The sequence below is a fragment of the Prionailurus bengalensis genome, chromosome D1, assembly GCF_016509475.1.
Source record: "Prionailurus bengalensis isolate Pbe53 chromosome D1, Fcat_Pben_1.1_paternal_pri, whole genome shotgun sequence".
Lineage (NCBI taxonomy): Eukaryota > Metazoa > Chordata > Mammalia > Carnivora > Felidae > Prionailurus > Prionailurus bengalensis.
In genome coordinates this window covers 63,944,278-64,016,366 of record NC_057346.1, presented here as the reverse complement: position 1 = coordinate 64,016,366, position 72,089 = coordinate 63,944,278, and the positions used below count along the sequence as shown (strand labels likewise).

At 40.5% G+C, this 72,089-nt stretch overlaps 1 protein-coding gene across 1 annotated transcript; it reads left to right on the top strand.

Annotated features, from left to right (window-relative positions):
• The first annotated feature begins 21,033 nt into the window (after positions 1-21,033).
• Positions 21,034-22,470, top strand: LOC122483507 (39S ribosomal protein L17, mitochondrial-like). The gene is made up of 3 exons (XM_043580535.1): positions 21,034-21,309; positions 21,609-21,677; positions 22,029-22,470. The coding sequence occupies exons 1-3, from the start codon at positions 21,049-21,051 to the stop codon at positions 22,302-22,304; spliced, it is 606 nt and encodes a 201-aa protein (XP_043436470.1). The 5' UTR covers positions 21,034-21,048; the 3' UTR covers positions 22,305-22,470.
• The last annotated feature ends 49,619 nt before the right edge of the window (positions 22,471-72,089 follow it).

The following is a 72,089-nucleotide window of genomic DNA, read 5'->3' as shown; positions in this document are numbered from 1 at the left end:
TCTCTTTCACATGATTCCCACCAAAAAAGGAGGGGGGAGTTTAATGCATTTTAAATGGTAATGCTACTTAAATAAATCAAGTGTATTTAGGAATACAGAACTTGCATTTTGACCAAGTATCAATGAGAACCAAATCCTTGCTTACAAATCTTAAACACTGGAAGAATTCTCCAGAGATCAGCTTCTGGCTCCATATATTTCAATTCTTGTTTTTCTTTCTTTTTTTTTAAGTTTTATTAATCAACTTACTTATTTTGAGAGAGAAAGAGAGAGAGTTAGTTTGCACACAAGGTGGGGAGGAGCAGAAAGGGAGAAAGAGAATCCTAAGCAGGCTCCACACACAGCGCACAGCCCGATGCAGGGCTCAATCTCACAACACTGAAATCATGACCTGAGCTAAAATCAAGAGTTGGACACTTAACCCGCTGAGCCACCCAGGCACCCCTCTCTTTCACTAATACATTTTTCTAGTGCTAGCACCATAACACAGGTTCACAATGCATAGTACCTGACTGTGGTCTTGTAATATGAACTTCCACTAAAACATACGAGGGCTTTTTCAAGAAATATCTGATTCCAAGTCTGGAGCATATAATGTACAGAAGGGTCTAGAAATTATTTGCATACCAGATAGAAAAGAAGCTATCAAAAACAACTAAGGTCATGACAAAAGGACTCAGGAGCCAACTTGAAAGGCCTCTCACTAATTAAAGATTAGACAATCTGAGCTTCAAAAGAATAAAAATTATAATTTATTGAAATCTATCAAATATGTTTAACATTGATCACTTTCAGAAAATATCAAGGAACCAATAATTCATTGTTTTGAAAACATCACAATAAACTAATAATTAAATTACTAATTAATAAGTTAAAGAAAAAGAATCAACCATATATCCTTCCTTTCCCATTTGATCTCTACCCCTGGGCTACAAAGTAGTAGAGAAGGGGAAGTATTTCTCTATGAAAGGATTCTCACCTATAAATCAATGAAAATTAGAATTTTACCATTTTGCATCCTCCACTGAATTACTGCGTCCAAGCTTTGAGCACCAACAGCCACTACCACAAAAACAGTGACAGACTATGTGCCTCCTAACTGAAAGAACATAAAACACCAAAAGGAGCAAACATAAGTCTAATCCAGTCTCTGGATCAAGCTGCCAATTTACACAAAATACAGAAGACTGAAGCAAATTGAACTGCACCAACAGTATGCAGCCAGAAAAATGCAGGGTGGAGGAATAGGTCGAGTATCATGCATTCGTAAGGAAACCTGTGAAGAAAAGAAAGGAAAAGAGGGAAATCTTATAGAATAATAGAAAATAGAAGAGATATCACATTGTTTTTTAATAGGTAGGATTAAACCATAGTGACTAGGGATAAACCCTTGGGAGATAAAACTGTAAATAAAAGCAAGTAAGAAATTAATGTAAAATTAAATCAATTAATATAAAAGCCAGAAGAGTAATTACTACTGAGGGAAGGAAGATTAAGGATTAAAATTGAAAAGGGGCACTTAAGAGAAGCACAGAGAGGTAGTGAGTTCTATATTTTGACCTAGCAGTGGTTACAAATGTGTTTGCCTTATTGTCTCCTGTATTTGTATTTTATTTTCTCTAAATAAGATTTTTAAAAACACAGTAGAATTAAAGATATAAAACCTCAAAAAGGGGATGAGTTTGGGAGGTGGGGAGGTCAAAGTGGCTAGGCAAGGACAGAATTAGAGCACTGCAGGTTCCTTGGCAATAGCTCCCTAATAGGACCCAATGCCATTGTTATTGCTAATGCAGTCTACAGGATTTGCATTTATTCAAAGTTGGAAAAGTTGTGAACCAGGACACATTCTCTGGGAACAACCTGTCTAGTAGTTTAATTATCTTTAACGCCTTTCCTTTGAACCAGGAGAACAATACTATTCATCTTGTAATTTACATTGTGATTCCCACCAATTCTGCTGTGGTTAAACACAGTAATGTGCCACCCAGATCTTCCTTCAAGGAAACACTTGCTGCCCACCTGAGGGGAACAGAACAGAGTAAGCAGCTATTCTTCAGCCGTCAGATCCTTCAAATCTGCCTCAACCACAGAGAGCCCCCTCACCTGAAGTCATAATCTTCTTGGGGCAGCCTACATGCAGTGACTAAGCAAGACAGAATATAAAAAAAAACATCTGACCAGTGTCACCTGACAGAGGATGCTATGATGGGCTACATTAGTTCCAGAGCTCCCCACCTGGCTGATGATGGTTTGTGGGATTTTCCTCACAGTTTAACTTCTTCTTCCCCCTTTCTAGGTGTTCGTCCCTTATTAATAAACACGCTGCTTCAGCATTTGCTTCTGGAGAAACCAATCTGTAACATCCTTTAAGGCCTGGTGAGAAGACTGCTACATCTAAGTGGATTTGAACAATGAGGTTGTGGAAAATAAAGCAACCGTGCAGAAAAGAAATACGGGCTGCATAATATTCCTACAGAATGCCGCTGTCAGAAGAGAGCGGCATACTTTAAAGGGTGAGAGAATGCAGGCCTTCCAGCAGTGAACAGCAGGCAGGGAAGTAAACAGTGGCCCACAGCTCTGTTGAGAGCAGTGGAGAGGAGCATGAGATGTAGCTGCCAGGTGGGCAACTCATCAGTAAACGATAATTAGAAAACAAAAAACTGGAGGGTAAAAAAAGAGAGAGAGAGAAAGGCAAAATTGATGAGCAGAGCAAGAATAGATATTTTTTCTAAATGGTCTTGGAGGTGCAAGTGAAAAAGGCAGGATCAAATAAAGAAGCCTAGGCCTTGAAAATGGATTCTTGGGGAGGAAAGAGGTAGGGATAATAGTTAAATTGAGCCAAAACAAGGAGCCCTACCCTGGTTTCACGTGCTCTGGGCTAGAATTATTCGTGAAGAACAGACTCAGCATCCTGTATACTGGGAAGGCACCTATGTGTCCAATTGCAGATCCCCACCATCACCCCAGCTCCCTTCTACCTGCCAAGTTAAATAAATCTGTAAAGATTACCCAATGCCTTTCTTGCTTTAGCACCTAGTTATTCAGGGTCTCTGGAGTCACAATGAAACTGGGAATCTTAATGTGGGGTTCATAAATAAACAATACCCACCTCATAAGAAACTACTGGTCTTAATAAAAACATCACAGACACTCTAAACCACGAATATTTCTTGCTTTTCTCTCGCCTCCCATTCTAACTATAACTATCCTTATAGCCGCCCCATCTTATTTCTGAAGCCCTACTTCATCCATTTGAATTTCTGCTGAAGCTACATAGAAGTTGTAGACCCGCCACTTACCACAAGATGGTGGTAAAGAGCCTCATCGGGATAATTCTGATCTTTTTCTCAACTTCTGCACTGTTGACATTGGGCCACCTAATTCTTTGTTGGAGGGGGCTGTTCTGTGTATTGTAGAATATTTAGTAGCATCCCTGGCCTTCACCCATTAGATGCTAGTAGCACTCCCTGCAGTCATGACAACCAAATATTTGTGCAGACATAGCTAAGTGTCCCTGGAATATTTGGGTTCTTTGGTTGAGAACCACTATGCAATAGGACCCTGAAGGGTTTTGAATAGGAGAGAGAAAGAGAATCATATTTTGATGAAATTTTTTAAAAGCTTTGTTGTTTTTTTTAAAAAATAACATTTATTAATTGAAAAAAATTACAAAAATGTGAAAAAAACATTTAACAAGGAATTTTGGGGGCACCTGGGTGACTCAGTCAGTTGGGTGTCCGACTTTGGGTCAGGTCATGATCTTGCAGTTCATGAGTTCAAGCCCTACATCAGGCTCGCTGCTTTAGGGCAGAGCACACTTCATATCCTCTGTCCCCCTCTCTCTGCCCCTCCCCTGCTTGCACTCTCTCAAAAATAAATAAAACACTTAAAAAATAAAAAATACAGGCACCTGGGTGGCTCAGTCAGTTAAGCGTCCAACTCTTGACTTTGGCTCAGGTCATGATCCCATGGTACATGGGTTTGAGCCCCATATCGGGTTCTGCGCTGACAGCACAGAGCCTGGAGCCTGCTTTGGATTCCATGTCTCCCTCCCTCTCTGCTCCTCCCCCACTCATGCTCTCTCTATCTCTCTCTTTCAAAAATAATCATTAAAAAAAATTTTAGTTAAATAAAAAATAAAAAATAAAAAGGGAAGTCTAAAACACACAAAATCCAGCCACTCAGATTAACTTCTGTGAACATTTAAATGACCATCCTTCAAAGCATATGGACACATGTTAAATACGTACAATTTGTCATGCATGGTAATATATAGTACACATACTCTCCTATAATCTTTTCCATTCAAAATCTACTATAAACACCTTTCAAGATCGACAATATGGCCTATGTTCATGCCTGCATAATATCCTTTTGCATGTAATCAACCAAGTTTCTACTGGTAGGCAGAAATTCCTAAATTTTCACTATTATAAATACCATTGCAATTTAATATCCTGGAACATGCACATCTTTGCACAGCCTGAGATTGACAGTTTATACTCAATGTTTCTATATAGCTAGAATTTTGCCAGGGTACAGAGCTTTACAAAGTGAATTACACATGGATCTTTTTTTCTCTTAATGTCATTTATTTTGAGAGAGAGAGAAAGTGTGCCTGCACGTGGGTGCAAGCAGGAGGAAGGGCAGAGAAAGAGGAAAGAGAGGGAGAATCCCACGCAGGCTCTGCGTTGTCAGCATGAAGCCCGACGTGGAGATCGATCTCACAAACTGTGAGATGATGACCTGAGCTGAAATCAAGATCTGGATGCTTAACCTACTGAGCCACCCAAGCATCCCTACACATAGATCCTATTCCAAAGGTGTACACAGACTGGTAGTGAAAAATGAACACAGGACAAAATAAAATGTGATAAATGGCATGGCGGAAATGTTGGCAGAAATGAAGAGAATATAACTAAGTATGCACCTGGGATAGTTTCACAGACATGGGCCTAGAAAGTCAGTATAAAAGTTAGTATCAGCTTCTCAATACTATGTTGAAATAGAAAACCCTAAAAGACTCAACCAAAAAACTGTTAGAACTGATAAGTGAATTCAGTAAAGTTGCAGGATACAAAATCAATGTGGAGAAATCTGTTGCATTCCTACACACTAATAATGAAAAAACAGTAAGTGAAATTAGAAAACAATCCCATTTAACTGAACCAAAAATAACAAATTATCTAGAAATAAACTTAACCAAAGAGGGGAAAGACCTGTACTCTGAAAACTGTAAAGCACTGATGAAAGAAATTCAAGATGACACAAAGAAATGGAAAGATGGAACACATGGGTGGCTCAGCTGGTTAAGCATCCAACTCTTGATTTGGTTCAGGTCATGATCTCCCAGGTTCATGAGCTGGAGCATTCCATTGGGCCCCGTGCTGATGGCATAGAGTCAGCTTAGAATTCTCTCTCTCCTCTCTCTTGTCTGCCCCTCTCCTGCACATTTGTGCTCTCTCTCTCTCTCAAAATAAATAACTTAAAAAAAAAAAAGAAATAGAAAGACATTCCATGCTCATAGGTTGGAGAAACAATTAATGTTAGAAAGTGTATACTACCCAAAACAATCTACACATTTAATGCAATCCCTATCAAAATACCAACAGCACTGTTCACAGAACTAGAACAAACAATCCTGAAATTTGTATGAAACCACAAAAGACCCTGAATAGACAAAACAACCTTGAAAAAAACAAAAACAAAAAAAAAGCAAAGCTGGAGGCATCACAATTCTGAACTCCAAGTTACATTACAAAGTTGTAGTGATCATGACAGTATGGTACTGGCACAAAAACAGACACATAGATCACTGGAACAGAACAGAAAACCCAGAAATAAACCCACAATTATATGGTCAATTAATCTTCAACAAAGGAGGAATAAATATTAATGGAAAAATCTTCAACAAATGGTGTTGGTAAAACTGGACGGCAACGTGCAAAAGAATGAGACTGGACCACTTTCCTATACCATGCACAAAAATAAACTACATCAAAATAAAAAGCTTCTGCAGAGCAAAGGAAACAATGAACAAAACTAAAAGACAACCTACCTACTGAATAGGAGAAGATAGTTGCAAATGATATATGTGATAAAGAGTTAGTATCTAAAATATATTTAAAAAACTTATCAAACTCAACACCAATAAAACAAATAATCCAATTAAAAATTGGCAGAAAACATGAACAGACATTCCTCCAAAGAAAACATCCAGAGGTGAACAGACACATGAAAAGATACTCAACATCACTCATAATCAGTGTTATGCAAATCAAAACTACAATGAGATATCACCTCACACTTGTCAAAATGGCTAAAATCAACAACACAAGAAACAAGTGTTGGTGAGGATGTGCAGTAAAAGGAACATTCAGGCACTGCTGGTGGGAATGCAAACTGTTGCAGCCACTGTGGAAACAGCATGGAGTTTCCTCAAAAAGTTAAAAATAAAACTACCCTACTGATTCAGTAATCACACTACCGACCATTTACCCAAAAAATACAAAAACACTAATTCAAAGGGACACATGCATCCTGATGTTTATAGCAGCATTATTTACAATAACCAAACTATGGAAGCAGCCCAAGTATCCACCAACAGACGAATGGATAAAGGAGATATGGCATATACATAATGGCATAATATTCAGCCATAAAAAAAAGAATGAAATCTCGCCTTTTGCAACAAGATGGAGGGAGCTAGAAAGTATAATGTTAAGTGAAATAAGTCAGAAATACAAATACCATATGATTTCACTCATGCAGAATTTAAGAAACAAAGCAAATGAGCAAAGGGGAAAAATAGAGAGAGAGAGAGAGAAACCAAGAAATAGACTCTTAACGATAGAGAACTGATGGTTATCAAAGGGGAGGTGTGTGGGTTAAAGAGGTGATGGGTATTAAAGAGTAAACTAACAGGGATGAGCACTGAGTAATATATAGAATTGCTGAATCACTGAATTGTACATGGGAAACTAATATAACATTGTATGTTAACTACACTGGAATTAAAATTTTAAACTTAATTTTAAAAAGTCAGTCTCAGCTTATTTTTCTTCAAGGGCTTGTTTGTAACAACCATTTGTTTAAATGTCTATTTCCCTGTTTCCCCTGCTCCCTGTGTGCAGGCGAAGAGTCAACTGTTTCTTCCACATATACACTGTATTTATCACAGAGCCTCATACTTACTGAATCTTCAGGAAACGTTTGTTGAATGGGGGGTATATTTTGAAAACTTGCCTGCCTAGAGAGCATTCTTCTAAAGAGAGGAAAGGAAGAATCACATAGGAGCAAGTGGGCTATGGATATAAATTTAAATTCCCTCCAAACTTCCCAAACTCAAAGACAGACCAGAAAAGAGGGATGGGAAAGAGAAGGGAAAAGAAGACAGAAAGATAAGTTGGTGTGTACTTCTATGGTGTTCTCTTTCCTCTTCTGAAAAGCTTATCCAAGGGGTGCCTGGGTGGCTCAGTTGGTTAAGCATCCAACTCCTGATTTCAGCTTGGGACATGATCTCACGGTTTGTGAGTTCACATCCACATCAGCATCTGTGCTGACAGTGCAGATACCACTTGGGATTGTCTCTCGCGTGTGCTATGTCTCTCTCTCTCTCTCTCTGCCCCTCCCCCAGTTGGGCTGTCTCTCTCTCAAATAAACAAAATTAAAAAAAAAAAAAGCTTATCCAAGAAGAAAGCTGAATGGCCTTTGCAGAAGGGCAATGTGGGATTGCATCCTAAGTCTTACACTGCAACTCAGATGATATAGAAAAATACTTTACTTTCCTTATTTTAGTCTTATAATCTACTATCGCTCCCAAATCTCCATTCACTGGTGACAAGGAGAAAAAAATTAATTAGTTTCAATCTCATTTAAACTTAATCCAATCTGACATTTTAAATATACTCTTAGGAAGTATTTGGTCTCTATTGGATAAAAAAATGCTTGATCACTAGGAGAGCCTCTCCTTCCTCTGCTTCTGTCCCCAAAAATACGGTGGTGAGAATGTATGCTCCTATAATCTTCTGGCATTGAGAAGAGACTCTAGCCTCATGCTGCTTTTCCTTGTTGTGGTGGCTGCCACGTGCTGGTCTCTGGAGCACTGTCCTTTGTGCACCCAATTGCTGAACATTCTGCAGGATACTGCTACTGAAATGACTAGTTAATATGGAGTCTAGACTTTTGGCAGGGACAATGTTCCTGAGCTACTGATGATGTACCAAGAATTCTTCTGGCTGCAGAACACTGAGCTTACTATCACATCTTCCACCTCAAAAGTTGGCCCAGCAGTCCAGTTCAGAGTTGAGTCAACGCACTCTGCTATTGTAGGCATATGGCAGCCCCCTGGGCTTCAACTAAGCATCCACAGCAAATAAAAACTCAGAGCATCTTTGTAAAGGTAAACCCCTGAGTCTCCCTCTACCTCACCATGTGACTGCATACTACATTTCTGTGAATGAGTCCTAAAGTAAATATGTGGCAAAACCCATTTTGGACATCAAAAACTAATTATTACGTCAGTCTTACTTCTTTCTACATTCTTTGTAAAAAAAAATCCTAATCTCCCTCCTGACAAATGAGTGCCTCCGATTGACTAAAGAAAAGCCCTAATCACGCCACCTTCATCCACATCCTTATCCCCAATTGTGTTGTGTCCGATGACTACAAAGCCTGTGCTCTTTTCACTTCATCTCTAGACCTTTAGCCTGGAGAGGTTAAGGAGGTTTGAAAATCAGAAGGAGACGGACTGGAAGAAAACTGCCTGGTCACATCACATCATACTGGTCTTGGATTCTCACAGAAGCATCCTTAGTTATTGTTAAAATCCGTTACTGTAATTAAAAATCTGACATTTTGGAACCTTGACCATTCATTCAATACACACTCACAGAGCACCTATTATGTGCAACATACTCTGACAACGTAACCCACTGTAACTTTCCTATCGCTGCTGTGACAAATTACCACAAACTTGGTGGCTTAAAACAAGAGACTAATTCTCTTGTTTAATGAAACCTCTCTTGGGGGTTTAATGTTCAAAACTGAGTCTTATGGGGCTCATTTACTGGGGATGAGTTAGTGGCAGGGCCACATTCCGTTTGAAGGCTCTAAGGGAAAGTCCATTTTCTTGCATTTTCCAGATTCCAGAGGCTGCCCACATTCCTAGGCTTTTTACCCACGTCCATCATCAAAGCTAGCAACAGCCAGCCAAGGCTTTCTCGTGCTACATCACTCTATCTTTGACCCTCTCACCTACCTCTGATAAGGACTCTGTGATTACATTGGGCCCACCTGGAAAATCCACCTCAAAATTTTTAATCATATCTCCAAAGTTCTTTCTGTCATATAAGGCAATATGTTTGCAGGTTCTGAGGATTAAGGCATGGACATGTTTGGGGTGGGGGTGGGGGTGGGGTGGGTAGGGGGGCTTTATTCATCAATACCACACCTATCAGAGAGAAATAACCCTTAGTGAGTCAGCAGGCTATAAAAGAATATAGCTTTTCTGCCTTTTTCTTTTTATTTCCTGCTTTCTTTCTTTCTTTTTTACTTTTTATAACTAAAATATAAGTTATACTAAAAAAAATACACAGGTTGTATGTGTACAGTTCAATGAATTATCACAAAATAAACACACTCAGATAACTACCATCCTGGTCAAGTTATGGAACACTACCAATATCCCAGAATCCATCCCCTCCCACCCAATCATGCCCAATCATGCCCTCTTCTAATCACTATACCCTCTCTACTCCAGAGGCTCAACCATAGATTAGTCCTGTTTTGAATAGGAAATTGGAATGCTACAATGTATATGTTTTGTGTCTGACTTCCTTCACTCAACATGCTGAGATTTATCTACGTTGCTAAATGGAGCTGTAGTTAGTTCATTTTCATCATTGCATAATATCCCACTTGTGACAATATTGTAATGTATTTATCCATTATACTACTGATGGACATTTGGGTTGTTTCCAGCTTGGGCATATTTTTAATAGTAATGCTATAAGCATTCTTGCATACGCCTTTTGTTGTATCTCTATACACATTTACATTAGGTATATACTAGGAGAATTGCTAGGTCATAGTAGAAATCTACCTATCTATATAACTATATATAGCTTCAACTTCAGTAGAGAATACCAACCAATTTTTTGAATGGCTGTGCCAATTTATATCCCTACTAGCAATGTTTGAGAGAGCCCCAGTTGCTTTTCATATTCACCAACACTTAGTATCATCAGTCTTTTAATTTTAGACATTCTGGATATGCAATAGTATCTCATTCTAATTTTCATATGCATTTCATGGATTACTATGAGGTTGCTCATAGTAATGAGTTTATCATGCTTTATTGACTATTTGCATATTCACTTTTATAAAGTTCCTGCTCAAGTCTTTTTACTGTCTTTATTTTGTAAGAATTTTATAGGATGTTTGCTTTTGTTTTTGTTTTGTTTTGTTTTTTACATATTTTGCATGCAAGTCCTTTGTCATTTATATGTGTTGTATACATGGCTTCTGTAGGGTCAAGGGCAAGCTGCTCCAATATGGGCCACTTAGGCATATTGATCATTTTAAACAAAAGTTACTTTAGAGCCTGTGCAAGAGAAACACTCAGACTCTTCTCTGTCCCACTGAAAGCAGGAAATAAATCTCCCATGTGAAGGGTACCCTCCCTGTACCAGGAGGTAAAGAGACATCCTTATGACTAGAGATGGGAAATTTGGAGCTAAGAAGGTTGTATAACCCACCCACCTCCCACTTTGTTACTCTTTACAGGTTTACTACCTTAGACCAAATTCTGTTTAGAATTCCTTTAACTGGGTGGTGCCTGGGTGGCTTAGTCTGTTAAGTGTCTGACTCTTGATTTCAGCTCAGGTCATGATCTTGAGGTGGGTGAGATCAAGCCCCATGTATGGCTCTGTGCTGAGCATAAAGCCTGCTTGGGATTCTCTCTATCCCTCTCTCTTTCTCTCTGTCCCTTCCTCACTTACAATCTCTCTCCCTCTCTCTCTCAAAATAAACATTAAAAAAAAATTCCTTTAATTGAAGCTCCTGAAGTTTTCTTTGTCCTGTCAATATCTCACAGATTTATTGTCTCTTTGTCTTAAAAATTATACAGACTGCCTGCCTTGGTCATTTCTTTAGATTTCAATTGCATTATTGGGCCTTCATGCACATGTAATTAAACTTTGGATTTTTGTCCTGTTGATCTGTCACATGTAAATCTAATTCTTAGTCCATCTGGAAGATTTTGAAAGGATAGAGAAGAATTTGTCCTTCCCTTCACTTCTCTGCCACAAATATATGAAATTTAAATGTTAACTGATTTCTTATGGATTCAGTTATCATTCTCATTTTTGTTAGTATACAACAAAACAAAATATAAAAATCTGTGTTAAATAAGTCTTACACATAAAGAGTAAATTGTTATTGAAAATACATCACCTAAATAAATGGATGGGCAGGTTTTTTAATTAGTTCATGTATCCTTAGATGGATAATACCCACTGCTAAAGTGAGACTGGGTTCAGTGGAGATTAATAGCAAAAAAAGAGAAAGAGAGAGAGAGAGAGAGAGAGAGAGAGAAAGACAAAGAAGATATTGGACCACTTGGAAGTGCAGGGTTTAAAAAGGTACATTAATTATTGTTGTTTAAGGCATTATTTACAGTAGAACTAACAACACATCAAATAAATCTAAATCTCTTAAATACAAGTAGATGGTAGGAATGAATAAATGACCAGAGAATTAGTTGAAAAATAACAGCAATTGAAAGATGTTAGCCAGGTGGCGCCTGGGTGGCTCAGTCAGTTGAGCATCAGACTCTTGATTTCAGCTCAGGTCATGAATCCATGGTTGTGGGATTGAGTTCCACGTTGGGCTCCATGCTGAACATGGAGCCCGGTTGAGATTTCCCTCTCTCTCTCTCTCTCTCTCTCTCTCTCTGTCTGCCCCTCTCCCTCACTCAAGCATGTGTACTTGCTCTCTCTCTCTCTCTCTCTCTCTCTCAAAAAAAAAAAAAAAGATATTAGCCAGAACAAAAATGATATGCATTCACAGTACCCAAACTTTAGTCAAAAGCTAATGAAAGAACTTTTAATGGTATGTACATTTTACCTCAATAAAGCTATTTTTTTTTAAAGCCAATTAAAACATTTCTTCCACCAGCCTGAATAAATGTCCATGACTAACTTACCTTCAGTACATACTGCTTTTCCTTTCGGATGCAACATTAAACTGTCAGAAATAAATAATTTTCATCTCTTAATTCCTGAAATTATATGCAATATGCAACCATCTGGGAGCAAGAATTCCTGTCCCGCAAAGGTTCTTCTAGCTGGACTAAGAATCAAATAACATAAAACAGATTAACAGAAGAAAATCAAATTTAATAGCGTACACATAGGGAATCCACACAGACATGGAAATTCCAAAGACAGTCACATAAAATGAGGTGTGTGTGTGTGTGTGTGTGTGTGTGTGTATTTCATATACACCTCATGCATACATACTTCACATATATTTCATATATGTATTTCATATATACACACATATATATCATTCTGAACTAAAGAGAAGGGGTGTAGGGATCTGGAATTTCAGAGGAAAGGAATGCACTTCACAGGGTGATAAGAGCAGATGGGTAGCTGGGAAGATGGCAGCAGAGTAGGAGGACCCTAGACTCTAACAAATCATCCTAAATACCCCCAAAATTGACCTGAAGATTAGCAGAACAAACTCAACAATTAAGGTGGAGAAGAGGCTACACTGAAGAAGGTAGGAAGTGCAAAGATATGGTTTGGGAGAGAAATGGACAGTGGCTGCTGCCATGGGGAGAGAGCCTCACGCTCAGAGAAGGATAAGAGACCGACTAACACATAGGGGAACATGTGGGGAAAATGAATCTCCATAGCAATCAGCTTGGAAAGTGATGGGCTGAATGTTATGACTTCTGGCAACCAGTGGGTTTAAAGCTTGGAATTGTAAAGGTTAGCAGGTTTGGCTTGGGGAGAGCCTGGAGGCATTTGCTTTTAGAAAGAAGGCAGGGCAAATAGCCCACAGACATACATCAAGCAAACAGCAGAAACAACAATCTAAAGAATGCCTAGGGCACACAGTGGGGAGATTATTTGCTCTTCTCCAAGTGTGTCCCAGAGAAGCAGTGTTTATTGAGAGACCCCCTCTGGAAACAAAGGAACTGGCAGGTGCCATTTCTCTCCCACCCACTCAGCATAGGCACAGGGCCACTAATGGGAAGCAGCGCCTTACATGCTTACACCAAGCCCCAACCCCTGGCACTCCAGAGGAACCACCCTCCCAGTCATGCTTGCCTCAGTACTAGGGGAGGTTGGAGGCGGGGGGGGGGGGGGGGGGGGCTCCCCCGAAGACTGGCTCAACCCCTGCCAATACTTCATCTCCCAACCCTGGAGTTCTGTGAAGCCTTGGTTCTGGTGGCAGCAGCAGACCTGTCACAGGTTTCATTTCACAAGCAGACCAGAGCACACCTAATTAAAACTCACCGCATTCAGGCCAGGGACCAAACACTGCCCCCAGCAAGCAAGGAGAGCTTCTGCAGATGACTGGCCTGAAGGACAGAGCATCCAGAACATAACAACAGGGTACATGCAGCACACATTGAAGACACTCCTGGAAGCATCAGGCCCTGGGGAACAGGGGACACTACACTGCAGGGCACTACAACACTTCATCTTCATAAAGCTATCACCATCAAGAACAGGAGATGTAGCTGACTTTCCTAATCACAGAAACAGGCACAGAGACTTAGAGATAAAATGAGAGGACAGAGGAACTTGTCCCAGATGAAAGAACAGGATAAAGGCCATAGCCAGAGATCTAGGTGAAACAGATGTAATTAACATGCTTGATGGAGAATTTAAAGCAATGGTCATAAGGATACTCACTGGATTTGACAAAAGAGTGGAAGACATCAGTGAGACCATTAACACAGAGATACTGAATAACATAGCAGGGATAAAGGCTCAATAAAGGAAATGAGAAACACACTTGATGGAATGAATAGCAGGATGGAAGAAGCAGAGGAACGAATTAATGACCCAGAAGACAAAAGTAATGGACAGTAATCAAGCTGAACAAAAGAGAGAAAAACAAAGTATGCAAAATGAGAATAGACTTAGAGATCTCAGTGATTCCATCAAATGTAATAATAGTCCTATTATAGGAGTCCCAGGAGAAGAAGAGAGAGAAAAGGGGGCAGAAAATTTATTTGAAAGATAATAGCTGAAAAATTCCCTAATCTGGGGAAGGAAACAGATATCCAGATCCAAGAGGCACAGAGAACCCCCAACAAAATCAACAAAAGTAGACCCACACCCAGAAATATCGTAATCAAAATGGCAAAATGTAATGATACAGAAAAAATTTTAAAAGCAGCCAAACAAAAGTCAGTTACATACAAGGGAAACCCCATAAGGCTATCAGCTGATTTTTCAGCAGATGGAATTACTGAATCACTATATTGTACACCTGAAACTAATATAACACTGTATGTTAGCTATACTAGAATGAAAATAAAATAAAATAAAATAAAATAAAATAAAATAAGCAGATGTTTGGTAATGAGATGTTTGTCCTACCATTCAGATGGATCACTCAGATAAAATTTATCTTTGTTAATAATTCTTACTCGGGGAAAGATCCCCAATTTAGGTTCTTCTGCATGGTTAAGGGAGGAACAAAACTTTCTCTTGAGCCCACAGGATCTCCAGTGCATTCAGCTGAAAATAATCCACATACCAAAGTGGCACATGGTGGGGCATGGGGGGTTGCAGAACAGGACGCTGTCCTGAACACCTTCACAACTAAGATATAAGTGAATGAAGATATTCATTAAGCTTTTTCTCATTACTGAAATTAAGGAAAACACATAATACATTTTGTAGAAGGTTATTTCCCAGCACGATTTTTTAAATCTTGAATATTCTAAGATAGATTAGATAGACAGATTTTTTTTTTACTTGGGGAACAGTGTACCATAATAAGATTCAAGATGGGCAAAAGGAATGACTTTATCTCTGGAAAATGAGGGAAGAGTCAATGTGAAAAGTGAGGTGTGAAAAAAGAACCAAAACGCTATTTCTACTACAGACACATTCCTATGCAGATCAGTTTTAGAAGAGACATGTAGAGGTTGAGGACTTGGTAGAAATTGCCTTAAAATTGTCAATACATGTGTATCTCCTGCAAAGTCATTGTGTACCCCCAGGGGTGTATATATTCCTTTTAAAGATAGCTTTCCCAGTGTGGAGGTTCCTCAGAAAATTAAAAATAGACCTACCCTATGACCCAGCAATATCACTGCTAGGAATTTACCCAAGGGATACAGGAGTATTGATGCATAGGGGCACTTGTACCCCAATGTTTATAGCAGCACTCTCAACAATAGCCAAATTATGGAAAGAGCCTAAATGTCCATCAACTGATGAATGGATAAAGAAATTGTGGTTTATATACACAATGGAGTACTACGTGGCAATGAGAAAGAATGAAATATGGCCTTTTATAGCAACGTGGATGGAACTGGAGAGTGTGATGCTAAGTGAAATAAGCCATACAGAGAAAGACAGATACCATATGGTTTCACTCTTATGTGGATCCTGAGAAACTTAACAGAAACCCATGGGGGAGGGGAAGGAAAAAAAAAAAGAGGTTGAGTGGGAGAGAGCCAAAGCATAGGAGACTGTTAAAAACTGAGAACAAACTGAGGGTTGATGGGGGGTGGGAGGGAGGGGAGGGTGGGTGATGGGTATTGAGGAGGGCACCTTTTGGGATGAGCACTGGGTGTTGTATGGAAACCAATTTGACAATAAGTTTCATATACTGAAAAAAATAAAAAATAAAAAATAAATAAAGATAGCTTTCCTAGAATATAAATGCTATGAATGCAGGAACTTGGTATAATTGTTTTTTCACTGCTTGTGTTGGATATTTTGTTTGCCTCCCTAGATACACTTTCCATCCTTCTCTGTCCCAGTGTGTACCCTGACACTGGGCTTCTTGCTTGAAATCTACTTTTTAAACTTTCTTGTCTCATTTTCCTTCTGTCTGTAAAAAACCGTCCATTTTATACAACTCCTCAGGGCTCCTTTCTACTTGCTAGATGGGATCCTGCCAAATTCATGAATTCTTGAAAAAAGCCAATTACATCTTCAAATTGACTCAACGGAAATGTGTTTTTTAACACAAGCAATGTACCTAGCCACAGAGTAAATCCTCAATAAATATCTATTAAATGAAAGACAGGGGGAGGGCATAAATAATTGTTCTAAATAAAGGTGGAATCAAGGGACACAAAGTTCTCTCTCTCTCTCTTTTTTACAAACATATCAAAAAGACTTAAAGAAGAAAAAAAAAAGCACAGCACTAGGTTGGAGGTAGAGAAGCAGGAGTAGGAGAGGAGATGCCTGAGTCAGAGTCCTTCCTTGACCTAGAAGGACCTTCTAATCCCAGCAGCAGGCAGTTTATTTCACTAATAATACAAGGAAATGAAGCAGGGAGGGGAATGAACACCACATGAAAAGAGTAAGCCAAGCTGGAAACAGCTAGTCATCATTTCCAAAGGGAAACACACCATAGACAGTTATGCTGATTTCTGTCCAAACTCCATGTCCCTCTATAGCCCTGGACCACCTCAACATTAGATGCATATATATCAGTAACTTATTTTTCTAACTTCAACTGCTTACAAAGTTTCTTGTTTCCTTTTGGGATGTGTTTGATTTACAGTTATTCTCAATATCCCAATGACTCTAATTGTGGGAAACTCACTTTAACTTATTCTAGTATGATCACAATTCTATTTGATACCAGACACTGACTCTGTCTTTACCTAATCCTTCCTGGAACACTGAATCCAGAGAGGTGTTAAGACCCTGACTTGAAAGTAAGACAAATATCAGGAGCCAGGACCTATGATACTTCTAGGATAGAACCACAAGTTGGCTTAGGGTCCAAATGACAATTGCTTCCCACCATCATCACCACATCTCTTGCTGGGTTCCTGTACTGGCTCCCAGGACATTCTTCATGGAAGCTTCAGCAGAATACAATGCAGTTCTTCAGAGTACAGGAAAAAGCTTGTTTGTCTACTTATAACATCTCTGACACTAAATATGTGGGTTTTCCACATCAAGCAATTCTCTAATTCTCTATGGACACCGACTAGGGGTCCTACAAGTCAATTCTGATACTAACTACCTGGAATTAGCATAGACCTCACAGGTTAAGGGCTCAGTTCCCCACTTCAAATGCCAATTGCAAGTCCCAGGTTGTAACCTATACTTCTAACCAATCAGCTGTAAAATGGGAGTTCCCATGATCCCCTCCTCAAATTTGATAATTGGCTAGAATGGCAGGAAAGCACTCTACTTACAATTACTGGTTTATATAAAGGATACAACTCAGGAAAAGCCAAATGGAAGAGATGCATAGGGCAAGGTATGTAGGAAGGGGTGCAGAGCTTCCATGCCCCTCTGGGCATGCTAAACCCCCCAGCACTTCTGTGTGCTCACCAACCTGGAAGCTCCCCAAACCCCATTATTTAGGGGTCTTATGGAGGCACAACTGACTAAATCACTGGGCATCGGTGATTATGTCAATCTCCAACCTCCCAGGAGGTGGGGAAAACACAACCCTCTAATCACTCTCATCACATAGCTAAGTTCCTCCATTAACCAACCCCCCTTCTCCAAGAGTCACCTCATTAGCACAAACTCAGTATGGCTGGAAGGACATTTATGAGTAACAAAAAATACTCTTTCATTCCTATCACTCAGAAAATTCCAAGGGTTTTTGCTCTGTGACAAGAAGCTGGACAAAGACCACCCCCCCACACACACACATGCATCTCATATCACAACGTCACACAGGGGTTCTATGCAGTAATGTGGCAGGTCCAACCCCCTTCTCCCAGAAGAAGCTATGAAATTTCATGTATAACAATTTTCTCTGGACTAGGGTCTTTCTTCTTCAGCTGCTTCCCAGAACACTACTTGAGATCACTTTCCTCACCTCTGCCAGACTAACTACAGTCACTACCAACACCACCTCAGGGCTCAACTTGGATTCTCAACAGAGCTACTCCGAGTCCCGGCTCACCCAGGAAACTCACATTCATCTGAGCACCTGAGGCTCAGCTGGACACTCAGAGCCATTTGGTATCTAGTGGGGAGGAGTTAGGAGCAATCTGCCTTTCCACAAGCACAAGGAGGTGAACTATCTGTAAAGGATTTTAAAATAGAAATAAAACTAACCAAAAATTAACCTGACACAACAATGCAAACAATGTTAGTGATAAAATAACACTTGCACAACAATATTTGTTGGTCGAAATTCTAAACAGTTGTTACGGTTACTGTTGAGTTATAATGATATATATGGAGGCTTCAAATGATCACTTTTTAAAACCAATTCACTAACAATTTTATTCTACATGAAAATTAATTTGGGGAACTATCAGTTACACAGTCAAATTCAGCCACATATGCTACTTTTCACAGTTAACTCATAAGAATTTATGAACTTCCAAACTCACTTCCGGTGCTTTCTGGACTCCAACCCTTCTAGTAGAACAGAGCCCTGCTTCGAAAAGAGTAAACTTAAAATAAACAATCTTAGGGGTGCCTGGGCAGCTCAGCCAGTTAAGTGTCTGACTTTTGGTTTCAGCTCAGGTTATCATCTCACAGTTCATGAGATCAGGTTCCCAATCAGGGATCCTCACTGACAGCACAGAGCCTGATTGGGATTCTCTCTCCCTCTCTCTCTGCCCCTCCCCTGCTCACACAAGCAGTCTCTCTCCCTCTCTCTCTCAAAATAAATAACAAAGAACCCTTTAAACAATTTTAGTTGCACAAATTTTTCTTTTCCAAGTTAATTTTTTAAGGTAACATTTCAGATGAGGCCAATCAGACACAAAAATATCTGCAAACCACCAGGATAAGTCTCGAACAACATACAGTAAGACACCAAGGTTTAAAATTGTTCCATGAATACCAGCCCACAAAGCTATTAACTATGCAACCACAAAATGTAAGGAAGTCGACATACAAAAAAGAATCAAATTTTTGAGGACTGCCAGAAGTGACAAGAGAAGGCTTTCACATCCAAAAATAATAAAGGACAATGTTTGATACTGTATATCTTCACAAGGTGGACAGTCCTTTTAAAGCCATGATCAAATAATGTCAGTTGCAGTTCATTTTCTCTTAACTTTTGCAGAAGAAAATCTTCACAAGATTTTACCAATAGAAATTTACGATGAATTTTCAATCGTGGAAATCCTGAAAGCTTCAAGAATTGATCCCAAAGAAATAAGACACAGGCAGTATTGTAATTCCTGGAATTTATTGTGAAACATGATTTGTATAAATCTATGCCAATGTATCCATGTGTTTAAGACTTTTCCTAAAGGGGCACCCGGGTGGCTCAGTCAGGTAAGTGTTGGACTTCAGCTCAGGTCATGATCTCTTGTCTACTGAGTTCAAGCCCCACCTGGGGCTGCTGACAGCTCAGAGCCTGGATCCTGCTTCAGATTCTGTGTCTCCCTTTCTTTCTGCCCCTCCCCTGCTCATGCTCTGTCTCTCTCAAGACTACATTTTTTTAAACATTTTAAAAATTAAAAAAAAAAAAGACTTTTCCTAACTACTTGTATATCTGTTGCTTCAGACGAAAGAAACGTCTCAAAACTAAAATTAACAAGAAGTGTTCTCTGGTCACTAATGAGAAAAGAGAGAGACATTCTAAGTGTGCTGTCCACTGAACGTGAGTGTGTGAAGACCAGTGTGTTGGTCTCCAACTGCTTCTATAACAAAGTGTCACGAATTGGGCAGCTTAAAACAAATTTATTGGCTCATAATCTTGAAGGCTGGAAGTCCAAAATCAATGTAACAGTTGGGCCATGAATTCTTTTAAGGATCTAGGGAAATTTTTGTTCCATGCTCTTCTTTTAGTTTCAGGCGTTTGTCAGAAATCCTTGGCAATCCTTGGCTTGCAACTGCCCAACTGGGATCGCTGACTTCTTGGTCACATAGCATTCTCCCTGTGCCTGTCTCTAGTCTGCACAACGTTGTCTTCACTCTGTGCCTGTCTCTGCACTTGTGTTCTAGGAAGACGCCAGTCTTTGGATTAGATGCCCACCCTACTCCAGTATGACCTCATCTTAATTAATTGCAACTGCAATAATCCCCTTTCCAAATAAGGTCATATTCTGTGGGAAATGGGGTGGAGGTTGGGAAGGGTTAGGGTTTAATATATGTTTCTTGGAGGGTGGGGGAACACACAATTCAACCCACAACGAGGAGCAATTTTGACAAAGTGATTGCAAATTTGCAGACATTAAGGCTTAAAAACAGAACACCAGACCATTACTGCACTTTAACACAAATGCATAGGTATGTTTCTTACGTTTTAAAAAAATACACTGATGCAAGTGAAAAGTATTAACCCATTAGTTTTCCTTAGAGTGCTGTCGTTTTTTAATTGGGATCCTTACTGTGTACTTTAACAAAAGAAAATTTTCACTAGCTGCGCTTCTTTTCTGAGCATCATTGTTTATTCGTTTCATTTCACCATTATAACGAAAAATAATTCTGTGGAAAGAAAAGTCACGCTTAGGGAGTCAGACACGCTGGCTCGCCAACGCTGGGGACGGGCAGGACCGCCGGCTACAGCGCCGCGACCCCGCGGGGGAAGGTGGGGGGGTGGGGGGGCTTCACCTCAGATACTCACTTTCCCAGCAGGCTCCGCGGCGGAGCTTCCCGTCGCCCTAGAGGCCACAAGACGACTGACTTAGCCCAAAAGGAACTGGACGGCACGCACCGTCCCACACTAGGTGGCGCCTGGTTCCCCTGCCCGACGCTGAGAGCTCGGAGCGCCTTGAGGCCCGCCCCCCTCGCCTCCTCTGGAAGGAACTAGCACTTCTTCTCCGCCCTCCCCCAGGTTGCCAACGAGGCAGGCTGTGATACTCATGCGCAAACACGTCCACCACGCACCTAGGTACAGCGCATGCGTCCTCTCAAACCCGTCTCTCCGCAGCTTCTCTCTTCGAATTTCCAGTTCCGGCCTCCCAAGGGCGGAGACAAGCTAGGAATTATGCGGCTGTCGGTCGCAGCCGCCATCTCCCATGGCCGCGTATTCCGCCGACTGGGCCTTGGTCCCGAGTCCCGCATCCACCTGTTGCGGAACTTGCTTACGGGACTTGTGCGACACGAACGCATCGAGGCGCCATGGGCGCGCGTGGACGAGATGAGGGGCTACGCCGAGAAGGTGAGGGGCGGGGTCCTCTAGTCCACCGCGCGCGTCTGGCCTGAGATCCGGCTGGACTTGGGAGAGAAGTGGCATAGCCCTGGTATCCCCTGCCCAAAGGCTGGATCCCTTATTACCCTGAGTTGAGTCCACTCCTCCGGCCCCCAAATGGGCTACTGGTGAGAGCTGCGGAGTTAGGGGTGGCCTGAATTAGCGGGATGCCTTGCTAGGGGAATGAATGAGTTGTGGCCCGGCACTAAAGGAGTAAGATTTGCGCCTCCTTTCTTGCTCGGGTTGAATCAGTGATGTTGTCTTCTCAGCTCATCGACTATGGGAAGCTGGGAGATACCAACGAACAAGCCATGCGCATGGCTGACTTCTGGCTCACGGTGAGTGCATCCATCCTGTCTGCCTCCCATATCTTATCCTTTGCTCCCTGTGGGGAAGGGGATTGTTAGAGGAAGGACGACTGGGCAGAATTAAGCTAAGATACTCACTTTTACGCACACATATTGTAAACTAAGTTAGAAACGTGTGCCTTAAGTTAGTTGAATGCTGTGTGAATCAACCTGCACAACTGCCTGTAACCCCTCTGTGTTAACTTTGACACTACCACTTTAAGGGGTGGGAGAGTTCAGTGTGTACATGTTTGGACCCTGCTTTGGGGAGTGCTGAAAGTTCAGTGTGTCACTGCAGTGGTGCCTGACTGTCCTCTCTCCCGAATAACTCTCCCCCTCTAGGAGAAAGACTTGATCCCCAAGCTGTTTCAAGTACTGGCCCCTCGGTACCAAGGTCAGAATGGGGGCTACACGAGAATGCTGCAGATCCCAAATCGGAGTAAGCAGGATCGGGCCAAGATGGCAGTGATCGAGTATAAAGGGAACTGCCTCCCACCCCTGCCCCTGCCTCGCAGAGACAGCAACCTTACACTTCTAAACCAGCTGCTTCAGGGCTTGCGGCAGGACCAGAAAGCAAGCATCCACAGCTCCCACACAGCTCAAACACCAGGGATTTAACTGGAGCCAAAGGGTGTATAGCACCCTCATCAGTGCCCATGCTCACAGTAATCTCTAAGAAACACTGGAGCTAGAGTCATTAACGGACAGTCTTCATGGAAAAGTTTCTGGGGAACCAGATAAATCATCTCTTTGCACAGTAGATAAAATTCATTATATGAATGTATGTATGTATGTATGTATTTTTTTTTTCCTCTCCTTGGGATTTCTGGAGAATGAGAACTATCCAAATGCTCAGTCTCCTTGAGTTAGTGAATTCACTGCTTATGTTTCTGGCTCTTCATTTGGGTTGTTTGGTTAGCACAGTTTTGTTTTTCTTAATGCCAGTTTATATGGGGCACGTATCCTATAATTCCAAACTGGCCTCCAAAGGTGATTGAGTTTTGACATCTAGCATAGAGATTGAGCCCCTAGGATTTCTTAGAGAAAGATTACTCCCTGACAGGGACCTAGAATTGAACACCTAGAATTGAACCTCCCATAATAATCTGATACTTTGGGAAACTTCAAGAAACACTACAACTATTCCTCTGTTTCTAGGCAGGATCACATATTACCCCCATGTGTTCCCCTCAGCCCTGAATAGACCTTAGAGGACAGGACCTGAGAACTCGGATGTACTACCGTCCTGGCCAGCGTCAGTGGAAGCATTCAGTAAAGGATAAGCCCCTTCCTCTTGGAGTTGGGGGTGGGGGAATAAAGGAGATGGTTGAAGTAGGAGAAGGATTAGGAAGTTAAATGTGCTGGGAATTTCCTGGAAGCTTTTATTGTTGTCAAATCTGGGCTTCTCTGGGAATTCAGAAAAGGGAAATCCGGCTTCCGAATGGCCACGGCATAGGAGAAGTGGGAAGCTCCTTTATATCCACTAATTATTGTGAACCCACACTTAGCCCAGCCAGGCTCCCCATTCCTCAGGCTCACAGGTTTGACCGGGGTAGTAGTCATGGGAAGACTTATAACTATCATTCCTGCCTGAACACTTGACAGCAAGGCCTGACAATTCCTGTTTCTCTAGCACAGTGAAAAGAAGAAATTTTATCTTAGGCTGGACCTTCAGAGTGTAATTGGCTTGCTGAACCTAACCATTGTCAGAAAATAAGGTGAGGGTCGAGGGGGTCACTGATCTAGTGACAGAGCTCTAGGCTATGTCACTGCAGCCGCTCTAGGCTTAAAATTCATCTGCTCCCAACAGGGTTCTTCCATCTCTTTCCCTCTAATTTGTCCTTCACACTATTGCCAGAAAGCTCTTTCTGACATGTTTTTAGTGGCATATCATAGATACACAAAGCATTTTTTCAATAAACCTACAATTCTGAATGCTTCCCCCAAATTCACCCCCTTCCTATCCTCTTGGCATGAACATTCATTCACCTCACCTAGATATCTTGGAGTAATCCCCAACTCCTAGAGAAAGTACTTTCTTTAGAATTAAAACTGCATCTGTTAAGTATTATCACAGGTGGGTTATGGCTGGACTCTACTAGCTTTTCCTCTCAGTCCCCAGAAACAGACCTCCCCTTGGGGCTTTCAACAGTTCCTGAGCATCTAAGCATCTGCTACTATCCAGCATCATTTTAGTCCCTAGGGATACAATCTTGATCAACTGTTTGGTATATGTCAGGCCCTAGGCTAGGTACTAAGGATATAGAGGTGAGAAGAAACAACCTTTGCCGTCAAGGAACTCACAATCCGAAGTGCCACTTCTGCTGCCACGATGGCCTCAGGGACAGTGCATCTTTAATATTTTGGCCCATACAAGAATACATGAGTCCTAGAACACTTACTAAAGGCTCAGGGATAACACAAGGGAAAGAAACAACAACACATCCGTTTTCTAATCTGGCCTGTAAATAACTTTTTTCACCTCGGTGGAATATGCCCTCAAAATCCATCTAAGTACCTCTTTAATAAATTCCAAACCCTCAAGACAGGGGCCCAGATAAACTGGAGTTCCCTCTTTACTTTCACAGGTTCTCTGTCTTGGGCCCCAGTTCTTTATGGCAAGGTTGACAGCTATGCCCACTTCTTTCAAAAAATGACAAGTGTACTCCAGCTTCACCAAACCAGTGACGTAATGTAGTACAGCCCAGTATCCAAAGGAGACACTACAAAAGCCAGGCACTGCTTACTTACACATATTCTATAGTCAAATGAACAAGTCTTGTTGCTTTTATTTCCATAATGTTTCTAAAATCTGCAGTCATCTCTCCCTAGTCTGAAATCTAAGACATCTCTATCTCGGATTACTGCAAAAGCCTCCTTCCTAACTTGCCTCCCTCCACACTGCAGATGAAGTAAGAGAAATGTGATGTTTTAGTTCTCTGATGATCTACAGTGCCTCCTCCTTTCCTATGGGGAAAGAATCCAGGTTCCTTACCATGGTCCCCTTGGTGACCAGGCATCTGTTCACTGCTCCATTTCCCTCCCTTGCCTCCAATTTTATGTTCAGGAAGCATGGAAGTCCTTATTTTGACTTTCCCTGTGCAGAGCTCCCCTTATTATCTTTTGTTCATGCAGCCTCTACTACCCAGAGAACTCTCCCCCTTTTACCTGCCTAACTTGTACATGGACTTTTGGCATTGGGGTGGCTCCTCTGACCATCCCCACACCTAAGTTCCTTGCTTTGTGAACCTAAGTGTTGCTACAATATTTCTGTAATGCCCTGAATTTACCACGTTGCACTCTAGTTCCCTACAGCTACAGCAGTTGGTTCCCAAACATTCATTAGTCAAAGGTAGTCCTAGTATTTCCATTCCCTTGCTGTTAATGGGCTCAGCGATGGACAGGCCTAAACTAATTTGAAGCAGTAAGAATCCGGTCTCTACTGTGCTTGATAAGAATAAGGTAGCATGTTATTGTGAGTGCCATAACTGGCTTTAGGCTGAAGATAACACGGAATGGTAGGTCAGAACAACTAAAAGAAACTATATAGTAATAATCTTTCGTGATTCTTCCCACTTGCCCTGGGTTTTCTGTTAATTGCTACCAAAACTAATCTGATATATTGATTTGTACCACTGAGCCTTTAGTGTTTCTCAAAAATGCTTTACTATGACCCACAGATCAAAAAATATTTTACATCAGAGTACTATTCACATATATGTAATTGAAGCAAAAGCATCACAAAATATTATTTACCTTAACAAATATGATGCACACTGATATTGTCAAGTCTTTTCTTGTTACTTTTTTTAAATGCTGGTGCCAGTTCACTAAAATAACTTTTACAACTAACGGTTTATAACCTGTGTTTTGAAAAACACTGATCTGAACCAATATTACAGTGACTCACCATTGCCTTTGCTGGATAAAATCCAGACTTCTCTCGTGACACAAAGGCATTCGATGGCCTGGCCCAGCCGCCTCTCAGCCTCTTCTACCACTATTTGCTATCCTTCCTAGGAAATTACTTCTTCTCTGAATATATCATACCTTTGTGCACGAGGCTTCTACTATAGCTTGCCTCCTTTCACGTTACTTCTTACTAATCATGTGATTCTCTCCTCAGAAGTCACTTTTTTGAGGCTACCTCCAAACTTCACACAACCCTCCAAACAGAACTAGGTTCCTCCTTGTGTGCAGTTACAGTCTTCTGGGCATATGCCTATCAAAGTGCCTGTCTGCTTCACTGACTCCACTCAGCGGAGCTCCCAAAGCCGGGAACTAGGACTCAAATCTGCTGGATAACTCTTCCTACCATAGGACCTGATTCATAATATGCTTATTAAGTGAGGAGGAGTGAGCCATATGTTATCCATGACATTCAACTCGATAGCTGAGCTTGACAAAACCAATAAACATGGTACTATGCAGGCACAGTGCTAAGCTACACTGCTGGAAATACCAAGACTAAAGAAATGGGGTCCTTCCTCTCCAGGGATTTACATGCTCATAATGACTGTCAAGAGTGTGTGTGTCTTGCACGCGTGCTCACTCTCTTGCTCTCTCGCTCTCTCTCTCAAAATAAATAAACATTAAAGGAAAAAAAAAGAATGTGTGTGTTTTATTCATTTCCCACACATTTCATATTCCAACTTCCTGAAATATTTCTAACCAACCTATCGGCAGAAGACACCTATACTTTTCCCAAGTTTTAACCAGAAGCTGAAATGATGTCTCTTGTGACTTATTCACTGAATTCCCCCAAGCAAAACGACATATTTCCAGTATTCCTGGTATTTCCAGTAGTCCAGTTTCATGTTGCACATCCTTCATTATAGCAATGACACAATTACATTGTTCACCACCATCACTAGATTGCAAACTCCTTGGGGGTAGAGGGACATATCTAATTTACTATCATGCCACCCAACAGAGAACATGGGACAAAGTGGGCATCTATAAACGTCTATTGACCGAATCAGTGCACTGTGCTAAGTTTGTCAGCCTAGGTCTGCATTTTGGTTGGGCTCAGTAATTCCTCCCTTCCCTGGTTTCCTCCCATTTCATCTGAAAAAGAACTTCCTGCAAAGCTGATTGCCCATTGTTCACTGCAGGGTAATGTTTGTATCCTTAGGCTTTCCTCTCCCTGCCCTTAAATGCATGGGCATATTATAGCTCTCCTCTGACCCTGGGACTTGAATTTGGTAGTTAAATTTCAGATGCCCTAATAATAGAAATGGTCTGTGTGTTATATTTCAAGGGAAAAAGTTTAAACTTTTCTGACATTCTAAATTCTGTTCCATAATACATGTTTAATATAAAAACTGGTTTTCCTCTTACAAATTAAATATTGTAAATTAGACACACAAGTTTCCTGTCAAAATTGATGCTATAGGAAGGTGAGCCTGTTTACACTGTGGCTTCACATTTACCCTGACATACTACTGTGTAGCCCAGCACAAGAAGCACAACGTTGGAGTTTTACTGCTGTTCACTTTCAAGGAGATGAAAATACAAAAAAAAAAAAAAATGTTCCTAGAGATATCACTGAAAATTTTCTGCCATTGTTCTGACTTAATTTGTAATTGCTTTTCCTTAAAATGATCTCAGAATCTTTCTTACAAGTATTTTTTTCTTTTGTCCCAGAAGGAAAAATGGTTTCATTTTTGTATGTGCTGAGTTTGAGATGCCTGAGAGCATCTGGAGCTTAGGAAAGAGTTCTTCACTGCGAGAACATTTTGGGAGTCGTTGGCAATCAAAGCTAAGGAAATGGATGGGGTGACTCAGTGTATATATAGCAGGAAAGGAGGCTGAGTTCAGACATTATGGGACAGACAGGATATAGAAGCTATGAAGAAGACTGAGAAATTGCCTTTAAGATAGGCAAGAGAACCTGCAAAATTCACAATTTCTAGTACAATGCACATAGGCTCTCAAAAAAATAATTATCAAATCTATTTAGCAAGCGTATTCCTTCTACATTCAAAGCACTATGGAAATACAGAAAATACAGAGACCCAGCTGGCCATTTTGAGGGAGAAGATCATATAGTAAGACAGATACTATGAAAGTGGTGCACACAGGCATACTGAGTACCAAGAAAGAAGGTGAGCGTGGAATTTTTCAGAGGAAACAATACAAGGGCTAAATCCTAAAGAATGAATAGGTATTCATTAAGCATGGGGGAAAGAAGTCAGCTTGGAGGACATTACAGGCAGCAAGATCTGCAGGTATAAATGCACTGAATTATGAAACAGCATGGAGTGGTTGAGAAATTCCAAGTAAGTAATTTGGTACAGCTGGGATTTAGTATTTGAGGAAGAAGTGGAGGAAATGAAGCAGGAAAGCCAAGCAAGATCAGGTTACAAAGGGCCCTGTAAGACATGATAAAGTGCTTAGTTTTTATACTGAAGACCAGGGAAAGCCACTGAAGCATTTTGAAATGGGGAGAAAAGGGATCAGATTTACATTTCAGAAAGATTATTCGTGCATGGGTCAGAGGGGCAAGACTAGAAGCAAGGAAACCAAATAGGAGGCTAGTTAATGAATCCAGAGGGAGTTGGTAGAAGACTAGATGAGGCCAGAGGCAGGGGAGATGGAGAGAAGCTGACCAGACAGCTACAGAGGAGACAAGAGACTAGACATTGTATGTAGTTACATGAGGGAGAGGAAGAACACAAGAGTCGAGGATGACACCAGGTTTCTACCTGGGCAGTTGCGTGGAGTAATTACATTCACAGAGAACAAGGATAGCAGAGGAAAAGCAGATTTGAGATCACTGTGCTGAACTTTGTTGTAGGCATATTTGTGTTAAGGAGCTGTCTCGAACAGTTATTCTGGAGGTCAGAGGATATGCGTAAGCTAACAATACAGATGTGAGAGTCACACACACAGGGGAGTTGAAGCAATTATACTAGATGAGATTTCCTACTCAAAAAATACACAGTAAGAGAAAAAGAAGGTCTAGGAGATAGCAACATTCAAAGGCCAGACAGAGAAAGAAATTCCCTGAGGAGGACGAAAAGAAGGACCACAACTAGAACATTGGTGTGTCAAAATCCAGAGAAAGAGGGTGTCAAAAATATCCATTTGTGTCTATCTCCCTCAATAGATTGAGTTCTTGGGGGCAGACACTAGATAATTTTGTATTCTCAGAACCTAATGTTGGCCAGGCTCCAGAGTAGTGGATTAGTGAGTATCTTTAGCCATTGAACTTGGAAATGAGGATGTTCACTGCTGACCTCTGATAGAGCAGTCTCTTGAGAGAGGCAAAATCAACAATCCTAAAGACAACTTGAGAAGTATGACAATGAACGGGGGGGGGGGGGGGGGGGAGAAGGGGCACCTGGATGGCTCAGTCAGTTAAGTGTCAAACTCTTGATTTCAACTCAGGTCATGACCTCATGGTTTATGAGTTTGAGCCCCACATTGGGCTCTGTACTGACAGTGTGGAGGCTGCTTGGAATGCTCTCTCTCACCATCGCTCTCTGTCCCTCCCCCACTCATTCTCTCTCTCTCTGTCTGTCTCTCTCTCTTTCAAAATAAATAAACTGTAAGGAAAAAAAAAAAGAAAAGGGAAAACAGGGTAGAGATATACCAGCAACTTGAGAGGAAAGCAGATTTTAAAAATAAATTTTGAAGGTTAATGTATTCATTTTTGTTGTGGTCTGAATGTTTGTGTCCTCCCAAAATTCATATGTTGAAATCCTAATGCCTGATATGGCAGTATTAGGGGATGGAGCCTTTGAGATGTGCCTAGGTTATGGTGAAGCCCTCATGAATGAGATTAGTGTTCTTATGAAGAAGACCCACAGAGATTCCTTGCCCCTTCCACCATGTGAGATAACAATGAGAAACCACTGGCTATGAACCAGGAAGAGGGTCCTTCACCAGAACTTGACTGTGCTAGCACCTTGGCCTTGGACTTCCCAGCTTCCAGAACTGTGAAAAATAAATTTCTGTTGTTTATAAACTATCCAGTCTGTGGTATTTTATTTTTGGAGCCTGTAAAGACTAAGACAATTTTATGATAAGTACCTTTGCTAAGCCTTAGTTATGGTGACACTTAAGGGTATATATAAATTGAGAGAAAAGTAAAAAATCTTGGGTTGAGGGCAAAGCGGGAGGAGGAGAGCTGTCCTATTCCCCATTGTGGCTTTATGGAACCCCATTAGTTCCTCTACCTTTATTGAACGTTCTTTCTCTTTTTGGACTCGAAGCACTGGTTATACCACCTTCTCCTGATGGTCTTCTGATGGTCTTGGCCTAAGCTGCTGAGGCATGCCTAGAGCACCTGCTGACCCAACAACCTACAGGAAGTCAGTTGGCAAAGCTTGCAGTTTGACATGTCTGCCTTTGATGAAAAATCATGTTAGTACAAACGAGGGGCGCCTGGGTGGCTCAGTTGGTTAAGCGTCCTACTTCAGCTCAGGTCATGATCTCCCAGTTCATGGGTTCGAGCCCTGTGTCAGGCTCTGTGCTGACAGCTCAGAGACTGGAGCCTGCTTCGGATTCTGTGTCTCCCTCTCTCTCTGCTCCTCCCCAACTCATGCTCTGTCTCTCCCTCTCAAAAATAAATAAACATTAAAAGTATTTTTTTTTAATTTTTTTTTCAACTTTTTTTTTTTTTTTTTTTGGGGACAGAGAGAGACAGAGCATGAATGGGGGAGGGGCAGAGAGAGGGAGACACAGAATCGGAAACAGGCTCCAGGCTCCGAGCCATCAGCCCAGAGCCCGACGCGGGGCTCGAACTCACGGACCGCGAGATCGTGACCTGGCTGAAGTCGGACGCTTAACCGACCGCGCCACCCAGGCGCCCCAAAAGTATTTTTTTTTTAATGAATGGTTAAGTTCAGTCAGTCAGAGATCTAACACGATGGGCTACAGCAGACAGAGAATAGAATATCATGAATTCAAAATATGACTCAGAGGTCAACATGGAACTAGCAGAGATAGAAGTAAAACAGAAAGGTCAAAGGCATCTCTGGAGGAGTTTTACAAACAGAATCAGCTCCTCCCTCTACCCTTTTTATAACAGGCTGTGTCATTCATGCTGGGCTGATTGGGGATAAAGATAGGGGAACATAGCTTCTGATCACTCACACATTCAGTAAAGTCTTAGGTCCAGAGTCTTGCTCATCATCCCAAGACCTACTACCATTCTATCAATGCGGATGCCCCATCCAAGACCCCACAGCTCTTTATTGTTCTTTCCTGAAACGCATTCATCCACCCCAGTCTCTTTAGCAGAACTCTGACCTTTCATGACCAGATCTACTTCACCCCTGATACTTTATCCTCCAGAAGCTCATTCTCTACATCCAGCTTCTTGCCTCTGGTTCTCTCATCCCCTTGCACACATACCAAACTTTCAACTTCTTGTAAATCTAGTTGTTTGAACTCTCTCTCCCTTTGTGTACCAGGCCTTTCTTCCTTTTCAACACAGCCTGGATGTCATGATCCAATACTTCATCTGTTCTCATGGCAGTTCCTATTCAATCCCATGCCTTCCTCTCCCACCTACCTACTAATCCCAGATTCCTCTTCTCTTGTGCCCTCATCACTGAGAGCTCTTAGGAAAAAATATTATACGACCATTGGAACTGGAATCAATAGAGCTGGACCCTGAGCACAACTCAACAAACCTGGATTACTCAATCCTGTCATCTCTGTGACTCCTGCACACTTTCTCTGCTTTTCTTAAACTCTTTGATTCACCTTCATCTCTTACTTAACCTCACCTCATACTTTAAAAAAAAAAAAAAATGGAGACTGTAGGCATCATCTTCCCAATTTCCTATTCTCCTGACCCTTATCTGCATCCAGGAACTAGGCAATTAGTTGAAAATCTATTACTGAAGACAATTCATCCAATGACCATGCTACTCAAAAGTCACTCAGCAATTTTTTCAAATTTATCAAACTTGAAGTTTGACACCAAAATCCAATCTGATAAAATTATCAAGTCACCAAAAATGTTTGTCAATAACTTATCAAATTTATAGAAATTGTGTTACATGGGAAGGTTTAATAGCTTTGTGTCACAGTTTCAATTCATTTCAGTTTGACTTACTTTACTTTTAGTTTTAGTTTTATCAGTCTTTTCATTAGATCTGTTGTGTACCAGATTTCAGTCAAACTCTGTTGAATGTCACTTTTGTGTGGTGCTCATATCAGACACTTAGAATTCAGATGCCTAAAATAAATAGATAATACTCACTTGATCAAGCTGATAAGTCAATCTATGAATTAAGAACAGCTAAAAACAGCACTTTCTAATTCATTCTGTGAGGCAAGTATTACCCTATACTAAAACAAGAAAAACACCTCACAAGAACTCTCTCTCTCTCTCTCTCTCTCTCTCTCACACACACACACACACACACACACCAATATCACTTAAGAATTTAGATGCAAAATTCCTCCACAAAATACTAGCAAACTGTATCCAACAACATAGAAACAGAATTTTATGCTCTTAACAAGTGGTGTTTATCCCCAGAATATAAGGTTGGTTTACCATTCTAAAAGCAAGTAATGTAATACAACATATCATGTCAATAGAATAAAAAACAAAACCACATGGTTATCTAGGTAGACACACAAAAAGCATTATACAAACTCTGACACATTTTCATTATGAAACATTCAATAAACTAGGAAAAAAGAGTTTTCTCAACATAAAAAAGGACATGTATGAAAAACGCACAGCTTACATCATACTTAATATTAAAAGACTGGGTATTTTGTCTCTAAAACCAGTAACAGGACAAGAATGTCTATTCCTACTACTTCTATTCAACATTGCATTGGAGGCACCACCAGAGTAACTGGACAAGAAAAAGAAATAAAAGACATATGTATTGGAAAGGAAGAAGTAAAATTATTATTATTTGCAGTAACACGATCTTATATGTAGAAATTACCAAAGAATACACATAATAATAATAATAATAATAATAATAATAATAAAACTAATAAATGAGTTCAGCAAGGTTACAAGATACAAGATTGGTATACAAAAATTAATTGTATGCAAAAATCAGTTGTATTTCTACACACCAGCAAAGAACAATCCAAAAAAGGAATTATAAAAACAAAATTCTGTTTGTAATAGCATTGAAAAGAATAAAATGCTTAGGAATAAATTTAACAAAAGAAATATAAGATTTATACACTGAAAACTACAAAACATTATTGAAATAAATCTAAAAATGCCTAAATAAATGGAAAAATACACATTCATGGATTTGAAGTATTAATATTGGTAAGATGAAAATACTCCTCAAATTGATTTAAGAAACTCAGCATAGCCAAAATAATCCTGAAGAAAAAAAAAAAAAGAATAAAGCTGGAGGACTTTACTTCTTGATTTAAAAAAATTCTACCATATAACCAAGTCTGTGTGGTACTGGCATAAGAAATAGTTCAATGAATAGAATTAAGAGGCCAGAAATAAACCTAAATTTAGGGTCAACTTATTTTTTGATAAGGATGGAAAAAAATTAAATGAGGAAAGATGTCTTTTCAACAAATGATGCTAGGACTAAATATCTATATAAAAAAGAGTAAAGTTGTATCCCTACCTAATACTACATATGAAAATTAGCTCAAATGGATTGTAGACCTAAAACTATAAAACCATTAGAAGAAAACATAGCAGTAAATTTGTCCTTGGATTAGACAATGGTTTCTTAGTTAGATATGATGCCAAAAGAATATGCAACAAAAGGGAAATTAGACTTTATCAAAATTTAAAATTGTCATAATCCAAAGCACACCATTCAGAAGATGAAAACAATCCACAGAATGGAAGAAAATATTTGCAAATCATATATCTGATAAGGAACTTGTACCAGGAATATATCAAGAATCCTCACCTCTCAAAAACAAAAAAGACAAATAACCCAATTTTAAAAAGGTTTTGAATAGGTATTTCTCCAAATAATGTATATAGCCACTTTCTCATTTGACAAGAATTGGGAGCCCCACCAGGTTCTCACTGTGAAGATCTGGAGAAAATTTCCTCATGCTTCCTGAAGGAGGACAGAATATGAATGATGCACAGAGTGGTCTGTCTGTTCTCTTTAGCAAGTCTTGCCCTCCAGGGAAACTATTTTACTAGAGCCTAAGCAACATGGGTTTACCAGAGTCTAACTGACATGGAGGAAGGAACATACCCAATTTCAGCTACTTCTAGCCTTCCTGTCCTAAGGTGGGAAGGCTAAGGTGAGAAGTGGGGGAGAAAAGCTCAGAGACATTTGTGAAAGTCATAGCCCAAGGACACAAGCTCATTAAAAGGACTATAGAATAGTTCTTCTTCCCCCACACCTTATCATCACATCAACAGGGCTCCTGTGTAATAAAAGGAATCAGGGCTAAAAGAACCGCAAGCCTCAGACGCTATTTAGTAAGGAGTCTCTAGGGAAACCCAGCACAACAGGGAGGACAAAAACAAGGGCACTAGAGGAAAATTTAACCTCCAATACCACAGTTGCAGCACACAGTAAACACTACCTAACTCCCAGCCAATAATCATAAAATCTCAAACTAAAGACATCTACCTCAGTTCCTTTTACCTGATCAATCATGTTCAGTTTCAACCAAAAAATTACAAGGCATGGTAAAAGGCAACAACGTTTGAAAAGACAAAGCAAGCATCAGCACCACACTCAATATGGCACAGATTTTGGAACTATGGGAAATTTTAAATAACTATGGTTATGTGCTAAGGGTGCTAATGGAAAAAGTGAGCAGCATGCAAGAAGAAATGGATGATGTAAGCAGAGAGAAGAAAACTCTAAGAGAGAATTGAAAGGGAATGCTAGAAATTTAAAACATTGTAATGGAAATGAAGAATGCCTTTGATGGACTTATCAGTAGACTGGACACAGCCAAGGGAAGAATCAATAAGCTTGAAGGTACATTTAATACAAACTTCCCAAGCTGACAAGCAAAGAGAAAAAAGCAGGGGGCGGGGGGCGGGGAAGAATAGAATATTCAAGAACCATGGGACAATAAAAAAAATAACAAAAACTGGAACAATAAGAAAGTATATATAATAGGGGCACCTGGGTGGCTCAGTTGGTTAAGCGTCAGACTTCAGCTCAGGTCATGATCTCATGGTCTGTGAGTTCAAGCCTTTTGTTGGGCTCTGTGCTGACAGCTCAGAGCCTGGACTCAACTTTGGATTCTGCATCTCACTCTCTCTCTGCCCCTTTTCCACTCATACTCTCTCCTTCTCTCCCAAAACGAAATAAACATTTAAAAAAGTATATTATAATGGGTATACCAGAGAAAAAGAAAGAGAAAAAAAGAACAGAGGAAATATCTGAAGTAATAATGGCTGAGAACTTTCTGGAATTAATGGCAGACACCAAACCACCAGATCCAGAAAGCTCAGAGAACACCAAGTATGATAAATACTGGGGAAAAAATTTACACCTAAGTGTAGAAAACTACAGAATATTCAAACTACAGAAAATATTCAAACCACAGAAAATTAAAGACAAGAGGAAATCTTGAAAGAATCCACAGAAGAGGATATACAAATAGCCAATAAGCATATAAAAAGATGCTGAGGGGTGCCCAGGTGGCTCAGCCCCTTAAGCATCTGACTCTTGATTTTGTCTCAGGTCATGATCTCACAGATCATGAGTTCGAGCCCCACGTGGGGCTCTGTACTGACAAAGCAGAGCCTGCTTAGGATTCTCTGTCTCCCTCTCTCTCTGCCCCTCCCCTGCTTGCTCTCTTTCTCCCTCTGTCTCTCTCTCTCTCTCTCTCTCTCTCTCTCTCTCTCTCTCTCACACACACACACACACACACACACACACACAAAAATATATAAATAAATATTTTTTAAAAAAATATGTTAGGGGCGCCTGGGTGGCGCAGTCGGTTAAGCGTCAGACTTCAGCCAGGTCACGATCTCGCGGTCCGGGAGTTCGAGCCCCGTGTCAGGCTCTGGGCTGATGGCTCAGAGCCTGGAGCCTGTTTCCGATTCTGTGTCTCCCTCTCTCTCTGCCCCTCCCCGGTTCATACTCTGTCTCTCTCTGTCCCAAAAATAAACGTTGAAAACAAAAATATGTTAAACATTAGTCATTAGAGAAAGGCAGATCAAAACCACAGTGAGATACCACTCCACACCCAATAGGATGATTATAATAAAAAAAGATGAATAATAAGTGTTGGAGAGGATGTAGAGAAATTAGAACCTTCATACACTCCTAGAAGAAATGTAAAATGGTGCAGCTTCTGTAGAAAAGTTTGGCAACATTTTCTCATAATTTCCTCAAAATGTGAACCACGGTTTACAATATATGACATACCAGCAGTTCATTCCTAGGTATATACCCGAAGGAACTAAAAAGATATGTACACACTAAAACTTGTATATAAATGTTCATAGTATTATTCCTAATAGCCAAAAAGTGAGAAAAAATCCAAATGTCTATCAACTGATGAATGAATAAACAAAATGTGATCTATCCATCTGGTGGGATATTAGTCAGTCATAAAAGGGAATGAAGTACTGATACATGCTAAACCATGGATGAACAGGGGCACCTGGGTGCTCAGTCGGTTAAGTGTCAGACTCTTGATTTTGGCTCCGGTCATGATCTCATGGCTCGTGAAATCAAACCCCTCATCAAGCTCTGTGCTAACAGTGTGAAGCCTGCTTATGATTCTCTCCCCCCCTCTCTCTGCCCCTACCCCTCTCAAAATAGATAAATAAACATTTAAAAGATTGTAAAGTAAAGCATGGATGAACCTTGAAAACATGCTAAGTGAAAGAGGCCAAGTCCTTGCCCGGCTAGCTCAGTCAGTAGAGCATAAGACTCTTAAGCAAAAGAAGCCAAACACAAAAGACTACATACTGTATAGTTCCACTATGAACTATGCAGAAAAGGCAAACCCACAGATACAGAAAATAAATTATTGGTTGCAAGGGGCTGAGGGGAGGAAAGAATGGGGAGTAATTGCTACAGGGTATGGGGTTTCGTTTGGTTCAATGAAAATACTCTGGAATATACGGTGATGGATACACAACTCTGAATACACTAAAAACCACTGTGAATTGTACACTTCATAAAGATGAATTTCAGGGTATATAAATTGTATTGCAATAAAACTAAAACATAAAAAACAAAATCAAAGTAAAAACTATTTAGAAGTAATAACTACATACTCAAGGATAAGAATAAGTAAGATCTTTCTAAAGTACAGTCTTCCTATTCTGATATGAATGGAACTGGCAGAAATTCTACCAATGCTTCTTAGATGTCACTATGGCACAAGGCTCATTTACCAATCGTCATCATGATATCTTAGAATAATTATCTTGAATTAATGAGTTTATATTGGAATTTATATAGTTAACTTTATCACTTATTATAGTAACTTAATATCATCTACCAACCAGTATAAAAATAACAGTATGGGGGCGCCTGGGTGGCGCAGTCGGTTAAGCGTCCCACTTCAGCCAGGTCATGATCTCGCGGTCCGTGAGTTCGAGCCCCGCGTCAGGCTCTGGGCTGATGGCTCAGAGCCTGGAGCCTGTTTCCGATTCTGTGTCTCCCTCTCTCTCTGCCCCTCCCCCGTTCATGCTCTCTCTCTGTCCCAAAAATAAATAAAGGTTGAAAAAAAAATAACAAAAAAATAACAGTATGGTCATAATCAGCCCACAACTATATATTTATTAAAATTGCAATGGACAAAAAGAAGTTTTTAAAAAGGCAAATTATTGGGAAAAAAATAAAAAGGCAAATTATTGGATTGAAAATCTTTTAGAAAAGGGGCACCTGGGTGGCTCAGTCAATTAAGTGACTGACCCTTGATTTTGGCTCAGGTCATGATCTCACAGTTCATCAGATGGAGCCCCAAGTCGGGCTCTGCACTGATGTCAAGGAGCCTGCTTGGGACTGACTCTCCCTCTCTCTCTCTGCCCCTCTCCCTCCCTCTTTCTCCTTCAAAATAAATTAAAAAAAAAACATTTTAAAAAAAAAAACAGGAAAAGAAAATCTTTTAGAAGATAGAACCCCCCACCATGATTGTTTACCAAAATTTTTTTACATTTGAGTCATCGCATAACACTTGTAGAGCAAACTACACAAGTTCTCATTCCCAAAAGTCATAGATTCGAAGGAAAAACTTAGAATACACTGAACTTTGGCCAGCCATGCCAAAATGACTTCAGTGAAACAGCTGCAAATAAATTAAAACTAAAAGTAAGCTAAGCTAAACTTCAAATGAGTGAACTGATACTTTGTAGAAATCTTCCAAAAGTACTTAAAATCTGCCCAACCATGCAAGTTGTTGTAAACTATACATACAATTAAAAGAAATAAAATTTTGTTAAATTGACAAAATTGGTAATTTCAGCAAATTGATCACTGTGAATTGAAATTGAAAGAACCGGCCTTCGCGGAGCACCTGGGTGGCTCAGTCAGCTGAGCATCCGACTTCAGCTCAGGTCATAATCTCATGGTCCGTCCACGAGTTCGAGCCCTGCATCGGGCTCTGTGCCGACAGCTCACAGCCCAGAGCCTGCTTTGGATTCTGTGTCTCCCTCTCTCTCTGACCCTCCCCTGTTCATGCTCTGTCTCTCTCTGTCTCAAAAATAAATAAACATTTTAAAAAATTAAATTAAAAAAAAACTGGCTTTCTTTACTTCCCATTCCAGAGGATAGGAGTCCTTCCTCCTCTCCATGTTTAATCCCTCCACCTATGTTCTAGATCCTATCCTCTTCTGTTTCCTCTAGCTCTTGCTCTGCGGAGAGAATCAAAGTTTCCTTTTTTCTGTCCTAGAATGTCTATGGGGAACTGAAGTCCTTCAGAGGCTGGAAAATATACTTGGTCTTGGAAGATCCCAATTCAGACCATGCTGGACTCTGGCCATTGTTAATACTCCTGCTCAGTTTCTCCAGGGCTGGGCTGGACCAAAGAGTTCTGATGATTGCAGCTTCTCATGAGCATTTGAACAGGGGGCTAAGGCGTGGAGCAGTCTGAAGCCAAGCTCTGATGCTACCCAGTGCCTCTTCTGGCACTAAGAAGAAACAAATGAGTAACAGAGCCAGCGAGACCTGTCAGCCCTTATTCTGTCATTCAGGATCATTGTTCACAAGTCAGGCCTTCTGGGTCATCTTTCCTTTCTCATTTGGTCATCCCCACACTGATCTTGCCTGTAGTTAAGTTTTCCTTCGGCTGCTTCCCTGCTGTTTAATCCTTTCCAGGGTGGACATACCTCCCAAGTTTTTCTGTTCTGAAACCCCCATTTCATGGTGACAACCCCCTAAATTCTCATTCCCTTTTTATATCTCTGAGCCCCCACTTCCTCTGCTAGAGACTGACTTTGCTTAAGCACGTCTTCACTTCTGCACATCCTTCCACATGGCAGGGGAGAAGAGGGATGGAGTCTCCAGTCTCAGGGCTCCCCAAGGTCCAAATACAGACAACCACTTCACACATGCACCAACCTTTGAGAATCACACCATGTTGTCATACAAGCCTCCACCCTCCTCAGCGCTGTCATGAAGTGACCTCCCTTCCTTATCATCAAGGACTTTAGTGTGGCTATGGCTGTGTCCTCTGTCCTCTCACAGCATCCTCAACTGGCCATCAGTCTCCTTACCAGTGTCTCCACTCCTTTAACACTCACCTGAAGTTCCCTAACATATTGCCTCTCTCCCCAACGCCCCTCCAGAGAGAAGGAGATCGATCATTTGATGGCCTCAAATCCCTGTCCTGTCCACCCTCCTCCCCCACTGCCATCATACCCTCACACATGAACTTTCTGCATCCTCCCCACCTTCCCTTCCTATCTCTTCTGCTAAAAAACAATTGTTTCTTGTACTCATGATGACTTCTCCAGTCCCTCTTCTCTCCTCTGGGACCTGCTCCACCAGTCATTGCCTCTCTGTGAGCTCCTGACCTACAGTGTCAAACATGGTCCTGCTGCTTTCTTCCAAGCAGCTGTCCATTAGTCCCTCCCTTCCCCACTCTTCCTCCCAGCCTCCTGCTACTGCCTCTCTCTCCTCACTGCACTCACTGAGTAGTGGTCCTTGATTCTGCTACCTCGGTAATATCCTTTCTTCAACTGTGGAATAGAAGCCCACTTCATATCAGTCATACCCTTAACAAATATTGACTGAACACCACCTATGTGCACGCAAGCAAGTCTGTGCTACAAAGAAGAACACACCAGATAGACTGTTTAGTGGCGTATTTAGGTATTTAATCAAGTATTCACACACCAGAAACTTGCAATTGTGGTAACTACCACAAAGGAGGAGTACCAGGCACCATGAGAATCCATCAAATGTACTGATTTAGTTGGAGAAGTCAGGAAGGAGGTCTGTGACTAAGTGATGCTTCAGCTGAGGTCTGAAGGTTAAGTGAGAGGTCACTTAACCAAGGAAAGAACCAAAGCATGCCCTGGTCAAAAGGACAAGTTCATGCCAAAGCATTTTTAACAATCATTCTAAATAGGAGCTGCCATCCTCTTAATTGTCCTTGACTCTGTTCCCAAGATTGATCTAAATGGGTATGTGAGTCAGCCCAGATCATTTGGAGTCTTTCTCCAGGATTTCTGATTTTTTTTTTTTTTTTGGTGTTTAATAAGACCTACTTACCTATTTTTTAGACTAATCACATATGTAATATTAATTTTAAGATTAGTGTAAAACATCAGGAAGGATAAGAGATGAATCTTCCAAACAGAGTAATTCCAAATAATATACTACATAATATAATGTAGATCATATGTGCCCCCCGTCCAGGAAGTGGAGCTTAATTTCCTCCTCCCTCACTATGGGACTTAGAAACTCACTTTCAAAGAACAGAATATGGAAAGAGAAAAAAAAAAGTAGCTTTACAGTACAAAGATCTGGCAGACACAACCTTAATGAAGCGATCAAAGTCAATATCACCAGTGATAATTCATGTTGCTATCATGTACACCCAATATAATGGAATGAGAAGGGCACTGTACCTCCCTGGCACCTCTTTCCAGGTTAATCATAAGAAAAGCATCCGAGAAACCTGAACTGAGGGATGTTTCCCCAAATGACTGGCCAGTACTCTACAAAATTGTCAAAGTCATGAAAAAAACAAAAACAAACACAAAAAAAAAGACAGAGAAACTGTCACAGACCAGAGGAGACTGACTAATCGTGAAGATTAAATGTAATGTGGTATCCTGAATTGAACCCTGGGATTGAAAAAGAACATTAGTGGGAAAAAAAACTGGTGAAATCAGAATAAAGTCTGGAGTTCAGTGGACAGTGATGTACCAGCGTTAACCTCTTGTTTTTGACAAATGTATCATAATTATTTAGGATGTTATCATTAGAGGAACCCGGGTGAAGGGTACGTGGGAACTCTCAATACTATCTTGGCAACTTTGCAATCTAAAATTAACTCCAAAATAAAATAAAAAATTTAAATAAGTAGGAGAAGATGAAGCAAAATAAAATAAAATGAAAAACAGAAACTAGAGACACAGAGGAAGTCTTGGTGGTATTTGAGTTTCTGTTCCATTTGCCAGTCAACTCCCAGGTTTGGTACCCTGGGCCACTAAATATACCCTTCTTTCCTCAGTGAATTCAATTGGGTTTCTTTCACAGACCATGAAGTGTTCACTCTTACACAGTCACTACCGTTTTACCTCCACTCCCTCCTTCTCCCTCTGTGGTCTGGTTTCTTTCCCATTCTCTCTCTCTCTCTCTCTCTCTCTCTCTCTCTCTCTCTATCCTTTCTCTTAGCAAATTTTATTTATAAAATACAGTATTATCAACTATATTCACCATGCCATACATTAGATCCTCAGACCTTATTTGTCTTCTAACTGAAAGTTTGCACCCTTTTACCAATCTCTTCCCGTTTTTCCCATCCCCCACCTATCCCCTGGTAACCATCATCCTATAAGCTTCTGTGAGTTCAGTTTTGTTTTTTTTTTTTTAAAGATTCTACATGCAAGTGATACAGTGCAGTATTTGTCTTTCTCTTTCTGGCCTATTTCGCTTAGAATTATGGCCTCCAGTTTCAGCTATGTGGTCATGAATAGCAGGGTTCCCTTCATTTTTAAAGCTAAATAATATTGTTTTATTATCTATCTATCCATACCACATTTTATTTATCCATTCATCCATTGACAGACACTTACTTAGGCTGTTTCCATGTCTTTGCTTCTGTCAATATTGCTATAATGAACATGCGGTGCAGATATCTATTTGAAATGATTTCATTTCCTTCAGATATATACTCAGAAGTAAAACTGCTGGATAATGTGGCAGTTCTATTTTTAATTTTTTGGGAAACCTCCATACGTTTTTCACAGTGGTCATACTAGTTTACATTCCCACCAACATTGTACAGGGGGTTGTTTCTTCACATCCTCACCAGCATTTGTTATCTCTTGATTTTATTGTTTATTTTGTGCTTTTGGAATAGACATCCTAACAGGTATGAAGTGATATTTCATTGTGATTTTGATTTGCATTTCCCTGATGACCAGTGACGTTAAACATCTTTTCCTGTACTTAGCGATCATTTGGATGTCTTCTTTGGGAAAATATCCATTAAGGCCCTTTGCCCTTTTTTAATTAGGCTATGGGCTTTTTGCTACCGAGTTGTATGAATTTCTTATATGTTTTGGATATTAACCCCTTACAGGATATGTGGTTTGGAAATATTTTTTCCCATTCCACAGGCTGCCTTTTCATTTTGTTGATGATTTCCTTTGCTGTTTGTTTGTACTTTTGTTGCCTTTGCTTTTGGTGTCAAATCCAGAAGATCATTGCCAAGACCAATGTTAAGGAGCTTACCCTCTATGTTGAAGTGCTTCTAGGAGTTTATAGTTTCAGCTCTTACATTCAAGTCCATTTTGAGTTGATTTTTATGTATGGTATAAGATAGTGGTCTAGTTTCATTCTCTTGTATGTGTATAGCCACTTTCCCCAATACCCTTTATTGAATATGGTATCCTTTCCTCTTTGTGTATTCTTGGCAGCTTTGTCAAAAATTAATTGACAATACATGCATAGGTTTATTTCTGGGCTCCCTATTCTGTTCCATTGATCTATGTGTCTGTTTTTATGTCAATACCATACTGTTTTGATTACTAAGCTTTGTAGTATAGTTTGAATTCAGGAAGTGTGGTGCCTCTAGATTTGTTCTTCACCTCCTCTCTTTTGATCACTGAGGTCATCAGCTCCGCCCTAATTCCAAAATCTAATGGAAACCTGCCATACCTCATCTTATTGTGGTATTTTTACTGTTGACAATTCTCATTTTGTAGCGGTTTCTTTCCTTGTCTTCTGTGAGAACACATTGGGCACCGCTCTCTTGTTCAATTCTTACCTTGTCAGTTGCTTCTTCCCAATCTCATGCATGAATCTTCTTTTGTTATCCACCCCTTAAAAGCTGCCCACAACCTGTTTTCACTACATATTCTCCATAAGTGACCACATCCATTCTCATGGTTCTACATAACCACCTTTAGTCTGGTGGCTCTCAAATATTTATCCTCTGAAAATACTCAACTGTCTCTTCTGAGTTCCAAATTTTATATTTAACCACCTACTAGACATCTTCATTCGGCTATTTCACATATGCCTTAAACTCATCGTTTCCGGGGCGCCTGGGTGGCTCAGTCGGTTAAGTGGCCGACTTCAGCTCAGCTCACGATCTTGCGGTCCATGAGTTCGAGCCCCGCATCGGGCTCTGGGCTGATGGCTCAGAGCCTGGAGCCTGCTTCCGATTCTGTGTCTCCCTCTCTCTCTGCCCCTCCCCCGTTCATGCTCTGTCTCTGTCTCACAAATAAGTAAAAAATGTTAAAATAAAAAATAATAAAAAAAAGAAAAAAAAAAACCTCATCGTTTCCAAAACCAGATTCATTATCTTATCTCTCTCTTCACAAACCTGCTTTTCCTTTGTTTCCCCAACTTTACGAGCAACATCACTACTACATGACCCAGGAACACGGAAAGCATCTTAGAATCCTCCTGTCACTACTTCTTCTAGTCAGTCTATAATTTCTCTCATAGTCTACTCCTCTTTTCTAATCTTACTATCACTAACTTAGGTTAGACCCTCACTACAGTATAAGCTGGGCAACTAAAACTAACTCATATCTCGTCTCCTGTGATCCTCAATATTGCAGCCATAATGATGTTAATGTCACATAACCTACTCATTTTATTTCCTGCATTAAATAAAACTTTCAATGGCTGCTCAGAGCCTAAACCCTCTGTATGATGTATAATATCCTCCATGATTTGGTCCCATTTACTTTTTCTGGTTTCCCCTTTCATACTAGCCAATATTCCCTACACTCCAGCTAACTCAATCTACTCAGAACCACCACCACTACCACTTACACACCAATCTCCATGGCCAGAAACTATTTTCTTTAATGCTGTTGTGCTCTGGAACACGGTGCTGCTGTTTATTCTGCCTGAAAGTTGTTTCTCCAACTTCTTCATTTGCTATGCTTCTACTATCCTACAAGATCCAGTTCCAATATCCTCTTTGTGACACCATTGGCTGACATCCCAACCCTGAGCTGGATGAGGAATCCCCTCTATGTGCACAATCCCATATTTTCCTCTATCATTATACTCCCCAGTACCAATTTGCAGATATGTCTTCACAGTTTACTCTTTAGTCATATCTTAAATATGTATCTTAAGTATAGAGCTGGTACATAGTGGGCACTTACATGTGTCTTCAGTAAATGGAGGAAGCAAGAAAATACATTTAGGTCCTCCCATTTGAAAAACTCTGGCCTCCTAAAATACCTGTCTACCCCCCCCCCCCCCCCCCCCCCGCGATTGATCTCTCTTCTTGCCTGCAGTCAAGCCTCTTTAAGGAGCAAGCAGGCTGTACTCAAAGTCTTCAGGCCCTCACCTTTCGCTCATTCATTTACTGAGTGCTGACTAGTTTCCACTGCTACAACTCCACCAACCCCATCGTCCCCAAGGTCACCAGCAGCCTACCTCTGGCTAAATCCAGTGGATACTCTTCAGTCCTTACCTCTGGCGTCTTCTGTGCCATTCAACCTTGATGACCACTCCCTGCTTTTGTGACTTCTTTCTTGGCCTTTCCCTTGGCTTTAGTGGTACCACTCGCTTCCCTTTCTTTTCTCTCCCTCTCTGGCCACTCCTCACTTTTCTTTGAGGACTGCTCCTCCTCTCTTCAACCTTTAAATATTGGAGCTTCTCAGGATCTGTCCTAAACACCCTTCTCTTCCCAATGTACATGCTGCCCCTGAGCAACCTTAGTCACTCCCTTAACTTCTCTTGCCATTTGTCACATTTACAACACAAGCAACCCAAAGCTAAGGTGATACCTCATTTTCCCAGTGAGAAAATCCAAAGAGCTTTTGACCAACCCAAAAACTTATACCTTTAGGGATGAGTATGAAATAATCAAAAGTCTACTTCTATTAGTTAATTTACTACACATATACTATACATACTACAATAGTTAATTTACTATACACATATTTAAATTCAGGTATTGATTTATAAAATAATAAACTATATATATATCAATATATTGGCTTATATATAATATAAAAATATATTGGCTTATAGATTTGCTTTTTTTCCATTCTCATAATTCAGTGAACAATTTTATTCATACTCTTGGCATGCATCTCCAAAGCAGTGTCTTTCTTACTATTAGGGTCACTTTTAGTCATCTTACCCATTTTCCCAGAATGGATGATCTTCTCTCCACTCTAAGTGAAGAGTTGGGGACAGGACACAGCACAATTTGAATCCACATATGATTCAGTCACTGGAAACTTTATCCCAAGTCACAAGGGCCATTTACATCACACTAGGGCAGTTGGTTTTTGGCCTGTATCCTGCAACAGTATGTTCTTGACCTCTAAAAACCCACTTAGTGTATTATTGCCTTTTAAAAATAATTTCAGTTGTTAATTTCTCTTACTGAAGTAACACTCATACAGCAAAAGCATAAATCATAAGTGTTCCACTCAATAAATTGTCACAAAGCGAAACACAACATCACTGAAGTCAAGAAATAGAACACTTCCAGCACCCCAGAAGCCCCTCCCAAGTACTACTGTATTATTTTTTAAAGCAATCTTTTAAAAGCATATTTAGAGACATCCAACACATGCAGTTGTGAGGTCATACCACCAGGAATAGTTACCAAAGCTGTGCTAAACTTCTTTAACAATGGATTCTGTGACAAGTGATCTATACAAGCATCCAAAATAGCATTGCCGAGGACATTTCAGGTTAATGAGTCTTGCCACAAGAGTAAAAAATAGCACTTATTGAGCACTTACTATGTGCCAGGTGCATAGTCCTCTCTGTATATTAAATCATTTAATCCAGGGGCGCCTGGGTGGCTCAGTGGATTAAGCGATGAACTCTTGATTTCAGCTCAGGTCATGATCTGAGGGTCATGAGATGGGGCTCCTCGCTGACCATGGAGCCCACTCAGGATTTCCTCTCTCCTTCTCTCTCTGCTCTTCCCTGCTCTCACTCTCGCTTTCATATTCATGCTCTCTCTCTCTGTCTCTCTCAAAATAAATAAATAAATAAATAAACAAACGTAAAAAAATAATTTAATCCTTAGACCCACTGTATAGATGAGAAAACTGAGGCAAAGGCAAGTTAAGTAACTTTCAAAAGCCACAAAGCTTGTAAATGGCAGAGTCTGGACCCCAAACCAGGCAGTCTGGCTCCAGAGTCCACAAGCTTAGTCACCATACCATACTGCCCTATCCAGTGGTTTGTTGTTCAAAATAAATGAGAGCAAACCCTGTAATATGAGAGACTTTGTAAGGACTCAAATATAAGGTTACTCCCTCTTTCCTGAGGGAAGATTTTGGAAAAACAAAAAAGGCAAAACCTCACCCTGTATTCAAGCTTATACGGTATTTGCAGATGACTCCCAAATATTTATGCCCATCCAGGCCATTGTCCTAAGCTACAAAACCTACCTACCCAGCAGGCACTTCAAAGTCAGCAGCCCAAATGTAAAGTCATCATCTTTCTATGTCAACCTGCAAGCTACTGCTGCTCCTTTTGTCTCGCACAGTGAATGTCATTGCCATCCACTCAGCTTGCAAACCAGAAATCTGGATGTTACCAAGGACTCCAGCCCCTCCTTCACTCCTCTCTTTCCAAATCGCACCCCCTTCTGCTTTAGCTGAAACTTTGTTTTCTTTTCTCAGAAGTTCCCAGTCTCTCTGTACCATTTTTACACCTCTCAAGCACAGAATACTTTTGGACTCAGCCTACTCACAGTCATCAGGAAAGGCAGAAGGGGAAGGGTCAAAACTCTTCCACTTCTTTGATACTCTCCACCTCTGTCTGATTTCACTCCTTCCCATTTTCTCTTCCAAGTTGTCCCTCGAGCCCCTTCCCAACTCCCTGCCCAGTTCCTATCTCATTTTCCTTTTCTGGGGACTATCTCCCGAGTTAAACCATCAGCCGCAAATCTCTTCTTTCCAAACCTTCCAATCTGTAGCCTCAAATTGGGGATGAGGGAAGAGGGGAGTGAAAGAGAGCTTAGCCATGAAGAAGGGAAAAGGGATAGTGCATGGGATTAACAGAAATGACTAGGAGGGAATGGAAAGACGAAGATGGAAGAAGAGGATGGGGAAAGAGGAGGGTCGAGAAAGGGATGGCAGAAGGGAATGGGGAGAAGGTGAGTGGAAGGGGGCAAGAGGAGACAGGGAGAATGGGAAGGCAGAATGGGTTGGTGATAAAGGGGAAGAGAAGAGAAGGACAGAAGGGGATGGGGAGACGGGGAAGGAAGCCGGGTACAAGAGAAGGGTTGAGGAAGGAGATGGGGAGAATTTGATAGACAAGAGGCTAGGGAGAGAGAGGACTGAGCGGAGGGGATGGGAAGGGAAGAAACGGGTGGAGAGAAAAGGCCGAGGGAAGGGGTGAGAAGCAGGGGACGGGGAGAAAGGGAGAGGAGATGGAGAAAAAAGGGTGGGAGGGAGAAGGGCTGGGCGAGAGAGAGCGGGAGAACGGGACAGCGAGGGGGAAGAGGGACGTCCGGGCAATAGGGGCTGGGAAAGAAGATGGAAGAAGAGGACGAGGCAGAGGATGTCGAGATCGGGATGGGAGGAGAGGGCCGGGCGCAGTGACCGGGAGCAGGAACGAGAACGGGGACGTGAGGACCGCGCGGCGCTGGGGCTGGATCCGGCGCCGGGGACTGGGGCCGGGAAGTCGAGGGGCGGAGGGAGGACGGGCGGGCGCTGGGGGGGGCCGCGGCGCGGAGCGCGGGTGGGGGCGGGGGCGGGGGCTCCGCGGGCGGAGGGGCGGGGGCTCGGGTTACCGCGCGGAGGGCGGGGGAGGGGAGGGGAGGGGAGGGGAGGGGAGGGGAGGGGAGGGGAGGGGAGGGGAGGGGAGGGGAGGGGAGGGGAGGGGAGGGGAGGGGAGGGGAGGGGAGGGGAGGGGAGGGGAGGGGAGGGGAGGGGAGGGGGCGGGGCGCGGGGCCGCGGCGGCGAATCTCGCATCCTCCGCGGGGCGGCTGTGGAGGAGGCGGCGCCCCGGCGGCGGCGGCGGCGGCGGCGGCGGCGAAGGGAAGGACGGACCGACGGCCAGGGGCGCACGGACCGACGGCTGGCTGCCCGGAGCTGATCGCGAGCCCGGAGACAGCGGCGGGAGACGATGCGCGGCCCCAGGCCCCGCGCGGGCGGGCGCTGCCCGGGGGGCTGACCGCGGCCGGACGGCGCCCCAGGACCGGGCGAGGGAGCCCGCGCCGCGCGGAGGTCAGTGCCCGCGCCCGCCCGGCCCGTCCGGCCGCGCCCGCCCGGCCCTCAGGCCTCTCCCGGGCGGCGGCGGCGGCGGCGCAGCCGGGGGCTTTGTTCTGAGCCGGAGACAATGGGGGAGGGGGGGGCTGGGCCTGCGGGACGAGGGCGAGCGTGAACGTGAGCGTGGGGGCAGGGCCTGGGGGTCTTTGTGTGTGTGACATCGAGTGGGGTGTGCGGCGTGAGAGTGTGAGGGGGGTGTGGGTGCGGGGTGCGAGCAGGGTGTGTGTGTGTGCTACTCCGAGTGTGAGTGCATCAGCAGAGTGTGAGTCAGTGCATGTCACTGGGAGGTTGTGTGTCCGTGTGTGTCTGTCTGGTTGTGTGTGTATGTGCGTGTCACTCCGAGGGTGTGTGGGTCAGAATGAGTGTGTGTCATGGTGAGCAAGTCCCAGTCAGGGTGTGTGTGTGTGTGTGTGTGTGTGTGTGTGTGTGTGTGTTGCCTGCCTCTTTGGAAGCCATGTGTCAGAATGTGGAGGATGGGTGTGTGACAGAGACAAACTGAGACAGAGACAAAGAAACTAAGGGGGAGAAGTAAAGAGAAACAGAGGAGAAACAGGCAAAGCCTGGAGTGGAAGTGGGGCATCCAGCCTGGTGCTCTGAGTTTGTGCCCAGGATGCTTAGATGAGAATCTTGTTCAGGAGACAGAGGGAGGTCACCACAGGCCTGGTCCCACGTGGAGGGGGTGGGGAGAGGGAGGTCTAGAAGCACAATGAAGTCAGTGTGGTGTGGGTTGGGCCTGCAGCCATGGGGTCATAGGCCAGAAAAATATTGTTACTTATGTCAACTCCCCAAATACCCACAGGGGACACGGTCATAGCCCTACTCAACCCACAAGGGACACAATCCTAGGCAATACACACCCACCAGAGATACCTTCACAGCCATCACATACCCCCAGGAAGTACTGTCAGAGCCAACACACACGCAGATGATGCTCTTAGGACAACACACACCCACAAGAGAATTGGTGCAGCCAACACATCCCCACAAGATCATTGTCAAGGCCAACACGTACCATGGGAGACACACTATTACTGCCAACATCTCCTTGTACACACTGTCACAGCCATGCACATCCACTGGAAACAGTCACAGCCAACCCATCATCTAGGTTATACTTCATCAGAGCTGCCTGTACATAGCAGGTGTTCCAGAGTCCTAACACTAACAGGACGCTGTGTTGCAGTGGCCCTTACCACACACACACACTGGAACAACCCCTGCTTTTTTGGTGGCATGGAATATACCAGGAGTGAGCTGTCCCAATTGCTAAACAAGCTCCCGTTAACTTACGATGCTCTCACTCCTCCTCCATAGACCCCTAGGCTCAACTTCTTGTTCCCTGAAAACTGGGGACCTGGATCAGTCTTCCCTTCATCCTATAGCCTGCCTTGATTTGAAGTGTCCTTCTAATACCCCAGCCTCACAGCTTCTTGAGCTCCTTAGCTCCTGTTATCTCCTTTTTCCCTCCCAGGACCACTTTGCAGAACTGGTCCATCTCTAAAATTGTAAACCCCTCCTTTCCACTCTCTGCGCACAGCCTCCTGTGTCCTTCCAGCTCTCAGATGCCCTCACTCCCATTATACTTACTCTTCAACCTCATAATGGCCTCTTGCCCTTGACCTCTTTGCTTTTTCCTCATCTGCCCCTTTCTGGCTTTGTGCTTTCCTTCCAGTATACACACCCAGGACTATCCCTTCAGACACTCCTTGGCCACTCTTTGTCTCATTGTCCTTGAGCCCACCCACCCCACTAAGTCTCAACCCAAATTCTCAACCACACCAAGTAATGCTTCTATAAATTCATGCTTCTATAAATTCCACCCTCAACTGGCCCTCCATAAATAAGTAGAGGAAATTTTTTCTGTTTTCTTCATACCCCTTAACCCCACATCCCTCATCCCATTGTTTTCAGCAGATTAGTCAATCCACTGGTTTATTCATTCAGCAAACCCATATTGAGTACCTGCCCTGTGCCAGGCAGTGTGGTAGGTGTGGCATTACAAGGGTGAATGAAATGGACATGGTCGTTGCCCTCACGGAGCTTACAGGCTATCTGGTGAGTGCTGTGCCATGGTAGCACACAGCAAGGAAAGCTAAGAGAATATAGGGATGTCAGAAGAGGCTTTCTGGAGGAAATGACGTTTAAGCTTAAGCTCAATGGATAAATAGGGAGTCAGCCAAGCAAAGGAGAGGTGGATATGAGGTAGACTGGGTGGAAAATATTCAAAACCATGGGAGCTGTTGAATTCGATTTGCTAGTATCTTATTGAGAATTTTTGCATCCATATTCATCAGGGATATTGGCCTGTAGTTCTCTTTTTTTACTGGGTCTCTGTCTGGTTTAGGAATCAAAGTAATACTGGCTTCATAGAATGAGTCTGGAAGTTTTTCTTCCCCTTCTATTTCTTGGAATAGCTTGAGAAGGATAGGTATTATCTCTGCTTTAAACGTCTGGTAGAACTCCCCTGGGAAGCCATCTGGTCCTGGACTCTTATTTGTTTGGATTTTTGATAACCGATTCAATTTCTTCGCTGGTTATGGGTCTATTCAAGCTTTCTATTTCCTCCTGATTGAGTTTTGGAATTCAACAGCATATAAAAAGAATTGTTCACCATGATCAAGTGGGATTCATTCCTGGGATGCAGGGCTGGTTCAACATTCGCAAATCAATCAACGTGATACATCACATTAATAAAAGAAAAGATAAGAACCATATGATCCTGTCAATCGATGCAGAAAAGGCCTTTGACAAAATCCAGCACCCTTTCTTAATAAAAACCCTTGAGAAAGTCGGGATAGAAGGAACATACTTAAACATCATAAAAGCCATTTATGAAAAGCCCACAGCTAACATCATCCTCAACGGGGAAAAACTGAAAGCTTTTTCCCTGAGATCAGGAACACGACAGGGATGCCCACTCTCACTGCTGTTGTTTAACATAGTGCTGGAAGTTCTAGCATCAGCAATCAGACAACAAAAGGAAATCAAAGGCATCAAAATTGGCAAAGATGAAGTCAAGCTTTCGCTTTTTGCAGATGACATGATATTATACATGGAAAATCCGATAGACTCCACCAAAAGTCTGCTAGAACTGATACAGGAATTCAGCAAAGTTGCAGGATACAAAATCAATGTACAGAAATCAGTTGCATTCTTATACACTAACAATGAAGCAACAGAAAGACAAATAAAGAAACTGATCCCATTCACAATTGCACCAAGAAGCATAAAATACCTAGGAATAAATCTAACCAAAGATGTAAAAGATCTGTATGCTGAAAACTATAGAAAGCTTATGAAGGAAATTGAAGAAGATATAAAGAAATGGAAAGACATTCCCTGCTCATGGATTGGAAGAATAAATATTGTCAAAATGTCAATACTACCCAAAGCTATCTACACATTCAATGCAATCCCAATCAAAATTGCACCAGCATTCTTCTCGAAACTAGAACAAGCAATCCTAAAATTCATATGGAACCACAAAAGGCCCCGAATAGCCAAAGGAATTTTGAAGAAGAAGACCAAAGCAGGAGGCATCACAATCCCAGACTTTAGCCTCTACTACAAAGCTGTCATCATCAAGACAGCATGGTATTGGCACAAAAACAGACACATAGACCAATGGAATAGAATAGAAACCCCAGAACTAGACCCACAAACGTATGGCCAACTCATCTTTGACAAAGCAGGAAAGAACATCCAATGGAAAAAAGACAGTCTCTTTAACAAATGGTGCTGGGAGAACTGGACAGCAACATGCAGAAGGTTGAAACTAGACCACTTTCTCACACCATTCACAAAAATAAACTCAAAATGGATAAAGGACCTGAATGTGAGACAGGAAACCATCAAAACCTTAGAGGAGAAAGCAGGAAAAGACCTCTCTGACCTCAGCCGTAGCAATCTCTTACTCGACACATCCCCAAAGGCAAGGGAAATAAAATAAAAAATGAACTACTGGGACCTTATGAAGATAAAAAGCTTCTGCACAGCAAAGGAAACAACCAACAAAACTAAAAGGCAACCAACGGAATGGGAAAAGATATTTGCAAATGACATATCGGACAAAGGGCTAGTATCCAAAATCTATAAAGAGCTCACCAAACTCCACACCCGAAAAACAAATAACCCAGTGAAGAAATGGGCAGAAAACATGAATAGACACTTCTCTAAAGAAGACATCCGGATGGCCAACAGGCACATGAAAAGATGTTCAGCGTCGCTCCTTATCAGGGAAATACAAATCAAAACCACACTCAGATATCACCTCACGCCAGTCAGAGTGGCCAAAATGAACAAATCAGGAGACTATAGATGCTGGAGAGGATGTGGAGAAACGGGAACCCTCTTGCACTGTTGGTGGGAATGCAAATTGGTGCAGCCGCTCTGGAAAGCAGTGTGGAGGTTCCTCAGAAAATTAAAAATAGACCTACCCTATGACCCAGCAATAGCACTGCTAGGAATTTATCCAAGGGATACAGGAGTACTGATGCATAGGGGCACTTGTACCCCAATGTTCATAGCAGCACTCTCAACAATAGCCAAATTATGGAAAGAGCCTAAATGTCCATCAACTGATGAATGGATAAAGAAATTGTGGTTTATATACACAATGGAGTACTACGTGGCAATGAGAAAGAACGAAATATGGCCCTTTGTAGCAACGTGGATGGAACTGGAGAGTGTGATGCTAAGTGAAATAAGCCACACAGAGAAAGACAGATACCATATGGTTTCACTCTTATGTGGATCCTGAGAAACTTAACAGGAACCCATGGGGGAGGGGAAGGAAAAAAAAAAAAAGAGGTTAGAGGGGGAGAGAGCCAAAGCATAAGAGACTCTTAAAAACTGAGAACAAACTGAGGGTTGATGGGGGGTGGGAGGGAGGGGAGGGTAGGTGATGGGTGAAGGGCACCTTTTGGGATGAGCACTGGGTGTTGTATGGAAACCAATTTGACAATAAATTTCATGTATTAAAAAAAAATCTATAAAGAACTCACCAAACTCCACACCCGAAAAACAAATAACCCAATGAAGAAATGGGCAGAAAACATGAATAGACACTTCTCTAAAGACATCCAGATGGCCAACAGGCACATGAAAAGATGCTCAACGTCGCTCCTTATCAGGGAAATACAAATCAAAACCACACTCAGATATCACCTCACGCCAGTCAGAGTGACCAAAATGAACAAATCAGGAGACTATAGATGCTGGAGAGGATGTGGAGAAATGGGAACCCTCTTGCACTGTTGGTGGGAATGCAAATTGGTGCAGCCGCTCTGGAAAGCAGTGTGGAGGTTCCTCAGAAAATTAAAAATAGACCTACCCTATGACCCAGCAATAGCACTGCTAGGAATTTACCCAAGGGATACAGGAGTACTGATGCATAGGGGCACTTGTACTCCAATGTTTATTGCAGCACTCTCAACAATAGCCAAATTATGGAAAGAGCCTAAATGTCCATCAACTGATGAATGGATAAAGAAATTGTGGTTTATATACACAATGGAGTACTACATGGCAATGAGAAAGAACGAAATATGGCCCTTTGTAGCAACGTGGATGGAACTGGAGAGTGTGATGCTAAGTGAAATAAGCCATACAGAGAAAGACAGATACCATATGTTTTCACTCTTATATGGATCCTGAGAAACTTAACAGAAACCCATGGAGGAGGGGAAGGAAAAAACAAAAAAAAGAGGTTAGAGTGGGAGAGAGCCAAGGCATAAGAGACTGTTAAAAACTGAGAACAAACTGAGGGTTGATGGGGGGTGGGAGGGAGGGGAGGGTGGGTGATGGGTATTGAGGAGGGCACCTTTTGGGATGAGCACTGGGTGTTGTATGGAAACCAATTTGACAATAAATTTCATATATTGGAAAAAAAAAAAAAAACATGGGAGCAAACATGGAAAAGCCCACTTGCAAGAAGTATTTTATGTCCAAGAGGTAAAGCAATCCAGTGAGCCTGGCACTAATAGTATGTTGTGAGGAGAGGTGAGAAAGTCTGGGAGAGGTGGAGAGACAACTAGTCAGATCATGTGGTTCTTGTAGGTCACAGGAAAAAGATTATCTAACCCCACAATAATGGAAAGTCTCCTAATGTTTTGAAGCTACAGTGTGATATGATCAGATCTGGTTTAGAACTACCAAGTCTGACAGCGTGGAGACTGAAGGGAGGGCTCTGTAAAGGAGGATCGTTGGCTGTTGCAGGAAGCAGGAGAGGAGGACACTGGCCTGAACTGGAATGGTAGCAGCAGAGAGGGAGAAAGTAGATGGTTTCAAGAGTTGTGTAGGCAGCAGGGTCAGCAGGGCTCAGCGGTGGGATGGATGTAGAGGTGAAGGGGAGGGAGGCAGTAAGATTACTACATGCCAGGCATTGCTCTATACCCTGAGAAAGAGAAATGAACAAAACACAGTCCCTGTGCTCATAAAGCTTACATTTGAATGGGGGAAGCCAGGCATTGAACAAATAAACAATTAAGCTTGTAAGACCAGGAGAGAAGAAATAGGAAACTGCTGAAAGGATTCAGTCAAGTAGACTTCCTTTATTTCTTTTAATTACTTTTTTTTAAGTTTACTTTCCTTATTTTGAGAGAGAGAGAGAGCAAGAGAAAGAGTGAGAGAGAGTGACAGTGAGTGGAAAGGGAGAAGAGAGGGACAGAGAGAGAATCCCAAGTAGGCTCCATACTGACAGTGCAGAGCTCTTGATGTGGGGCTCATATCCATGAACCATGAGATCATGACCTGAACTGAAATCAAAAGTCGGATACTTAACAGACTGACCCACCAAGGCACCCCTATTTCTCTTTTCAGACTTCCTATATAATATAGGATCTTTTTTGTTGTTGTTAATACTAGGCTTGTCAAGGAAGATGCCTAAATGGAAGATGTAATCCCTTGCCCAAAGGTTGATCAAATAAATTGAGACTATCTGCTTTTGAAAAGGCTTTTGAGCAGTATAAGATAGAGACAGTCTACAATTTCAGGCACACGAAAGATTATAACTATTTTATTGTAGCACAATTTTTAACAGTAAAATAATGGAAAATTATCTTAATTCCATCAATAGGGGACTGATTAAAAATTACAGATTTTCCATTGGAATACTATGTAACAGTGAAAATATTATACTAACGTGGAATAAACTCCCAGACAAGATTTTATTTGAAAAAGAAAGGTGAAAATCATTATACACACATTATACAAATTTTATACATATATTTTATAGAAATAGATACATACACAAGCATATAAAACATGTAAATAGTAAATTTCTGATAAGATACACAGAGGTTGATCATTTCATTGCCTTTGAGGCAGAAATGTGGGGAAGCACATTGGCCAGTATTGAAAGGGAAATCTTTTGATTGTATGCTATTTTATACTTAACTAATTTTGTCATGTACATTTCTTAAATTTTTAATAAAAATGAAAGAGATTGAAACAAAATAACACTTTCATTCTGGTTCCTTCCCTATGAATTTCTAGCATTATGACCTAGAGGAAGATATTAAAATTGCTCTATGTCCCAATACCTGTTGTGAGAAGGAAATGAAATATAGAAAATATGCCAAACCCTGGTGAATGTCATATAAGGCAAGCTTTTATCAAAATACTATTTAATGCAAGACTTGAAGGTTTCCAGAAAAGAGGGGAAGAGGCATTCCAGCTGCCTTTATAAGACCAACATCACTGCTGTTACTGCTATCCACACTATCTCTGCAATAAAACCTAATTTTTGCAAATTGACTACTTTCTTTTTTCATGCACCAAATACACCAAATTCCTTCCTGCCTTAGGATCTTTGCATGGATTAATCCATTTATTTTTAATGTTTTCCTCCTAATCTTCACCTAGTTAATTCCTACTCAATTTTCTGATACCACTTTTCTGATATCCTGTTGTTACTTCCTCTAAAAGGAGTTCCCTGTCTTGTATTATTCCTCAAAGAATTTTGTTCTTTTACTTCACAGTAATAGTAGCATTATATAATTATATATTTATATATTTATCTATGAATTTTTTGTTAATTCCCATGTAAATGGACTGTAGTGTCCTTGAAGGTATGGGCTCTATAAATCCAGTACTTAGTAGTGAGTATAAAAGAGACTATTGGTAAGTAAGCGTGGAAGCTGTGAGAACAGTGAGAAGACTTACATAATTCAGGGATAAGGGTCTGGCCAGGCCAACGGCAGTGGCAAATGGCAAAATGGGAATCGAAACAAAGAATGAGGAAGAATTTTGCCAAATAAGACTTAGCACTTAGAGACGGGTTGAATACTTCTGTGATAGCAGGATTAAATGTAGAATTATAACATAGTAAAGCACTTTGGCACTTTTTGTTCTGTAGGTGTTTAATTCCTTGTCTGTCTCCTTAAGGAGCTAAGCGCTCCTAGAAAGGCAGTATCTTGTTCATTGTTGTATGAGCAGAATTCGGTACATAAATGTTCACTGATTAAGTGAAAGAATATGTCAATGAAAGTGGAATCAAAAAGAGGAATGAGTCATAAGGCCAATGGCAATGGAAATGGAAATTAACACTATGGGATGAATAAAAAGTGCGTTGCCAAGAAAGAATGTAAGGAGTTGAAGGCTGGTTAAATACTTCTATGACAGCAATTATTAAGTTGCAGTACATTGAATAACATTTTAGTTTTATACTTATTTCTCTTACTGAAAGAGCACCAACTAAATAGCAACATCTCTTTCACCATAGTACTCTCAGAATTCAGTATATAACCTTTCCTTGGTGGAATATAAAAATAAATAAATGAAGAAGTGAATCAAAAAGAGGAGTAAACTGGGGTGCCTGGGTGGCTGAGTGGGTTAAGCGTCTGACTAGCTCAGGTCATGATCTCATGGTTGGTGAGTTCGAGCCCTTCATGGGGCTCTGTGCTGATAGCTCAGAGCCTGGAGCTTGTTTTGGATTCTGTGCCTCCCTCTCTCTCTGTTCGTCTCCACTCACACTCTGCCTCTCTCTCTCTTTCTCAAAAAGAAATAACCATTAAAAAAAGAGAGAGAGGAGTAAATAGGGCCACCTGGGTAGCTCAGTTGGCTAAGCACCCAACTCTTGATTTAGACTCAGGTCATGATCTCACCATTTTGTTTGTGAGTTGGAGCCCTAAACTGGGCTCCACATTGACAGAATGGACTCTGCTTGGAATTCTCTCTCTCCCTCTGTCTCTGCCCGTCCCCCACTCACATGCATATACATGTGCCCTCTCTCAAAATAAATAAACTTTTTTTTAAAGAGGGGTAAATAATAAGAAAATATTGTCCAGTTTTGGTGATAGGAAGAATGTATTTGTGTTTTATTCTAAGTAAACCTTGAATTCAGGATGTCATCATGTAAGCATACCACACAAGGGATTAGAGCTGCTTTATGGTCTGTATGTGATCCTCAGCTAACTAGCTCAGCACACTCCTGATGAGCTCTGATTCTTGATCCCAATGTTTCAAGGTTTGAACTTTTATGCTAAGTAGGGTGCCTAGGTGTTCAAGTGCATCTTTCTCCCATCCTATGGACTCATGGTTGCATCATTCACATTTCGATTGGTGATATTCAAAGTCTCCTCACAATTACATTATGGGTAATTAAGTTGTTTACAAGTTTGGACTATAGTAGATGGTTATCACTTCGGGGTGAGTTGTTTATATCAGCATATGCAAATAAATCCTCACAACAACATACCCTTATCAGTAAAGGGGTAGCCATGTTTACATCTTTTGGCGGACATTTTGGACAATTCTGGTAGGCATTTTGGGTTAAAATTTGGGGGCTATAAATGAAACAAGCCAGCTAGAAAAAGACAAATACCATGTGATTTCACTCATATGTGGAATTTAAGAAACAAAACAAATGAACAAAGGAAAAAAAAAAACAAACTAAAAACTAGACTCTTAAATATTGAGAACGAATAGATGATTACCAGAGGAGAGGTAGGTGGGGAGTGAAAGAGGTGAAGGGGATTAAAAGTACACTTATCTTGATGAACACTGAGTAATATATGGAATTGTTGAACCACTATATTGTACACCTGAAACTAATATAACACTATATATTAACTACACTGGAATTGAAATTTAAAAAATTTTAACTGTTAAAAAAATTGACAGGACCTTTTGAGAAAAGCACATTAATAATCAAAACAGAATGTATGGTAGGAAATTACTTAGTGGAAAACATATTTCCTGTGTTTATTGTTATTCTTATTGGGGAGAATGAAACATTCTCCATAAAAGTGTATTTCACACATTATAGTTAGGGAGCACTGTAGTAGATAGATACTTTACTGCCTAAGCAGAAATGTCTTAGAGGCAGCTAGAAACTTGGAACTCACATTTGGGTGAGAGGTCACTGCTAGAAATAAAGATTTGAGATTTGATCATTCATTTCAATATTTATTGAGTATTAGTGAGCTCCAGACAAAGGAATGTGAACATAAATAAGAGGTTGTCCTTATACTCAGCTGATAGATATGCATGAAAAATACAATTAATTACATTGTCTTAAGTGATTGGCAGCAATTTGTCTAAGTTATGATGTGTGACAAAGGTAACTGAACTCACCTTTGTCTCGTGGAATCAGAGAGGGTTTCTAGAAGAAACCATTATAATTGTATTCCAAAGAATAGAATTAGAGCTGTTGAAAGATAAGTATACGTTGACCTAGTATGGGGATCAAGTGGTGAGAGGGAGGAATTTTAGAAAAATTGTGTAAAGACATAAAGCCTACTGTAAGACATAGTAGACTCTTTGAGTGGAAAGGAGAGACCAAAAGTGATCGTATAAAGGTAGGAAACACAAAAGCAGTAAAAATGAATCTTTCTGTAAAAAAATCAGTTAAGAAACTCACAAAAAAATATATAAAATATAAAAACATTTACCTGAACATTGGGGAGGTGAGGAGAAAAGAATGGGTTCAAATTTAAAGGACCATTAACTTAATATAGACTGCTATGCCCAGAAGAGGGTATATACAAACCTAATGGTAACCATATATCAAAAACCAGTAGTAAACATGCAAAGAATAAAGAGAAAGATATCCAAATATATCACTAAAGAAAGTCAGAAAAACATGAAAGGAAGATAAGAAAGGATTAGAGAAAATCTTCAGAAACAACCAGAAAACGAGTAATAAAATGGCAATAAATACATATCTATTAATAATTACTTTGAACGTAAATGGATTAAATGCTCCAATCAAAAGACATAGGGTGACAGAATGGATAAAAAAACAAGACTCATCAGGACTCCTGGGTAGCTCAGTTGCTTGAGTGTCCAACTTTAGCTCAGGTTGTGATCATATGGTTCATGGGTTCGAGCTCCAGGTCAGGCTTTGTGCTGACAGTGCAGCACTGTCTCCCTCTCTCTCTGCCACTCCCCCACTTGTGCTCTCTCCCTCAAAAATAAATAAACATTAAAAACTTATTTAAAACAAAAAAAATCCAAGACCCAGCTATATGTTTCCTACAAGAGACTCATTTTAGACCTGAAGACACCTGCAGATTGAAAGTGAGGGGATGGAGAGTATCATTACATATTTCAGACAAATAGACTTTAAAACAAAGACTGTAACAAGAGACAGAGGTGGCCACTATATAATAATAAAGGGGACAATCCAATAAGAAGATACAACAACTGTAAATATTTATGCACCCAACATAGGACACCCAAATACATAAAACAGTTAATAACAAACATAAAGGAAGAAATCAATAATAATACAACAATAGTAGGGGACTTTAACACCCCATTTACATCAATAGACACATCATTTAGGCAGAAAATCAACAAGGAAACAACGGCTTTGAGTGACGCACTGGACCAGATAGGCTTAACAGATGTATTCAGAACATTCCAGCCTAAAACAGCAGAATACACATTCTTCTCTAGTGCACATGGGACATTCTCCAGAATAGATCACATCTTAGGCCACAAAACTAGCCTCAACAAATTCAAGGAGACTGAAGTCATACCATGCATCTTTTCTGACTATAGTGCTATGAAATGCTAAAAATCAACCATAAGAAAAAATCAGGAAAGATCACAAATACATGGAGGTTACATAACATGTTACTAAACAATGAATGACTCAACCAGGAAATCAAAGAAGAAATTTAAAAAACATGAAAAAAAAATGAAGATGAAAACACAATGGACCAAAACCGTTAGGATGCAGCAAAAGTAGTTCTTAGAGGGAAGTTTATACCAATAAAAGCTTACCCCAAGAAGTAAGAAAACTCTCAAACAACCTAGCCTTACACCTACAGGAGCTAGAAGAAAAACAACAAACAAAGCCTAAAACCACCAGAAGGAAAGAAATAATAAAGATTAGAGCAGAAATAAATGATTTATCAACAAACAAACAAACAAACAACCCAGTAGGACAGATCAATGAAACCAAGAGCTGGTTCTTTGAAAAAAATCAATGAAATTGATAAACCTCTAGCCAGACATATCAAGAAAAAAAGAGAAAGGACTCAAATAAATAAAATCACAAATGAGAGAGGCGAAATAACAGCCAACACCACAGAAATACAAACAATTATAAGACAATGTTGTGAAAAACCATATCCCAACAAATTGGAATATGGAAGAAATGGATAAATTCCTAGGAACATATAACTTACGAAAACTTAAACAGGAAGAAATAGAAAATTTGATCAGACTTATAACCAGCAAAGAAATTTAATCAGTAATCAAAAAACTCCCTAAAAAGAAAAGCCCAGGACAGACGGTTTCACAGGTGAATGCTACCAAAGACTTAAAGAACAGTCATATCTAGTCCTCTCAAACTATTCCAAAAAATAGAAAAGGAAGGAAAACTTCCAATTCCTTCTATGAGGTCAGTATTACTCTGATACCAAACCAGATAAAAACACACTAAAAAACAGATAAGGCCAATATTCCTGATGAACATAGAGGCAAAATTCCTCAATAAAATATTAGCAAACCAAATGCAACAATACATTTAAAAAATTATTCACCATAAGCAAATGGGATTTATTCCTGGGATGCAAGAATGTTTCAATATTCACAAATAAACTAGCATGATACATCACATCAGTAAAAGAAAGGATAAGAACCATATGATCATTTTAATAAGTGCAGAAAAAGCATTTCACAAAGTACAACATCCACTCAGGATAAAAATCCTCAACAAAGTAGGTTTAGAGGGAGCATACCTCAACATAATAAAGGCTACATATAAAAAACCCATAGCTAACATCGTACTCAATGGGGAAAAACTGAGAGCTTTTCCTCTACGGTCAAGAACAAGACAAAAATGTCCACTCTCACCACTTCTAGTCAACATAGTACTGGAAGTTCATAGCCACAGAAATCAGACAAGAAGAAGAAATAAATAGCATCCAAACCAGTAAGGAAAAAGTAAAACTTTCACTATTTTCAGATGACATGATACTGTATATGGAAAACCCAAAAACTACACCAAAAAATTGCTAGAACTGATAAATGAATTCAGTAAAGTCAAAGGATAGAAAATCAATGTACTCTAGAAATCGGTTGCAATTCTATACACCAATAATGAAGCAGGGAAAAGGAAGTTAAAAGAAAAATCCCTTATACAGTTGCCCTCAGCAAAATAAAATACCTAGGAATAAACCTAACCAAGAGGTAAAAGATCTGTACTCTGAAAACTGTAAACACTGGTGAAAAAAAAAAATTGAAGCTGGCACAAAGAAATGGAAAGACATTTCATGATCATGGATTGGAAGAACAAATATTGTTAAAATGTCTACACTACCCAAAGCAATCTACATATTTAATGCAATACCTATCAAAATACCACCAGCAGTTTTCAGAACTAGAACAAACAATCCTAAAATTTGTATGGAACCACAAAAGATGAAGAATAGCCAAAGAAATCTTGAAAAAGAAAAGCAAAGCTGGAGAATTCCAGACTTCAAGTTACATTACAAAGCTGTAGTGATTAAAGCAATATGGTACAGGCACAAAATAGACACATAGGTCAATACAACACAGTCGAGAACTCAGAAATAAACCCACAACTACGTGGTCCATTAATCTTTGACAAAGCAAGAAAGAATAACCAATGGGAAAAGGACAGACTCTTTACAAATGGTGTTGGAAAAACTAGACTGCAACATGCAAAAGAATGAAACTGGACCACTTTCTTACACCATACACAAAAATAAATTCAAAATGGATTAAAGACCTAAATATGAGACCTGAAATTAAAAAAATCATAGAAGAGAACACAGGGAGTAACCTGTTTGACATTAGCCATGGCAACTGTTTTCTAAATATGTCTCACAAGGTAAGGAAACAAAAGCAAATATAAACTATTGGGACTACATCAAAATAAAAGTCTTATGCACAGTGAAGGAAACCAACAACACAACTAAAAGCAAACTTTGGAAATGAAGACGATATTTGCAAATGACATATTCGATAAAGGGTTAGTATCCAAAATATATAAAGAACTTATCAAATTCAACACACACACATACACACACAAAGAATCCAATTAAAAAATGGACAGTATATATGAATAGACATATTCATATGTCTTCTCCAAAGACATCCAGATGGCCAACAGACGCATGAAAAGATGTTCATCATCACTTACCATCAGGGAAATGCAAATCAAAACTACAGTGAGATATCACCTCATACCTGTCAGAATGGTTAAAATTAACAACCCAAGAAACCACAGTGTTGGTGAGGATTAAAGAAAAAGGAACACTCATGCACTGTTGGTGGGAATGCAAACTAGTGCAGCCACTGTGGAAACCAGTATGGAGGTTCTTCAAGAAGTTAAAAATAGAACTACCATATATCCAGAAATCACACTACTGGGTATTTACCCACAGATACAAGAACACTAATTCAAAAGAATACATGCACCCCAATGTTTATAGAAGCATTATTTACAGTAGCCAAATTCTAAAAGCAGCACACGTGTCCATCAATTGATGAATGGATAAAGAATAGATAGATAGATAGATAGATAGATGTATATAATTTATATAAATATACACATATGTTAAAGTATATAAATATACATACATATAATGGGATATTAGTCATAAAAAAGAATGAAATCTTGCCATTTGCAATGACATGGATGGATCTAGAGAGGATAATGCTAAGTGAAATAAGTCAGTCAGAAAGACAAATACCATATGTCTATTATGTCTAATATGTGCAATTTAAGAAACAAAACAAAAGACCAAAGTGGAAAGAGAGAAAAAAAACCCAAGAAACAGACACTTAATTATAGAGAACAAACTGATGGTTACAAGAAGGGAGGTGGGTGGGGAAATGGGTTAAATAGGAGTGCATCTGTGATGAGCACCAGGTGATGTATGAAGTTGTTGAATCACTATATTGTATCTCTGAAACTAATATAATACTGTATGTTAACTAAGAGGAATTAAAATAAAAACTTTAAAAGAAAAAAAGATATGTCTTGATAAAAATTTCTACTATTTATTGACCACTTACTCTGTGCCAAGTATATTTTTCATTCAGAGAATAAAATAACTTTATGAATAATTCTAATGATCCCAAACAAATAGCTCCTCACACAGTAGATCATATCATTCTTATTTAAGTTGATGTCAACATTGTGTTTTCTTCTGTTTTGTTCCATTTGCTCCTTTCACTCCCCTAAGAGCTCTTTTAATCTGTGTTAAATTTTTTTCATGTTAAAATTATTTTATTTCCCCTTCTTTCTAGTTTTTATTTCTATATTTGAGAGAAGGCATTATGCAAAAATTTTAAGGTACATGATATTTTAGATTCAGATTGTAATTCTAGCTTTGACACTTTAATAGTTGTGACTGTTGAACAAGCTACTTGCTCTATTTTACCAATTGTGATAAAGCCTGTGAGGAGCAATTGGTAATTCATTTAAAAATATTTATCTTTTTAAAATTTTTTTTCCAACGTTTATTTTATTTTTGGGACGAGAGAGACAGAGCATGAACGGGGGAGGGGCAGAGAGAGAGGGAGACACAGAATCAGAAACAGGCTCCAGGCTCCGAGCCATCAGCCCAGAGCTTGACGCGGGGCTCAAACTCACGGACCATGAGATCGTGACCTGGCTGAAGTCGGACGCTTAACCGACTGCGCCACCCAGGTGCCCCCATTTAAAAATATTTAAACTCATATTTGCCTGTCAATAAATGTTAGCTACCTACTTATCCTGTTCCCTGGGAGGAGGTAGACTTTATATGGATTTCTCACGCTATAATTGCAGCAAACATCCATGAGAATTCCTCATAACTGATCTCCCACGTTGAACTGAAAGAGATACTAAAGTATATAAAGGCTCACGAAGCTCAACAAGTGAAAAGAGTTGGCTTATATAATTTTGATTTTATCATTATTATATTCTTATGTGTTAACTTATTTGATTTTATCATTTTATATTATTATATGTTAAATATTGTTATTTCTATGTTGTAGAGTTACATTATTATATCTCATAGATTGGCAAATATAAGGATAAAAATTTAGAGTACTTTCTATGAATTTGCATACCTGTTAAGTACCAGATATGGGACTTAAACCCCTGTCTTTCAGACTGTAAATTGTTGAGTCGAATAAAAAGGACTATATTTAGAGAAAGTAGAAGGGCATGGTGTGGAGGGAAAGAAAGTTCAGGAGGGCAAGAGTTGACTATTCATTCGACGATATGGTTGAAGTATGGTAATAACTGAAATTGGAAAAATAAGGCTAGAGCTGATGTATAAAGGGGCTCATATTATAGAAGAACATTAATTTCATTCTGAAGATGAGGGTGGGTTGTAAGGATTTTAAGCACGAAAATGACAGATTTTCACAAGCACACTTAGAAAGAACTCTAGAGACGGTAAGGAGGATGGATTAGAATGAGGTGCATATGTAAGTCTGCAGTATCACTGGAGGCTGGGAGATCAGCTAGGAGGCTCTAGGAATAATCCTGGTGGGAGATAGAAGCCAATACCCAAATTTAATCTCCACAAGGAGGCTTCATCTCCACAGGATTTGTTGAAACCCTGGCAATGGATGGGCTCTCTGAGATAGTACACAAGGAAGACGGAAGAAAAGGGCCAACCTCTGAACTCCCAGGACAAGTATAGTTCAAAAGGACTTGAGAAATAATACAAAAGAGTCTGCACTTGGACGTGTGTGTGGAGAATAGCATGGAAATTCGTGGTTATGGAAAGCAAGACAACAAAAATTCCAAGGGCAATATTCCATTTACGCAAGCATCAAAGAAAACCTGAAAAGCATTTGATTTCCTCAAGAATCTCTGGCCCAAGTCTGCGATCACTGGACTCTGTTGTAATTCCTCCCCTCTCAGGCCTTGGCCCCTCCTGAATTCTAGCTGCAGAATCAGTCTTGGAGAGCTCCAAGAGGCCCTGGAGGCCTGAGAGTGAAAGCCTAGGAGTCTCTGCTCTGAGGCAGCTCTAATGCAGGCTGAGCTCTGTTCTCACTAGCTTCTATCCTCAGACTCCTCCACCCTGGGGTTGTAGGCTAACCAGCCTATTAATGAGCAGTCATAGCCTGTGACCTCATTAAAAAGTTGTTAATGAGGCACACTGCTGTTTAGGGAGCAGTTGACTGAGGCACCCACTGGTCTGTCCCAGGGGCCAGAGGGAAAGCTTATGTGAATAGGTAGGATCAGATCTGGGGAGAGGGCTAATGAACTCAGGCTGCACAGCCACACCTCCTAACGAACTCATCTTGGAAAGCAGGCCAGCTTTGAAGCTCAAATCCCTGCTGGCCTGCATGCTTACAGGAGTAGATGCAGTCCAGACCAGGAATGAATTTACTCTGATCTGTCAGCTCTGCTGAATGCCTGCTCTGCTGACCCATTTTGTTGGAGGACTTCAAATTCTGAGATTAAGAGATGGTTTTGTGTTGTACTGAATTTGTGGCTCATGAACAGGTAGATAAGCCTTTTGACTATTCTCTAGCCAAAGGCTTTGTCCCAGGCCACTCATTCTCCATACTACTGCCAGGACAGGCTTTCCAAACACCTATCTTTGTTAATTCACGCTTAAAATCTTTTAATAGAAGTAGTGATGAAAAAGAGTGAAATCTTGCCATTTGCAAAAACATGGATGGAACTTGAATGTTTATGCTAAGCAAAACAAGTCAGTGAGAGAAAGATAAATATCATATGACTTCACTCATATGTGGAATTTAAGAAACAGAATAGATGAACATAGGGGAAGAGAAGGAAAAATAAGTAAAAGGCAGAGAGTGAGGCAAACCATAAGAGACTCTTAAATACAGAGAACAACCTGAGAGTTGCTGGAGGGGAGGTGGGTGCGGGGATGGGCTAAATGGGTGATGGGCATTAAGGAGGGCACTTGTTGGAATGAACACTGGGTGTTATACATAAGTGTTAAATCACTGGGTTTTACTCCTGAAACAAGTACTAGACTGTATGTTAACTAATTTGAATTTAAATAAGTAAATTTAAAAAATGATTCACAAAATAAATTAAGTCTTCAGCATAGAAGTGCTTTGAATATTTGATTCCTGTCTATCTCCCTATCCCAATCTCTTCCAGACTTCTCTTCCATGTTCTCATTTTCATCACCACTTCGTTTCATTTCACTACTATCATCATCACCATTATAATGGTTATCATTATTATAATTAATATTTCTATAGTTCTTATATATCTTGCAGCATTTTACATATATTAATCATTTAAACCTCACAGCAACTCAATAAAGTAGGTTAGGCTATTAATCATCTCCATTTTATATAGATGACCCTAAGTCAAGAGATACTGTATAACTTGTCCAATGTCTTACTGCTTACTCAGAAAGATGAAGCCAGCAGCACCTGGATGGTTCAATTGGCTAAGCACCCAACTCTTGATTTCAGCTCAGTTCATGATCTCGCGGTTTGTGGGATTGAGCCACATGTCAGGCTCTGCACTGACAGGGTGGAGTCTGCTTGGGATTCTCTCCCTCTCTCTTTCTCTCTCTCTCCCTCCCTCCTTCCCTCCCCCACTCCCTCTCTTCCTCTCTCTCAAAATAAATAAACAAACATTAAAAAAGAAAGAAAGAGGGGCACCTGGGTGGCTCAGTTGGTTAAGCATCTGACTTTGGCTCAGGTCATGATCTTGTGGTTTGTGGGTTCAGGCCCTGCATTGGGCTCTGCGCTGACAGCTCAGAGCCTGGAGCCTGCTTTGGATTCTGTGTCTGCCTCTCTCTCTGCTTCTCCCCCACTCACCCTATGTCTCTCTCTCTCTCTGTTGCAAAAAATAGAAAGCAAGCAAGCAAGCAAGAAAGAAAGATGGAGCCAGAATTACAAGCTCAGGCATTTTGGCTTCAGAGTTTACACTCTTACCCATTTGAAGATTTAGGCTTCTGCACCTTTTGCACTTACTACTTATTTGCCTAGTAGTGAGTCAGAACTTTGGCCACCACCCAGCAGTAATGAGGCCACCCATTGTGGTCAGTGGAAGGCATATAGGAAGCAATAACTAAGCCGTCTTACTCCTCCTGGGAAGGTGTCAGTGGAATAATAGGTAGCTAAAACTCCCATCCTTGCCCAGCTATAGTGAGAAGCTCCACATTTGTATTTTAATGGAGGGTGAAAAATGAATCAAGAATTCTACCCAAACCTGGCAATAACAAAGTCATCTCTTTCTCACGTAGGAGAAATGTCAGAGAAAACCAGTTACAGCAGAAGGTTTAAATCAGATGAAAGTTTCATAAGAGAATACCCAATATATGCTGGTTTCAATAAAAAATTACTCATCATACCAAGAACAAGGGAGATCTCAAACTAAATGATAAATACCATCAAGGGATGCTAATTCTGGGATTATAGAAATGTTAGGATTATGGAAAAAGATTTTAAAGTAGCCATTATAAAGAGGAATTATGAACACAAAACAAATGAAAAATACAATCTCAGCAAAGAAAATAGAACATGTAAAGAAGATACAATTGAAATTTTAGAATTAAAAAACAAAATAAGAAAATAAAAAATCTCAGTGGATGGGCTCAACATCAGAATGCAGGAAAAGAATGGAGGGGACTGGTGAGATTATAACAAAAGTTCTTGACATTCAGATTATCAGAGTCCAGAAAGGGGAGTGGCAAGAGATTGGGGCTGAATAAATACTCAAGTAGTAGCTGAAAATCCCCAAATTTGGCAAGAGACAAATCTACAGATTCAGGAAGCTGGGTAAACCCTAAATAGAATAAGCCCAATGAAATCCACAAGCCATACCTGAGACAAATTTATGAAAACTGAAGATAAAAAAAATCTTTAAAGCAGCAAGGGAGAAATACTTTGTCTACAGGGGAAATCAATTTGAATGACAGCAAATTTCTCCTCAGAACCCATGGTGGCTAGAAGGAAAGAGCATACTAGCTTTCAAATGCTGAAGAAAAGCAGTCAACTTTGAATCCAATATCTGGTGAAAGTCATTCAAGAATTAGGGAGAAATCTAGACATTCTCAAATAAAGGGAAACTAAAAGAATATGTTATCAGCAGACATGCCCTTAAATAATGGATATAAAAAGTTCTCTAACTAAAAGAAAATGACAAAAGAAGTATGGAATAAGAAAGAATACAGAAACAAAAGCATGGGTAAAAATAGGGCACTTTTTTTCTCTTCAGTTTTCCTTTTTTTAGGAAAAAATTGACATATAAGTGACATACTACATTCTGTACATTTCAGGTATACAGTGTGTTGATTTCAAAGCATTTAAATATTGCAATGTGATTCCCACCATAGCATTAGCTAACATCTGCATCATATAACATAAGCTACAGTAATCAATACTGTGCGTAATTTATGGAGGAATAGACATATAGATCAATGAAACACAATGGACAATCTAAAAATAGACCCATAAACACAAGCTTATTGACTTTTGAAAAATGTGAAAAAGAAATTCAATGGAGAAAAGAAAGCCCTTTCAACAAATGGTGCTGGAATATTTGAGCATCCATGGATGAAGAAAACTAACCTTGACCCAAGTCTTACACCGTATACAAAAATTAACTAAAGATGGAACATGGACTTAAATATGAAATGTAAAACTATAAAACCTTGAAGAAAGACACAGGAGAAAACCTTTGCAACTAAGGTAAGACAAAAAATTCTTAGAATTCACACACCAAAAAATTCACAAAAGAAAAAATTGATAAATCAGATTTCATCAAGAGGACGAATTAAATTGGTGGAAGAGTAGGGAGACCCTAAGTTCATCTTGTCCCTTGAACACAGCTAGAAAGTTATCAAATCATTCTGAAAACTGAAGAACTCAAGTGGAGTTCTGAAAGAATAAATCTGCAAGACTACAACTGTGACCACCTTTTGAAAGCTAGGAGGTGCAGAGAATTTACTGGGGAAGGTATTGCTCTGTGTATTGGTCTGTTTACATGGGGGAGGCCATGGGGAGGGAGCCTGTTTACAAAGGCTATCGCAAAAGAGTATAGGCAGCAGAGCGCAAAATTTGAGCTTTTAGAAGTTTGCTGCCACCATGGGGGAAGTGCCTGGCTTAAAGGTGCTCAAGTGGTGAAGCAGGGCAGAATCCCAGGAGTGACAGCATGATCTGAGGATCCCTTGGGGTTACAAGAAATATGGGTCACACCAACATGCTGTGCTGTTTCCAGGCATAAGAGAAGAGACTTGCTCCAGCTGAGGGCAGCAAGCAGGGGTGTTGTCTTTCTGATCTGTTTAGACATAAACTGAACAGTTTCATAGTCCCACCACTGTTTTCTTAGCACAGGCTGACAGAACCATGGTGAGGCCCTCCCCCAGAGGAAAAAGGTCTGCTCTCACAGGAATCCCTAAAATTTGGAGTTTTGAAACTCAGTCCCATGCCTGAGGTGAACATAGAGTTTTGACTGAAACCAGGGACACAGAGGGGTGATTAATTGCTCTTCAGTAAGGTTTCTCTGAGGAGCAGGGGGTGTGAACTTTCAGCTCTGGGCAAAAGAGTAGGGTGCCACATATTCATTCTGCCCTTCAGAGCTGAAAGCTTTCAGCTTTCAGGGAGAAAAACAGTATCACTTAGTGGAGGCCAGAGCCACTTACACCAAGCCCTGCCTTCTTTTGCCCAAGGAAGCACATTTCTGTTGAAATAAGTCAGCATGAGAATCAGCACAGCAGGCCCTCCCACAGAAGACAAGCACAAACAACTCACTTGCACAGTGTGTACTGATCATAGACTTCAGCTCTATAGGAAATAGGATCAAACTTCCATCTTGCTTTTATTATTTATCTTTAAATTATTATTTTTTCATTTCTTTTCTTATTCTTAAATTCCTTTTTAAATTTTTTACTATTACTATTTTCTGTTTTTATATATACATATTATTTTATTTTTTACTTTATTGTTTATTTTATTTTATTATTTTATTTTATTTTTCAATCTAGATTCTTTTAACAAGCAGACAAAAACACACCTAGGGTACAGTTTTCATGTTTTTTTTAGGTTTTTATCTTTGTTTTCTTGTTTTTTTGTTTGTTTGTTTCTTCTTTTCTTCTCTGGACAAGATGAGAAGGAGAAATTCACCTGCCAAAAAAAGAACAGGCAGTAGAACTCACGGCTAGGGATTTAATCAACACAGACATAAGTAAGATATCTGAATTGGAATTTAAAACCATAATTATAAAAATACTATCTGGGGTTGAAAGAAGCTTAGAAGACATCAAAGAATCTCTGCAGAGACAAAAGAACTAAAATCCAGTCAGGCTGAAATTTAAAATGCTATAAACTGAGATGCAATCTCAAATGGATGCCATGACGGTGAGGATGGACAAAGCAGAGCAGTGAATCAGTGATACCGAAGATAAAATTACGGAAAATAATAAAGGTTAAAAGAAGAGGAAAATGAAGACAAAAGATCACAAAGGAAGACTTCCAGAACTCAGTGACTTATTAAATAGGAATAACATTCCCATCATAGGAATCCCAGAAGATGAAGAGAAAGAAAAAGGGACAGGCAGTTTATGTGAGTAAATTATAGCTAAAAACACCTCTAACCTGGAGAAGGACACACATATCAAAATCCAAGAGTCACAAAGAATTCCCATTAAATTCAACACAAACTGACTATCACCAAGGAATACCATAGTCAACTTGACATAATACTCAGACAGGGAAAGAATCCTAAAAGCAGCAAGGGAAAAAAAGTCCTTAACCTACAAGGGAAGATTAATCAAGTTAGCAGCAGATCTGTCCACTAAAATTTGGCAGGCCAGAAGGAGTGGCAGGAAATACTCAATGTGCTGAATGGGAAAAATATGAAGCCAAGAATTCTTTATCCAGCAAGGCTGTCATTCAGAATAGAAGGAGAGACAAAGAGCTTCCCAGACAAAGAAAAACTAGAGTTTGTGACCACTATACCAGCTCTACAGGGAATTTTATGGGGAACTCTTTGAGTGGAGAAAAACAAAACAAAACAAAAGACCAAAAGCAACAAAGTTTACAAAGGACCAGAGAGCATCACGAGAAACCCCAACTCTACAGGCAACACAATAGCACTAAATTCATATTTTTCAATAATCACACTGAATATAAATGAATTAAATTCTCCAATCAAAACACAGAGTATCAGATGGAAA

Excerpts from the sequence above, each read along its gene's own strand:
- LOC122483507 (XM_043580535.1), top strand. The coding sequence starts at position 21,049 with ATGCGTCCTCTCAAACCCGTCTCTCCGCAGCTTCTCTCTTCGAATTTC. Across the intron at positions 21,310-21,608 it reads TGAGGGGCTACGCCGAGAAG|CTCATCGACTATGGGAAGCT; the intron begins GTGAGGGGCGGG and ends TTGTCTTCTCAG. Across the intron at positions 21,678-22,028 it reads TGGCTGACTTCTGGCTCACG|GAGAAAGACTTGATCCCCAA; the intron begins GTGAGTGCATCC and ends CTCCCCCTCTAG.